This window comes from Ricinus communis, chromosome 7 (assembly GCF_019578655.1).
Source record: "Ricinus communis isolate WT05 ecotype wild-type chromosome 7, ASM1957865v1, whole genome shotgun sequence".
Taxonomy (NCBI): Eukaryota; Viridiplantae; Streptophyta; class Magnoliopsida; order Malpighiales; family Euphorbiaceae; genus Ricinus; species Ricinus communis.
The window spans coordinates 14,716,588-14,788,676 of NC_063262.1; the positions used below are offsets into that span (position 1 = coordinate 14,716,588).

Below are 72,089 nucleotides of genomic sequence, written 5' to 3' on the forward strand. Positions count from 1 at the left end.
ATATAGTCACGGGGGCAAGTACAGGGGCGAGCACGGCCGTGCTGGTTAGCACGGCCTAGACTCGGCCCGTGCTGAGCCTTAAAGGGAGTTTTACTTGCATTTTCAGCACGGGTTGGACTCCGGCCGTACTGATCAGCGTGGCCTGGTGTTGCAACCTATGATGCCCTCGGAAGCCGTGGCAAACAAGCCGTTTCCAAGCCTTTCCTTGTCCTTTAGCACGACCTTGACTTGGCCCGTGCTGACCAGCACGGCCTTGCCCATGGCCGTGCTGAACCTTCGAGTTCGACATCTCGAACCGTTCAACTTCCTGCCTGCATCCAACACACATAGATACACATTTAGGCTATAAGTCAAGTAAAAATGTATCAAATAGTGAAGCTAATGTTCACCAATAACCAAAAATCCAACTTAAGTTATTAAAAACTTTAACTTAAGCAATTAAGTTCAATAATTAAGCAAGTGCTCTAACTATAACCAAACATGCAAGCAACTAATAAAAAATGTAAAGCTAAATATGGGAATGCCTCCCAAAAGTGCTTCTTTTTGGTTGAGTCTTTTAGGTGGACTCAACATTAGACTACTCTTGTTAGAAAAGTACCATGTTCACTCGCTCCTCAACTTCTAACGAGTTCTCATGATAATGCTTCAGCTTATGCCCATTAACCTTGAAGTCTCCCTTCTCCGGATGATGCAGCTTCACTATGCCATATGGAAAGACTTGCTTGACTACGAACGGTCCTGACCATCGGCTCTTCAGCTTTCCTGGAAACAACGAAGACGTGAGTTATATAAAGGAACCCTGTCTCCAACTTTGAACTTTTTCGAGCCTTTCAGTCGTTCATCATGCCACTTCTTTGTCCCAGCCTTGTAAATTAGGGAGTTGTCATAAGCTTGCTGATGCCACTCCTCTAACTCATTCAGCTACCATTGTCATTCTTTACCTATAGAATCAACATTAAAGTTACATGATTTCAAAGCCCAAAGGGCCTTGTGTTCCAATTCAACATGCAAATAACATGTCTTACCATAAACTAGCCTATATGGTGTAAAATCAATAGAAGTCCTATAGGCTGTTCTAAAAGCCCACAATGCATCACCTAACTTGGCAGCCCAATCCTTCCTACTAGTCCCCACGATTCTCTTTAGAATGCATTTTAAACCCCTATTAGTTACCTCCACTTGGCCACTAGTTTGTGGGTGATGGGGTGTAGAGAACCGGTGTTTGACCCGATTACGTTTAAGTACTTTCTCTAGTTGGGTATTACAAAAATGGTCCCCCTATCACTAATCAATGCTTTAGGTGTACCAAACCTAGCAAATAATTTCTTAAGAAACCTAGCAATGATTCTAGCATCATCAGTAGGAAAAGCTTGCGCCTCTGGCCACTTAGAAAAGTACTCAACATCCACAAGTATGTACTTATTTCCATAAGAAGTAGGAAAAGGTCCCATGAAGTCGATGCCCTAAACATCAAAAATCTCAACAACTTATAACTAGTCTAGGGCATCTTATCACGGGAAGAGATGTTACATGATCGCCGACATGCATCACAAACCTGGACAAAAGCTCTCGCATCCTGAAAGATTATAGGCCAGTAGAATCCTGCATCTAGCACCTTCCTAGCAGTATGATTGGCTGCCTGATGGCCTCCAGTTGATTCCTCATGGCAATGCTTAAGGATTTTGAGAGTCTCCTCCCCATATACATATCGCCGAATCACTTGATATGCACAAACACGAAACAGAAAGGGGTCTTCCTAAATGTAGTATTTCAAGTCAGCAAAGAATTTCTTCTTTTGTTGATATGTAATACCTTTTGGTAGGACCTTTGCAACCAAATGATTTGCATAATCAGAAAACCATTTTCTGCTATCATTGGCATCGACTTCTCTGGTATGCCTGTGCCATTTGACGATGTGATCCACCATCAGCGTTCCAACGTTTGGGAGTGCTTCATTCTTGACTTGCTCGGGTTCTTAGCAACGTTCAAGAACTCACAATGCATTGCTTATCTAGGCATCCTTTTCCACTATCAAGGCTTTGTTCCTCGAAATGCTCGGGAGGTTAATCAAATGGCCGAGCCTTTCTGTTGTACCTTTTTGGTACGACATTATTCAGTGACTTATGGAACTCACTAAACTTCCATTATCTAGCACTGTTGTGGGACTTAGACTAGGTCTCTTCTTATAATTAGGAATTTACCGCTCTCGCATATCTGTACCATCAGATTGAAGTTACTGTCCGAGGCACCAAGAGCATCTACGATTTTTGGCACGTGATCCACATAAGTCGGGCGCTGACTTCTTTTCTTAATTCCTTTTTATAGACATGGTGAATGCTAACTCTTTGCTCTGCAGGTTTGGGCCTTGGAGATCAGCCTTCTATTGGGCTCATAGCCCATTTGCACCTCATGGGCTTTTCCTTGCTTGAGTCATTGGGGCTTGAGCAGCACCGTTACTTTGGAATGGTCTCAAGTTCACGTGCACCACATATGGATAAATAGCTTGACCTGGGATAGGGTAAATACAATTCATTAGTTATATTCATGCTTTAATTATATTGTTACTTACCTTTTCTAGTTTACAGATTCAACCAATCCTTATTTACTACTACATCTTTTTTAGGGTGTATAGCTCAGTTGGTAGATGCAGACTAGCACAAATGGTGAGTATCAAGGTCGTATTCTCGGGAAAGGGTGATCCTAGAATTACTGCAGTGTCTTATATTATCTAACCTTAACAAAATCAATGAAGTTATTATGCTATGGTTAAATATAAACAAGCGACTAACTAAGCATCAAATAATTTGAAAGGATTCAGGAAAACACTCGAAGGAAAAAGAGCAAACCCTAAGGGACCTAAGCTATTTGGATTTTAGTAAAGATAAAGACTATATTGATTACCAATTGCAATTACCCTTGGATAAATTTTTAACTGAATTCGGTCTCCCTCTCGAGATAACCGAATTCCTAAACCTAATAACCTAAAGTTGGAATCTCTTCTAATCAATTTTCCAATTACTAAATGAATTTCTCAATTACATAAAGCAATCTAGATACCATAACTCACAATGTCTCATGAATAAAGTGATTTCTCATTAATAATGAAGGCAAGAAGAGATAAGCATTTGATAATCAAAATCTCAATAGCATTAAAATCAATCCAACAACATAGGAACCCCAATGCGTTGAAAAATTTAGTTACTCATACTGATAAGCATCACAAAATAAAGAATAGATTCGGAAAAGTAAATTGAAGGCATGTACACCCTTCTTCTTTAAGTTGGATGAAAAACCCTAAATTCCCAATTCAGAATGATAAACCCTAATTTGCCTCTTGAATGCTCCCAAATCTTGTCTTGATCTTCAATTTGATATTAAAACAATTGTAATCCTTCCTTCAATAAATGAAATGATCTTCTAAGGTCGAGTATTGAAGTGCTAGACCTTCGTGTTCTGCATCTGTTGACTTCTTCCTGGCCGTGCCCTCGCTGGTGCTGAGCCACCACGGGCCATGGTGGAGGCCGTGGTGTCTTCGGAAACCGTGCCAAACTAGCACTCTTGAAGGGAAACTATTTGATGGTTCAGCACGGCCGGAGCCGGATTTACTTAGCATTCACCTTGTATTGTGTGTCGCTTTCTTAATCATTTATTTACATCTCATCCACCAAGCTCTTACTGCTTGTGAGTCGATTGAGGGACGGTCCTTGATGGGCTACTGATGCAACCTACACATAAGGCAGTGAACCTATCGATGTAGCCTAGCACTAGTGAGTATCAAGGTCGTATCCCTAGAGATCGGGTGAACCTAGAGTTACTACTGTTCGCTATGTTATCTAGTCTAAAATAAGGTGTGAGAGGTCTAACTTAACTAGCTAATGATTATGAGTGCAAATAAGTAAATGAAAAGCAACGAACAATCAAAAGACAACCGCAACAAGAGAAATAAACCCAAAGGGGACCTAAGTAATGGAATTCTAAAAGTTGATTTTATAAATTATCAATCTTGCTTACCCGTGCTTAAATCCTGAATCGAACTCGGTTCCTTTCTCGAGCTCACCGAGTTCCTAAACCTGCACTAACCTAATGGAATCTCTTCCTATCAAGTTATTACAAATTAGCATTAGGTATGATCTAGAACTATTAAGCGTTGTTAATTCTTAATCCGGAGAGTAAATTAACCTTATCTCTAAGTGTTAACTACCAGTTCTTACTATTCAATTTCCAGTTGTAACAAGCATTTCTCAATGTCAAGAAACAACCCAAAAGACAATAAATTCAACGTCTCAAATCAACTGAATCAAACTTTATTACTGAATAGCAAGAAGATTACAAAAATGGCAATTACAAATCTAACAACTAAGCATAATCCATCAACAAAGGTGAACCCCAATGGGTTCAAAAGGTCTAGCTACTCATGTTCATCGTTAAAGCAAAGTAAGAAAAAAATAATGAAAGGCAAATTGAAAGCATTTACATCTTGAATGCTCCTAACTCTTGTCTTGATCTTCAAATCGATGTTGAAACAAGTGTAATCCTTCCTTCAATTAATGAAATTGATCTCCCAAAGTCCACAATAGAAGTCTAGAAACAATTCAATTGAGTGTGTATTTTGGAAATCTAGTTAGAAAAATCGAGCCACCATTCACCAACTCAAAACTGCCTATATAGTTCCTTCAGCACGACCGGAGTCCAAGCTGTGCTGACCCCTTCCAAGCCGTGCCCAAGCCACTGCTGAGCCACCACGGGCCGTGGTGGCCTCAGAAACCGTGTTGAAATGGCACATTTGGGGGCAGCTTCTTGGCAATTCAAGCCGTGCTCAACCCTCGGAATGCCAGTCCTCGCTCAATTTGATGGATTGTGGTCTGTAATCGCGCGTATTTCCCTCGATTATTAATAACGTCCTTCGATCGTGACCTGAAACGTGAAAGGAACTAAAGGACAAGTGATTCTAGCATAAACCGAGATAATCATGCACAAGAATATAAACAATCAAGCATGTAAATACGTATAATATGATGCCTATCAGTCCTCCTGATGCTCCAGGCCTTCCCATATAATAGGTTCTTCTGTTAGTGTGGCCTTTGAGGCACCTCCTATGGCCATATTTAATGTGGTTCCAAGGATTGTTTCATTCTCTCCAGATTCGATGGTTCATACTGGAGCCCATACAGTGTGATGGAGCACAAGCTTGTCATGGAGTAGTCTCTTCCTCCAAAGTTCACACTGAGTACTTGCACTGACATAAGTTATTCTTCTCTTCTATGTTTTCACCTCTTTGTTTTCCTAAGAGGTTAGTGACAGATATATGCAAATATAGTTTCAGAGGTATCAGTTCGAGCACGTACCTCGGTTGGTTGGTACTACAAGGAGGCAGTTCTTCATCCTCGGCAGTATGAAACATAGCCATAGTACTTTACACTGAGTACTTGCACTTATCAAATTCCCACACACTTAAGCAATTGCTTGTCCTTAAGCAAATTAAAAAAAATCAAAAACAAAGAAATGACAAACTCTCTCTAACAAATAGTGATAGAAAATCATCATCTTAACAACCATACACCCAAATAACTAATGAGTTATGATGCATATGGAATGCAAGAAAACAACCTTCAATCAAGATGATTCCAAAATCCAAGGATCTCCTCAAGTGAAGTTAGGGTAAACTAGTTCCAATAATGAAACTAGCACTTGAATTCAACTCCAAACGCCACAAACCAAGTATGATTTGATAAGTTAAGAATCAAACATAAGATTTTGGTTAGAGAACGCTACAAACTAAAAAATAGTTTGATAAGTTCAAAGTTCATGCAAGAACTTAAGCAAAAACACTCATAAAGAGCAAATAAAGATTATCATTCATCAATTGATTTTTACAAATGAATTTGGCTTTGATATTTAGAGCCAAAACAAGGCTAAGAACACTAAATGGATGTCTTTTGAGCTTTTCCACATTTTCCCTTTTAATTCCTATTAAAACTCATTAAAAGTGGTTGTTCTTACATTGATGGCACTTATTTTGTAACTCCCAAATAACAACTAATCATGTGCATCCATTTTGTAACTCTAAATTATAACTAATCATGTGCATCCATTGTGTAACTCCAAACGACAACTTATCACACTATAACTTAAGAAAACCTAATAAAAATGAAAATAAAAAGGCTTCAAATGAATTGTATTGGACCTTTGAGTTCAGCCCAAACTTATTGCACTAAATTGATGATTTTGGTCCCTTGGACCTTTGAGTTCAGCCCAAGCTTCTTCCATCCTTTTGGACTTGGATCTTGTCATTGGACCTTCTTGAAAGCTTAAAGGATCATTTGTAATTCTTATGTTTATTGCATCATTCCCTCTCTCCTCATAAGAATTCATCCTCGAATCTGCCTGATGAATGCTAAACACGACTAGCAATCTATAGGCAAGTGCATCTATCGAATGTGATCTAGCTATGCAAGTATCAATATTGTATCCCATGGGAACTGAGAAACTACTACTACTACGCTATTCCTATTATTTAACCGATCAAAAGGTGGTGAAACTTATTAACTAAAGATGTTCGAGGATGCAATTAAAAACTAAATTTTAACAAAGAGAATGAGAGTTGAAAGAGGAGAATAAGATGAGTTAACCAAATTGGGGATCACTTTAGCTAGTCGACTTATAAACAACAAATTATGAATTGATTGATTAAGAATTATGATCTGTGGATAATTTTTTGAATGAATTGGCTTCTCTCTCGAGTTAACCAATTCCTAACCCTGAAGATCTAAAGCTGGAATCTCTTCCTAACAATTGATTTTAGAATATATTAATCTTTAAATTACCGGTAATAAGAGTGTCCAGTTCTTATTCTAGTAAGCTATTATACCTATCTCTAGGATGAAAATCACCTAATCACACAAGCAGTTGTCCAAACTTAATTGGATTTCTCAATTACAAAGGAGTTCTCAAATTGATTCAACAATGAAGAAGAAACAATAAATTTTATTATACTTGAATGAAAACTACAATCTTAAATCAATAATCCAATCATTTAAGTACAAAGCAAGTCTAGCATGGCTAAAGATCACCCCCAAATGGGTTTGCTAGAATTAGTTACACATATTCATGATTAAACTAAAACACGAACTGAATACAAAGTAGACAAGAATCGAAAAGAACATGAACACCCTTTTCTTAAATGGTGAGATGCTATACTCTCTTGAATAACTTTGTATCAAAACTCTACAGCATAGATCTCTTTCTTCTTTTCTTTGGATCTTCGATCCAATCCTCAAGAGCAGCTATCTTGATGATGTTAAAGTGGAATTCATCTCTGTTTTTCTCTTCTTGATCGTTTGGAAGTTAGCTCTAAGGGTTTGTCCTGAATACTTCAAAGTTCTCTCTTTTTCTCTACGTGGCTCCCTCTTTCTTTCTTTTTCTTTTCTTTTAACTTAGTTTTTAGGATTCAACACCAGCATGGCCTAAATCCATGCGTGTTGATCTAAAAGTGTACTTTCGGCCTTCTTTAGCACTGCTTGGATTTGGGTCGTGCTCCTAGGCTGTGTCACTCTCAGAAACCGTATTGCGAATCGCTTTTTTTCTCCCTAAGTAAGGCATTCCAGCACACCTTCTGACCCTAACTGTGCTTCTCAGCACGGGTATGTGGGCAGGGCGTGTTGAACAGTCTAACACGCCCGATTCATCTGTTTCTTCCCGAATCTGGTCCGATTTCTCTCTAACTTTAATGATGTACCTAGAAAAATACCTGAGATAAAAAGGAAACTAAAACAGGGTGATTCTAATATAGAAACACATAAATTGCTCTAAAAATAATTCAAAATCAAGCATGCAAACATATGTAAAATCAAGGATTTCACAGCCTCATTGTCAACTTCATCACCTACATCAAATAAAGAAAGATCAGCAACATTAAAGAAGCACTCACATTGCCATACTCACTTGGCAAATCTAACTTGTAGGCATTGTCATTAAATCTTTCAAGGACTTGGAATGGCCCATTCCCTCTTGGCATTAACTTAGACTTCTTTTAGCTTGAAAATCTCTCCTTCCTCAAATGCATCCAAACCTAGTCACCCGGCTCAAATAAAACTTTCTTTCTCCCCTTATTATGTTGCTTTTCATATTGTTGATTTCTTTTCTCTATTTGAGCATGCACCTTCTCATGTAAGATTTTAACAAATTCAATTTTTTGTTTACTTTCAAAATCAGCCTTATTAATGGATAATGGCAGTAAATCCATAGGAGTTAATGGATTGAACCCATATACAATCTCAAAGGTGAACAATTTGTTATAGCATGAATACTCCTATTGTATGCAGACTCAACATATGGCAAACATTCTTCCCAATTCTTCAAATTTCTTTGAATTATTGCCCTTAATAGTTATGACAGAGTCCTAATAACGACCTTCGTTTGTCCATCCCTTTGAGGATGACAAGTTATTGAGAATAGAAGCTTTGTTCCCAACTTGCTCTAGAGTGTCTTCCAAAAGTGGCTAAGGAAATTGACATCTCTATCACTAACAATTTTCCTTGGAACTCCATGCAATCTCACAATTTCTTTAAAGAACAACCCTACAATATGAGTTGCATCATCTGTCTTGTGGCATGGAATTAAGTGTGCCATTTGGCTAAACCTGTCAACAACAACAAAAATAAAATCTTTCCCTCCTCTTGACCTAGGTAATCCTAAAACAAAGTCCATAGAAATGTCTACCCAAGGTTTATTAGGTATGGGAAGTAGAGTATACAACCCATGAGGTATCACTTTAGCTTTAGCTTGTTTACAAGTGATGCATCTCTCACATATTTTTTCAACATCTCTATTCATTTGTGGCTAAAAGAAATGATTACTTAAAACATCTAAAGTCTTCCTCACACTAAAGTTTTCTTTGTGTCTTAGGTATTTTTCTAGGTAGATCATCAAAGTTAGACAGAAATCGGATCAAAATCGAGAAGAAATGGGCGAATCGAGCGCGTTAGACTATTCAACACACTCGTGCTGAGGAGCACAGTCAGGGTCAGAGGGCGTGCTAAAATGCCTTACCCATGGCGAGAAGAAGCAATTTGCAACACGGTTTCTGAGTGTGACACGGCCTAGGATTATGCTCGTGCTGAGCAGCACGCCAAATTTCAAGTCGTGCTAAAGAAGGCCAGATGTACAGTTGTAGCTCAACACGGCAAGGATCCAGGCCATGCTGGTCAGCACGGCCCAAATCCAAGCCTTGTTGAATTCCGAAAGTTAATTTAAAAGAAAAGAAAAAGAAAGAGAAAAGAAAGAGGCGGCGAAAATCCAAGGATTCTAAAGAAAGAGAACTTTGGGGTATTCAAGACAGACTTTGAGAGCAACCTTCTATACGATCAAGAGAGGAAACAAAGATGAATTCCACTTCAACATCATCCAGATAGCTGCTTTTAAGGATTGGATTGAAGATTCAAAGGAAAGAACAAGGAGATCTTGAGCTGCAGAGATTGGATTCAGAGTTATTCAAGAGGAGATAGCATTTCCACCATTTGAGAAAAGGTTGTTCATGTTCTTGTCGATTCTTGTTTACTTTATATTTGATTCTTATATTAGTTTAATCATGAACATATGTAACTAATCTTATTAAACCCATTTATGGGTGATCTTTAGCCATGCTAGGCTTATTTTGTGCTTAATTGATTGAATTGTTGATTTAAGATTGTAGTTTTCATTCAAGTATAATAAAATCTATGGTTTCTTCTTCATTGTTGAATCAATTTGAGAACTCCTTTGTAATTGAGAAATTGAATTTGGACTGCTTGTATGATTAAGTGATTTGCATCTTAGAGATAAGTGTAATAACTTACTGGAATAAGAACTAGACATTCTTATTAGCGGTAATTTAGAGATTAATGCTATTCTAAAATCAATTGTTAGAAATATATTCCAACTTTAGATCTTTAGGATTAGGAATTGGTTAACTCGAGAGAGAGGCCAAAGAAATTATCCACAGATCGCAATTCTTAATCAATCAATTCATAAATTATTATTTTTAAGCCGGCTAGCTAAAAGGATCCCTAATTGGGTTAACCTATCTCATTGTCTTTTCCAAACTTTCATCCTCTTTGTTAAAATTTAGTTTTCATTTGCATTCTCAATCATTTTTAGCTAATAATCTTCACCACCTTTTAATTGATTAGATAATAGGAATAGTATAGTAGCAGTGGCTTCTTAGTTCCCATGGGATACGACATTGAAACTTACCATAGCTAGAATACATTCGATAGGTGCACTTGCCTGTAGATTGCTAGTTGTGTTTAGCCAGCATCAGCTGTACTTGAGGATTGGTTTGAAGATTCAAAGGAAAGAAGAAGGGGATCTTGAGCTGTAGTGATTGGATTTAGAGTTATTCATGAGGGGATAACATTTCCACTATTTCAGAAAATGGTGTTCATGTTCTTTTCGATTCTTGTTTACTTTGTATTTGATACTTGTATTAGTTTAATCATGAATATGTGTAACTAATCTTATTAAACCCATTTGGGGGTGATCTTTAGCTATGCTAGGCTTGTTTTGTGCTTAATTGATTGAATTGTTGATTTAAGATTGTAGTTTTCATTCAAGTATAATATTTATTATTTCTTCTTCATTATTGAATCAATTTGAGAACACTTTTATAATTGAGAAATCCAATTGAGTTTGGACAACTGCTTGTGTAATTAAGTGATTTGCCTCTTAGAGATAAGTGTAATAACTTACTGGAATAAGAACTAGACATTCTTATTCGCGGTAATTTAAAGATTAATCCTATTCTAAAATCAATTATTAAAAAGAGATTTCAAATTTAGATCTTTAGGATTAGGAATTAGTTAACTCAAGAGAGAGGCCAATTCATTTAAGAAATTATCCACAGATCGCAATTCTTAATCAATTAATTCATAACTTATTATTTCTAAGCCGGCTAACTAAAGGGATCCCCAATTAGGTTAACGCATCGCATTGTCTTTTCCAAACTTTCATTCTCTTTGTTAAAATTTAGTTTTCATTTGCATTCTCAATAATTTTTAGTTAATGATCTTCACCACCTTTTGATCGGTTAGATAATAGAAATAGCATAGTAGCAGTAGCTTATCAGTTCCGTTAATACTTGCCAAAGCCAGATTACATTCGATAGGTGTACTTGCCTGTAGATTGCTAGTCGTGTTTAGCCAGCATCAGAAGACTTGCTTGGGCAGCCCTCAGGCAAATATGACTTCAAGGTCTGATATTCGAGGCCACCCTCGGCCAATATTCGAATTAAGGATATTGTGCCAAGTGGTTAGGGATCATATGACAATCAAGCTACTTGTGAGCTTTGTCTCCTAGAGGTTTGGAAAGAAGGGGAAAAGAAGTCGGTCATGGCTATCGGCATCTGGTATAGCTTCAGGGATGAGTGTGAAGTTCAAGTACTATCCTTGATAGTACTTGAAGTTTGAGGACTTGGCATTCGTGATGCTAAATGAGGAATATTCAGGGATTTTCCCCTAGGTATTCAGAGATCCTTTAAGAACTTCACATACTTAGGCATCTGCGAAATAGCTTCAACAAAAGGTAAGTTTATGTGTTGTTGTTTAAATACATCAAGAAATTTATCAAACTGCTGCTCGACTTGCGCCTGCTTCAACCAAGTAGGGTACGAAATCTTGGGCTGGTATTCCCTTAGTGGAATCTTCTTTGCCTCTTCCTTCCTTAGTTTCTTCGCCTTATTATCTTCAACCTTTCTACTTGAATCTCTAGATCAATCTTTGTGCCCCACTAACTTACTAAGTGCCCTAACAGCTTCCCTAATGTAACTCCGAATACACTCTTTGTCAGCACCCATTTTCTAGATCTAGATATCGAGGGAAAAATAAAAAATCCTATGATGAAATTTACTGCCTTCTCGGGTTTCAGAAGGTGAAGGACAGGTAAATCCGAGGCTAAGGTCGAGGTTAATCCAGTTGGAATTACCTTTATGAAATCAATTTTGACCTCATTTTTAGAAAAAATTAAGTTTGAGGGTCAAAGCACTAGTTTTTATAAATTTAGGAACCTAATTGCAAGTTTTTCATAAGCTTTTCCTATGTAGAGTCGATCGGCTGTATGTATAGCGGATCGGCTCTACATAGTGCCGATTGGGTTTTTCCAATCCGATGTCATTTTTAATGATGATTTCACGTCCATATACAGTTTCTAGAATGTTTCCTTCTAGCCGATCAGCTATACATAGTGCGGTTGGGTTTTTACAATCCGATGTCATTTTTTGTGATGATTTCACATCCATATACATATTCTAAAAGGTCTTCTTAATGATAATCATCAATTTAATCGATAATTATTTAAATCTTAAAAATTAAATATGATATTTATCAATGTATTCCTAAAATTTATCGCTTTCTTTAGGGTTTTGGGGAGGAATCAAGAACCGAAAATTGGCTGTAAGCAAGATCCACATTTGAGAAACAATGAGAAAGAAAAAATAGAGAGAAAATCTGGAGAGAAAAGAAAGAAAGCCACTATCAATCTTGGTCATCATTAGAAGATCCAAGCCACTATCGATCTTAGTCATCATTAAAAGATTCAAGCAACTAAAGAAAGAACATTTTTGGAAACTGTTTTTTTAAGTGACAGAAGATTTCTCTAAGCCAGATCTAGCACTGGATTCCTACTTGATCTTTGATTCAACTATATCTTTATTGCTTGAGACTCGCAGATCCAACATTCATGGTGACAACCTGAGGGTTCCTTCAAACATACATCCACATTCATCATAATATCGGCTCTTTCATTCCTTCTTTTATCTTTTATTATTATTTGTTCTTAGAAATATGATTAGGGCTTTGATCTATGATAAATATGATTAGATTAAGGTTTTCTTTTATGATATGCATGTTAATAAGGTTCCATTTTGATAGTAAGAACTTAGGGTTGTTTGGTTCCTATAGCCTTGATGGCGTTGGCTAGTAGTTCTTTGGTTCCACTTTAATCCTAGAATTGCGACACTGACTAACCATCACTCACAAGTAATGAGTGAATTTCCTTCATCAGATGGACCATTGAGTGGGAGACGAGCCAAGAAAGAATACTTTTTGCTTGTGGGAGCCTTTTATCCTTATCCAAGACTCAACTCATGGTACTGACCATAGTAATCTCCCTTAGGAACCTTATTGCTTGCTATTTGAGATGTTCTCTTTATAAGTTCTTAAGCCCAAGTATCGGAAAGCCTTAGCCCCAAGAACATGTGGAATTAGGCCTTAGGCCTAAAATATGCAGGCTTCATACTTATATTGAGAAATATTTCCTTGTTTGTTTAAGAATCTTTGAGAGATTATGGCATGCACATCGAGCCTACTATCCTTTGTTAGTAGAAAGCCCAAACCCAGAAATCCTAAGAGAGAAAGACTCACCATGAACCGTGTGCCGGATTAATAACATTGGGAGGATGTTTTGTATAGTAACTTGTTTGCTGACCCTTTTCTTCATCCTTATGCATTGCATGTGTATCATGCCTTTCATGCATTGCATGCATCATACTAACACCTTGATTTTCGTAGCCATTTTAGATTATCATTCTTAGATTGGATAAGATAAGAAGGGTGCCAAGAGGACCCATTACCATCAACTGATGCAATAGTAGTGATAGGCTATTTGTGTAGCTACAATTTAAGGCAGTCATCCCATCGATGCAGACTAGCACTAATAGTGAGTATCTAGATCATATTCTCAAGAAAGGGTGATTTTAGAACTACTACAGCGTCTTATGATATCTAACCCTAACAAAATTAGTGAAGTTGTTATTCTATGATTAAATGTAAGCAAGTGATTAAATAAGTGTCAGACAGACTGAAAGGATTTCGTGAAACACTCAAAGGAAAAAGTAAACCCAAGGGGAACTAAGCTAGTTGGATTTTAGTGAAGGTAGAGATTATATTGATTACCAATTGCGATTACCCGTGGATGAATTCTTAACTGAATTCAGTTTCCCTTTTGAGATAACCAAATTCCTAAACCTAAGAACCTAAAGTTGGAATCTCTTTCTAACAATCGATTATTAAATTAGCATTAAGCTTTAATCCGCCTCTATTAAGCTTTGTTAATTCTTAATCTGGCTAGTCAATTACCCTTATCTCTAAGTGGTCATTAACTTGCTATTCAAATTTCCAATTACTAAATGAACTTCTTAATTACATAAAGCAATCTAAACACCACAACGTCTCATGAATAATGTGATTTCTCATTAATAATGAAAGCAAGAAGAAACAGGCATTGATAATGAAAGTCTCATAAACATTAAAAGCAATCCAATAACATAGGAACCCCAGTAGGTTCAACAATTCTAGCTACTCATACTAATAAGCAACACAAAGTAAAGAACAAATTCAGAAAAGTAATTTGAAAGCATGTACACCCTTCTTCTTCAAGTTGGATGAAAAACCCTAAAATTCCAAATTCTGAATGATGAACCCTAAATTGCCTCTTGAATGCCTCCAAATCCACTCTTAATCTTCAATTTGATGTTTAAACCAATGTAATTCTTCCTTCAATAGATGAAATAGTCTCCTAAAGTCGAATATTGAAGTCTGGAAAAGGATGGCTTATGCATGTATGTGTGAAATCAAGTCAGAAAATCGAACTCTTGCTCAATAAATCACATTTGCCTATATAAATCTCTCAGCACGGCCGTGGTCAAGCCTGTGCTGATCAGCACGAGCGGAGTCCAGGCCGTGCGGGACCTCCGCATCCCACAACTTAAGGCTTCTTCCTGGTCATGCCCTCACTAGTGCTGAGCCACCACGGGCCGTGGTAGAGGCCGTGGTGGCCTCGAAAACTGTGCCAACATGGCACTCTTGAGGGTCAAGTGTTGATGGTTCAGCATGGCCAGAGTCCATAATTATGCCAGAATCACCTGTGTTTTGGTTCCTTTCATGTTTCAGGTGATTATCGATGGACATTATTCGTAATCAAGGGAAATACGTGCAATTACGGACTAGATGCCATCAAAATTAAGCAAGGATTAGCATTCCAAGGTTGAGCATGGCCTGGACTCTAGCCATGCTGAACCATCAAATAGTTGCCCTTCAAGAGTGCCATTTTGGCATGGTTTCCGAAGCCACGATGGCCTTCACCATGGCCCCGTGGTGGTTCAGCACCGGCGAGGGCATAGCCAGGAAGAAGCCATGAGTTACGAGACGCGGAGGTCCAGCACGGCCTGGACTTCGCTTGCACTGATCAGCACAGGCTTGACCACGGCCATGCTGAAAGATTTATATAGGCAAAAACGATTTGTTGAATTAGGGTTCGATTTTCTGACTTGATTTCACTTATACAAGCTTAAGCCATCTTTTTCTAGAATTCAATACTCGACCTTAGAAGACCATTTCATTTATTGAAGGAAGGATTGCATTTGTTTTAACATCAAATTGAAGATCAAGAGGAGATTTGGGAGCATTCAAGAGGCAAATTAGGATTTATCATTCTGAATTGGGAATTTAGGGTTTTTCATCCAACTTGAAGAAGAAGGGTGTACATGCCTTCAATTTACTTTTCTGAATCTATTCTTTACTTTGTGTTGCTTATTAGTATGAGTAACTAAATTTGCCAAACCCATTAGGGTTCCTATGTTATTGGATTGATTTTAATGCTTATGAGATTTTGATTATCAATGCTTGTCTCTTTCTGCTTTCATTATTAATGAGAAATCACTTTATTCATGAGACGTTGTGAGTTTTGGTATTTAGATTGCTTTATGTAATTGAGAAAGTCATTTAGTAATTGGAAATTTGAATAGCAAGAACTGGTTAATGATCACTTAGAGATAAGGGTAATTGACTAGCCGGATTAAGAATTAACAAAGCTTAATAGAGGCGGGTTAAAGCTTAATGCTAATCGAATAATCGATCGTTAGGAAGAGATTCCAACTTTAGGTTATTAGGTTTAGGAATTTAGTTATCTCGAGAGGGAGATCGAATTCAGTTAAGAATTCGTCCATGGGTAATTGCAATTGGTAATCAATATAATCTTTATCTTCACTAAAATCTAACTAGCTTAGGTCCCCTAGGGTTTGCTTTTCCCTTCGATTGTTTTCCTAAATCCTTTTAGATTATTTGACACTTAGTTAATCATTTGTTCATATTTAATCATAGCATAATAACTTCATCAATTTTGTTAAGGTTAGATAAGATAAAACGCTGCAGTAGTTCTAGGATCACCCTTTCCCGAGAATACAACCTTGATACTCACCATTTGTGCTAGTCTGCATCGATAGATTCACTACCTTAGATTTTAGCTACACAAATAGCCTATCAACTTTTTGGCGCCATTGCCGGGGAACTTTTGTATGAACTAGAATGAATTTATTTTGTGTTAATTTAGCCATTTTTATTTTTCTGTCTTTATTTTATTCTTTTATTCTTTTAACTACTTCTGTTCTTGGGTTGCTACCTTCCATTCTTAGGTAGTTTATGACCAGGAGCTCCAGCTCTGATCTTGTAGAGCCTCTATCTGATCCAGACCGATCCCTCAGACTTTTAAAGAAGCGTTTGCAATCAGTAGAGGAGGAGATTGAGGTTGAGGTATCTATTGATAGACCAGAAGGGATGGAGAATCACAACGAAAATGCTGCAGCGAACGCCAATAGAATGATGTATGAGTTTACAAGACCGTCATTGGATGGGACATAGACGAGTATACTTAGACTAGCGGTGGCAGCTAACAACTTCGAAATAAAGCCAAATGTGATCCAGATGGTACAACAGAGTTTACAGTTTGGAGGGCTGCCAAGTGAGGATCCCAATGCCCATATAGTCAACTTTTTGGAGACATGCGACACGTTCAAGATAAATGGAACTACCGATGATGCCATCCGGCTGAGATTATTTCCATTTTCTTTAAGGGATAGAGCAAAGAGATGGCTGCAGTCCCTTCCATCGAACACTATCACTACCTGGAAATCCTTGGCTGAAAAAATTCTTTACAAGTACTTTCCTCCAGCTAAGACTACTAAATTGAGAAATGACATTTCTTCTTTTGTACAAATGGACGACGAGAGCATGTACGATGCCTGGGAGAGGTACAAGGACTTATTGAGATGCTGTCCACACAACGGTCTACCAATATGGATGCAGGTTCAGACCTTTTATAGTGGTTTGAACCTTGCTACTAGGCAAATGGTAGATGCTGCAGCAGGAGGGGCCTTGAACAGCAAGACACCGGAGCAGGCGCAAAATCTGATAGAGGAGATGGCCATGAACAACTACCAGTGGCAATCCTCTAGGAGTCGGCCGATCAAACAGGGAATGGTAAACCAGTTAGACTCCACAGCAGCCTTGGCAGCTCAAGTGGTGCTTATGACCAAGAAATTAGACCAGCTTCAGATGCCGGTTCAAGCAGCCCAAATAAGCTGCGAGTATTGCAGTGGCCCGCACTACGGTGCATACTGTAATGCAAGAGGTATGTTTGCTAAAACACTAATCTGAGCACTTGATATCCCTACAGAATAAGAATAGGAGGCTCCAGATATAGGCATAAACACTCTGGCTGGGTTAGGAATCCTAACATATGGAATCTCAGACGTAGGGTCTTAGGCTTCTCGAGCTGCTGCCTCTCTAGCCTTCCTAACTATTACACTGACGAGCCTGTACTCAATGCCATATGGGTGACGAGTGGCCGTGATCATCTGCATGTTAATCATCTGTCTGATCCCTAATGGTGTCATGTCACCAATTTGAGAAAGCTCGGACAAACAGTCATCCAGTACATCCAGTCTCTTAGCCAACCTAGTCACAGGCGGGCCAAAACAGCAATGCATCTTCTTCTGGGTGTCGACTATGAAGGAACGGACTTGACGAGCTAACATAAACAGCCTATCAAGTTTTTACCGCCGTTGCCGGGAAATGTTTGAAAACTAGAGTGAGATTTGCTATTTGTTAATTTAGCCATTTATTTTTATTTATGTTTTGTTTGTACATATTTATTTAGTTAAATTTATGATTCAGGTAGTGGATGATAAAGAGGTTCAATGCTAAACTCTTTGTATGACACGTTGGAAAATGGGATCAGGAACCAACAGAGTGCTAAAGATTGGGATACCCGTGCATCTTTAGAAGCTCGAGTGGAATCGTTTTGCAGGGCTACTGATCAACTCTCCACTCCTGTCCTTTCATCTCAAGTTTTTTATGAATTTTGTTGTGGTTTACATTTGAGTAATGATTGTCCATAGTGCAGTGATTTTACTCATTATTCTTATAACTATGAACAAGTGAATTATATGGGAAGTTGGCCAAATGACTCGTATGGAAGCACCTACAATCAAGAGTGGAGCACTCATTCACCCTTTGGATGGAGCTTAGATGGCCAAGAACCACTAGGATCTCAGCAACCACATCAGCAGCCTAATCTTGCACCTTCAACTCAAGATGAAGAGTTAGTGTCAGAGGAGCTGATGATAAGGTTCTTTACAAGTCTTGAGGATAGATTCCAATAAACAGAGAGGGTACTTGAAGGTCAACAAGCCTCGATTGAAAACATAGAGCATCAAGTAGGCTTGATCTTCAAGTTACTAGCGGCAGAACAATTGGGAACTCCATCAAACACTACTAAATCCGAGGAACATTTGAGCGCCGTCACTTTGCGTTCAGGTGAGAATTTTTCTGGTTTATCTACTATGTTTGACGATGATGCTTATGTGCAGGACGATTCCTTGAACCTGGAGATAGAACCAGAAAAGGAAGAGGCAAACATGATTCCTCTGAAAGACTACGAACAAGAATGTACAGTTGATGATGCTGAGTTACAGTTAGAGGGATTTTTGGTGGATTTTCCACAAGTCCCTTCGATGATGGAAGATGAGCACGAGTTATCCAATGAAGAAGTCTTGGAGGAGCTCGAGTTTCTTCTAGCAAGTGAACCAAGCCAAGGACTGGAGAAAACCATCGACATTCCTCAAGAAATTGCCCAACCATCGGTCCTTCCAATTGGTGAAACTCCAGCTTTCAAATTAGAAGAGCCCCTAGAGCATCATGACTACGTGCAAATATATGAGAAGCAAGTTTTTCCCATCATACTGGCAGCTTGCTTGACCGTTGGGAAGAGGAATTTGACGATTAGTCCTCTAAGCGGATACTTGAAGCCATTTGCTTGGAAGAAGGAGGGATGGTCATCAATCCCCACCGTTTGCTTTTCACCATGAGTCCAACTAAGAAGACTCATCACATAAAAAAGAAGCGCTTTTGGGAGGCACCCCAAATTCTATTTTTCATTTTTAATATTTTACCCTTTCATTTTGAAATATTTTATTGGTTTTAAGTTTTCATATTTTATTTAATCATTATTGTCAGTTCGATTATTTCTTTATTTTATTGTTTTTAGATTCTACCGAGGAGGCACTGAATTTCCACTACATCAGCCTCGATGGATGATCAGGGCAGTCCCCTAGATCTTTTTATTTTTCTACATTTATTTACTTTATTTTTCATACATGTCATGCATTTGGACTGTACTGCCTTTGTTTCTTCTAGTTGAGCATCCCATGCGGGGTATCCATAACATTTTACACTGAGGACAGTGTGTTCTTCAAGTGTGGGGTGGTTATGGACATTTGGATGTGAATTGGTCCCAACACTCACCCTATGCGTCTGTTTGTGTGCATTAGGTCCAAAAGAAGTCAAAGGATGATAAAGGAAAGAATTGGAGCATAATTGGATGTCGAAGCTGCCAAAACAAGCTAAGTACGAGCATGAGGAAGCTGAACATGGCCGTGTTGGTTTCAATACTGGCCGTGTTCCTAACACAGGCACCAACACGACCGTGTTGGGTGCATCAAACATCAAAGAAAAAGTAGTTCTTAGGGAGCACGGCCACAGAGAGTAACATGGCCAGGAACACCAAACCCTGGCCGTGTTGGCGGCGACAAGGGGAATTAATTAAAAGAATGAAGAGAGGAAAAAAAAGAGAGAGCGGGGGAGAACATCCTAAACCCTAATATTTCTCTCTCTAAGGGTTTTCTGAGCTGGAACCAAGGGAAAAGGAGACTTGGATCAAGGTTTCAATCGGATTCCCTTCAAAGATTGAAGATTGGGCGAGGTTCGTTGATTGGTTTTCAAATCGAGCAAGAGGAACAAGAATCGATTCAATTCGAGCAAGAGGAATTTGGGCTGTTTACTCTCATCCGAGGGTGTAATCGGGTTTTCTCTACCTTTACTCATTGTTGTAATTGAATTCTTGTGGATTTTGATAATGAACATGATTAGCTAGATTGATTAAATCCATTGGGATTTCTTTACTATGTTGGCTTAGTATTAAGTTGTTGGATTGTTTGGGTTAGTTTTGTATTCTTCTTGCTTTCAGTATTAATAAGATAATGCATTATTCATAAGACGTTGTGAATTGTGTGTTTAGATTGCTTTGTGTGATTGAGAAGTCCATTTGGCAATTGGAATTTTGAATAGCAAGAACTGGTTAATAATCACTTAGAGATAAGGATAATTAACTAGCCGGATTAAGAATTAACAAAGCTTAATAGAGGCGGATTAAAGCTTAATGCTAATTTAAGAATCAATCGTTAGGAAGAGATTCCAACTTTAGGTTATTAGGTTTAGGAATTCGGTTATCTCGAGAGAGAGAAACCGAATTCGGTTAAAAATTCATCCACGGGTACCATAATTAGACTCACCAATCCTATATCTTTTGTTTGATTGCCAACTAGTTTAGGTTCCCTTTGGGTTCACTTTCTTGTCTTGGTTATTTTAGTTATCAATTACTCCTGCATCTCCCTTAGCACTTAGCTTGTAGCTATTAGTTAGTTTAGAAATTATTCATCACTCATTTTAGGTTAATATAACAAAGAACAAAGGAGTAACTCTAGGCTTTCACTTTCCCAAGGAATACGACCATGATACTCACCATTAGTGCTAGACTGCATCGATAGGTACACTGCCTTAGATTGTAGCTAACACAAGTAGCACACATCATTATTCATGGTAGGTGGTGATGGAAATGAGAAAATCACCTAAAAAGATTTATGCATCCTTTATTGCATGATCCATAACAAGCCTATCTAGCCTTCATAATTTTTCATTAACCACTTTGTCCACCTAGCTAAATCCTCTCATGATTGCCAACTACTTCAAGCTTCTTATCCCTTCCAATCTAGTCTACTTGAAACACTCTCTACCTATGAGTTCTAACTACATCATCTCTAATACTTTCTTCATTCTAAAGTCATTAAAAAAGTGGGAGATGATTCTTATGAGGTAATCTTGGGTGTTAGTGTTATCTCCATTATAGAGCAAGCAAGGGTGAAGAAGAGAGGAAGATTGAATATTAAAGTCTAAGAGGAAGAAGAAGTAGGGAAAACTCCTAGTGAGGAGGAGAGGGCAGAGCAAGAGAAAAGTGTTCCTCAAGGAAGAGTCACCATAAGAGATAAAATGATGACTTTTATGACTAACCAAGCCAAGAAGATTGAAAAATAATTTATAGGCTTCCCTAGCATGTTCATGAAGATCTTATTAAGATTCAAAAGCACTATAGAATTCCTCCTTGTCATTCGAACTCTTGGAGACTTTCTGAGGATGAGGATAGTGATGAAAAAGAAAAAGATGAAGATGAAGATGAAGATGAAGATGAAGAAAAGTCTAGTGCTTCTAAGGATCTTTAGGGCCATTCATTCATGTCATGCATTTGACATTTATTTCAATTTACTTTCCTTGAACTCTTATGATAATTACATCCTACATTACTTCTATTTTTTTCCTTCAATGCAATCTTCACATACTTAATTACTTATCTCTTTTATTTTGTAATTGTTTATTTTATTACTCTTTTTCTCTCTCTTATTATTTTTTTATATATTTTTTATATTGACAAAAATGGAAAATTGATACATTGAGTAAAGAATAATTGTAATAAAGAATTAAGTAAAGAATATTATCAAACAAGTTTTGTAATAAGAATGTAGCAAACAAGTGGTGTAATAGAGTAATACATTAAGGAGGAGAAACATAAAATAAAATTGCAAGGATTAAGGGGGAGTATTCAATTTTTAAAATCTTAAATGACAAAGGGGGAGTTATATTGAATTAGTGATTATTGAATTTGCTTTAATTATTTTCTTTTATCTCCTTAACTCAATTTATTTTTTAAAATAGAAAAGGAAGAGATTGTTAGCCTAGATGATTTATCATAAGACTAAAGTTTCTAATTTTGATATTAACACTCAAATTAAATTTAAAGCTAATCTATCAAGTGTTATTCTTGTAGATGGAGATTAATAAAAAAGTCAAGTCTGCTTATAAAGCGCGACCGTAAAAAGCAAGAGTTAAGAGGCAGTAGATCTTGAAGTTTAAAAGATCAAAATCACAATTGCTAACCATAAAGCGCGACTACAATTTTCGTTATGGATTATGACTATTGTAAACTATTAACAAACAAATTTAAAGCAACTAATCCCCGTTTGCTAAATCAGGTAGCCGCTAGGGGTATTTCAAGAATTGCGACCGCGACACAAAAAACATAACTGCAATTGCACTCTAATAGTGCATTTAATGCACTACCTTAAAGCAAAAAAGAATATCTTTAGAATTTTGTATCTTAGTTTTTTAAGATTTCTAAGGTATAAATACCACCTCAAATAGCCTTAAATGGTTGATCAACAACCTCCAAAAGCTTGCAATTATTGTGCTTCAATTTTTATTCTTCTTGCATTCAATTTCTTATAAAATTAAGTGATTGGTTATTGTAAGAGCTTGAATCCTTTTGTGAGGGTTTAATTATTAGCCTAAGCACTTGAAATTGGGTTTGAGAGTTAGCCTAGGAAAAGTTTTTGTAAGGATTATTTGTGAGCGATAAAACACAAGTGTAAAAGGTTTGATGTGATTTATAAACATTAAGTTGGGAGTGAGCTTAGGAAAACCTTATTGTAATTATGTGAGAGTATAGTGGAATACCCAATTGGAGAGTAGAGAGTAGATGTAGGGCTAGTTAATACTAAACCATTATAAATTGTTTGTTCTTTAATCTTCTTTACTCTTCTACTTCTTCCCATCAAAATTTTAAATCGGTAATCATTCTCATATTCACCAATTCAATCCCCCTTCTTGGTTTATAAGGGCAAACAATTAACAATATGAGGAGGAACAATAGAATTTAGAAAAAATTAAAATAAGAAGCATTGACACAAACAAAGAAAATATGAGAAAAAGATGATAAAGTTGAATAAAACACAACACAAAGATAAGCAAACCATTAACTTGAAGCAAGCTCTAATATCAAATGATAAAAGATCATCTTAGCAACCATACATCTCAATAACTACTGAGTTATGATACATATAGAATGAAAGAAAGCCCTCCAAAATCCAAGGATCTCCTCAAGTGAAGTTAGGAAAAACTAGTTCCAATAATGAAACTAGTACTTGAATTGAATCACAAAAACCACAAACCAAGTATGATTTGATAAGTTAAGAATCGAACACAATAATTTGATTAGAGAATGCTACAAATTGAAGTAGTTTAATAATTTCAAAGTTCATGCAAGGCCAGAAGCAAAAACACTTACATAACAGTAAATATAGATTATCATTCATCAATGGTTGTTTATAAATAATTTTGGCTTTGTTATATATAGTCAAAACAAGATAAAGAATCCTAAATAGTTGTCTTTTGACCTCTCCTATATTTTGTCCTTTAATTCCTACTAAATCATTAAAAATAGTTATTTTGGACCATTGAAATTAATCCAAACTTTTTATAATAAATTATGATTTTTGTCTCGTTTTACAATCTTAAGTATTGGGTTGAGCATTGTTGTGTTTGTACATTCTAAATGTCTTGAATTAAGCCTAACAAAACTTCTTGCATCCTCTTGTATTTGAATCTTGTCATTGGATCTTCTTAAATGCTTAAATCATCATTTGTTTTTCTTATCTTTGTTTCGTCACATATACCGTATTTTTGACACATAAATATTTATTAATTTATAATTTTTATGCTTATCATATAATTAATATAATAACTAATAAGTTACTTTTCTAAATTAAAGAACTTAATTTTAGAAAATACTATTTTAATTATATTTTAAATATTATATAAATTAATAAATTTATTATGAGTTATTTAATAAATTTAATTCTAGTATATCTTATATATAAGTAACAAATTAAATAATACATATCACAGAATAATTTATTATATTAATTAAATTTATTAAAGACAAAAATACAACAGCCTTTAAAATTATGGTGATAAAGTAATTGATGGTCACTCTATTTAAATATTTGAATAATCATTTAATTATTGAGTTCTATCTCTTTAATAGAAAACTGTTAGACTATATTTTTATTTTAACCATGTGTTTTGAATTTAATTTTATTTTTAATTTAAAAATAAATAAAAATATTCTTAGCTTATATATATATATATGTATTTTCATGTTACGTTTTAGTTTTTCATTTTTACTAAAGTCAAATTTAGGTAATTATATTTTAATATTATTCTGAATAGAAATTATATATCAGTAGCATTTAAAAATAATATTAAGGAAAATAAATTCAATAATAATCAGAATATAAATACATAATCGGGTGAAAATGCTATAATCAATTACTATTTAAGTACTTTTAATTTAAATTTTATTAGAATGTGAGATTAATATTAAATAAGATATTTCTATATTTATAATCCAATATAAATTAATAATATTTTTTTATATGTTATATATTGAGTATGAAAATATTTAGGGATTCATAGAAACGCACAACCGATGTCTAATCTATTTAAGAGTTTGCGTCAGATTTTTAAAAGAATATGTTTTTTCGAATACTCAATATAAAAAAAAATATTGAGTAAGTTTGTAATGTATTACTGGTCAAATATTTACAACGAGACTCTTTATTATGATATTACATAGAAATGTTATTTATTGTAGATATAAAACGATGAATTTTTATGATTGTCGACCCAAAAAGAAGTAGTAGTAATATAAAAACTATAACAAATTTATTTATTATTAACTTTAAAAAGAGAAAATATTTTTATTAATAATAAAGGGATTCTGCTATTTATAAAAATAATATAAATTTAAATATATAGATTATAATTTAAAAAAATTCACTTTCTAATATTGAAAGTGCTTATGATTCTGAATCTAATAAATTTAATCAAATCTTAATAGTTTAGTTAACGGATTTATAAATATAATATGTGGATCAGTTCATTTAAAAAGAAGTAAAATTTAAATCAATATTGTAGTCTAAGTACTATACTAAACCTTTTTATAATTTTAAATTTCAATAATAATTATATTTTATTTTATTAATAATAACAAATAACAAATTTCTGTTACTAAATTATCATATGTGTATAAATATATTTATATAATTAATAATTTTTAATTAAAATATTATATAATTTTATTAATTTACTAGTTAAATATTTCATTAAAAATAGGAATAGAAATTTTTAAAATAGCTAATAAAAAGTGTATTAACAAGTTCAATCATTAATATTCATTTGTATTGCATGTGTGTGAAAAACTATTCATTTATTTATTTAATTTTTAATAATTAATAATAAAATAAAATATTTGAAGAACAAAAGAGAACCGCAATTAAAATTTATTTATTCGATAGTATTTCGAGCAATGCATATCATTTAAAATAATTATTAACTCATTATTGATTTTTGATAATAATTCTAAAGTAATTGATATGATTTTCTAAATTTATATAATTTGAATAATTTTTTATATTTTAAAAATTATTACAAAGTAAATTATCAAGCTTTCATTTAATTTTACTTATCATAGACAATAATAACGACTTAAATATATTTTAGATATCTTAACTTAAATATTATATTTTAATTTAAAAACTAATTTTATAAATTCTTAAAACAAAAATAAAATAGTTTATATACTAAAAAGTGTTTGCTAAATAAAATTATTATATATTGTATAATTATTTGATTATAATAATATACTTTTACAATATATATGGATTTTGATTTGATTTTATAATATATAAATTTATTTATTGATAATTATATAAATAATTAGTATAAATTACATAATTTATAAATATATTTATTTAAAATAATTTATCATAAAATTTTTTATCATTATTTTTAATATTAAAAATATTAATAATAATAAATTTAAATAATTAATATTTACGTGCGTTGAGTAACTTATTTAAATATTTTTATAATAGACTAATTTACCGGCTAAAACTCAACTCCTGTTCGTGTCACACGAGCGGTGACCATTAACCAACAACAATTATCTGTACATAAGTAGTTCGGCTCACCATGAAAGAAGAAGACTAGCTTTGTCCACGCCGCTGAGCCTTTACCACAACAAAATCTGTTCGAAGTTCATTTAATCTTTTCTGCTATTATCTAACAAACAATCAGTACAGATTCTGTATTTTCAATGGCGATTATGGCATTGTCTTGCACAGCAACACTTGTGCCTGTTAATAGTATGCATGTCTCTTTCATCTCTCTTTCTCTTTTGCTTTTCGTTGCTGATATTGATTTTTTTTTTTTAATTTTAAGTTATGAAATAAAATTTACAATTAGGGATTGCAAATCGGGTACACAAGTTGTTTCCGACCGCTCCAAAGAGTAGCATCCGTTGTCAATTGTTTTCAAATAGAGGATTCCGACTTGTTGGTTGTAGTGCAATTGGTGGCAATCAAGGTGTTGCTGAGATTTCTCAATCGGAGACGCGACCTCGAATTTATACATGGCCTGATAACAAGGCGGGTTGATTTTTTATTTTTCTTAACGGCATCCTATTAGTTTATTTAGTTGTCTGTTAATATAAATAACATAAACACTGTGGTTACAGAAGCCAAGGGTGTGTATTTTAGGTGGTGGATTTGGAGGCTTGTATACTGCTTTAAGACTAGAATCACTTGTATGGGCTGACGACAAGAAACCACAGGTGACGTCTCATGAAACAGACTATAATATTGACTGGCGTTTTTCAAGTTTCAGTTTATTGAATTCATTTATCCTAAATTCTAAACTAGCCATTGAAATACGATGTGTATGGCTGTAGATGCCTGTTACAATGACTATGTCCTGAGGGTTAACCAACTAGTAACTTCCTTTACAACAGAGCTATTAGTTGGTGCATTAATTCTTTGCACTTCCTGTGCTCCAAGTTTGTACCCAGTTTTATTAGTGACTTCTTTTATAATAAATTCAACCTTAATTCATGAAATCCATCTATTCTCGTTTTCAAATTTTTTAATTTGTTAATCGAGTCCAATTATCTCATTGTGGGTAGCCACCTAAACGGCAATAAAATGTGGTAGAGTACATATGATGATTCATTATGTCACTGTAACTCATTAGGGATATGCATAATGAGTTAGTTTTAGTAGTGACTTCGTTTATAATAAATTCAACACCAATTAACAAAATCCATCTATTCTCATTTTTAAATTTTTTGATTTGTTAATTGAGTGCAATTTTCTCATTGTGTAGCCACCATAAATGGCTAGAAAATGGTAGAGTACATATCATCATTTATGATGTAATTATAACTCATTGTGCATATTCATGATGAGTTAAAAAGTAATCTGTAGGAACACTTCTTTTTTGTAGTTCTTGTGGATGTTTTGTAGTTATATATTGGTACATGAATCGACTATGTGGTTATATGGTTAATGAATTTTCAATTTGATTAGCTAGGACATTGATATAATTATTTTTAAATACCAGCTGACTGATATGAGTTCAGAAATCATTTGTCTAAATAAAATGCTTTTAGATTATTAGCGTATAACAAAATCAAAAAACGTGAACACCATTAAATGGTGTATCTCATTAAAGAAAAAGAAAGAAAGGGGAAAAATTAGAACTTAATGATATTGGTGTTTATGCTTCTTTTCTCTCCCAATACCAAGAACTTCATTGTTGTATTTCATAGTTATCAAGGGTGCAAGGCAAACAATCCCCTTAGGGCCTAGGTGGCAGGTGCATGAGTATTTATGGACCCAAACTGATTCTAAAACCCTTGAAGATATCAGAATCCGATAGTACTAATCCTCAATGGCTATGGAGTCAAATAAACTAGAAGGAATAATGTTATCTTACACTGATAAAGAAACAAATAAGGCTTCAAAATAAGAAAGACTTCTAGATACATCTGAATTACACTTTTAAAGAAGCTGATAATAATGAAAATGCCTTTGAACATTAAAATAGTAAAGTACTAGATCAACTATTAACTTATTAGGACAAACATACTTATATAATGCACTAAATAATTTCATATCATAATCATAACATATCATAACATATATAATTATATCATAACATATATATAAAAGTGCGAAGGGAGGGGGGACAAACAAATTTACTAAAATGTCCTTATATATTGTTCTATTAAAATCGGTTAATGTAGCCCTTTGTTAATTGAGTTACCAATTAGTTAATTATTAATTAAGAATAGTAGTAGTAGGACTAAACTCATAGCTAAAATCCTAACTCTATTATTCTTCTATTAATAATCAATAATGTTGGCTTGTACTGGTGTGCCTTATGCAATTGAGGTGGAGTGTTTTTTTATTCTGCCGTTTGTCGAAGTCTTTCTTGTGTGTTAATTCACCGGTTTTCATGTGCTCTGTATGAGTGCTAATTGATTCTATTATTTTTTTTGGAGAATTTAGTGCACGGTCTTATGCTACCATACACAAAAATTTATGAGGTATTATAGAAATTAAAATTTAGATATTAATTTATTAGAGAAATTAAAATGAAAAATTTGATTTTTTATTAAGCAAATAATAGCGTGTCAAATTATTAAAAATTCACGTGCAGTGCACATGGATAAAAAATTAGTTCAAGAAAAGCCCTAGACAAAGTCTAGAGCATAGTTCTAAGATTCTTAAGTCTCTATACGTGAATTTTCTCAAGCCCTTGCTGCACAAATCAATGCCTTAGAGATTGAGCTTGCTTGATACCGACCAATGTGCTTGACTTTCAGAAAGCTTAAACAGTATGTGCTGCTCAGTTGTGTTTTTTGCATTGATGCCATATTTATCAACACCTTCTGATATTTTTAATACTGGTTTTGCAACTAGGTTCTTCTTGTTGACCAGTCTGCACATTTTGTTTTTAAACCAATGCTTTATGAGCTTCTATCTGGAGGTACGGCATTCCTTGGAATGAACAATTGTATTATTCTTTCTAATAAATTCTGACCAGAATGGTGTTACAAAAACAATTGGTCCTGAAATCTGATGCAGAAGTGGATGCATGGGAAATTGCTCCTCGATTCTCAGATTTGCTTGCAAACACTGGTGTGCTATTTTTGCAAGACAAAGTGAAGCTTCTTCAGCCTTCTGATCATTTGGGCAAGAATGGGTCATCAGGATCTAGTTGTGGGGGAACTGTTTTGCTAGCAAGTGGCCTTCTAATTGAGTATGACTGGTATTGAATTTTGACTGTCTCATTGTCTTTTTGAGCAAATGTTCTTTTGAAGTCTGGAAGATGTGGATTTTGACCTATTTTTGTATTGAAACTTATTTGAGACAAATGTATAATACAATAAAGGACTGTTGAAGATGCATCTTAATGCTTTAATTTGTACTTTTACAAAGTGGAACAACCATTAACCTTATAAAATTAATGTTGAAAATTTATCTTATTCACCTGATTATATCCTTGTTTAGTTGCACTGTTTCAAAAATTTAGTAAAATAAGAGTACGTACCTGATTTTAAATTATTTTATCTTGGGCAGCTAGGTTGGTTCTTGCTTTGGGTGCTGAAGCTAGACTTGATGTTGTACCTGGAGCAGCAAAGTGTGCATTTCCATTCTCTACCCTGGAGGATGCATGTGTAGGAGTTTGGCTGATGAATCCTCATTAGCAGATTCTATTTCTGTAAACCTTGGTGCCACTTTTCATGTTGCTAATCTTTGATGCAGAGGGTTAATCACAAACTAAATGCACTAGAGAGAAGGAACTTTGGTAAGGACTCTCTGATCCGTGTGGCTGTTGTTGGATGTGGTTACTCTGGAGTTGAGTTAGCTGCAACTATATCAGAAAGATTGAAGGAAAGAGGTGTGATCCAAGCAATTAACATAGACACCAACATTTGCCCAGCTGCGCCTCCTGGCAATAGGGAAGCTGCGCTTAGGGTAAGAAATGTAGACTTTGGATCTTACATTGCTTTTGAAATTCTTAATGTGCAATGTTTTGAATAGCACCCTCAAACTCTTCGTTTTCTTTTTCTTTATCTTTTTTATTTTTTAAGAAAAAATTCTTTTTACTAGGAGAATTAAATTTATGACTACTGTTTCTTTTCTTCCTTTGCTTGTTTTCCCTATTCCCCTTGTTTGACTTTATTCTCAGTTATGATATAATTTGTCAATACAAACCTCCAGAAGCTTGTAACATGTTCAATTCTAAATAGTAGGTGAATCCTTATACCTTGTCTTGCCCCTAATATTGCAGCCATGTTTCACTGTAGTCCTCACCTCTAGCTTATCCTAACCACTTTCGGATTATCATTCATAAATGAGTTTGATGGAGTTTTGCATTTCTAGAGCCGAATTTCACATGCATAGACAATAAAACTAATTAGAATATGAAATAAAATGAAATAAATAACCACGTAAAAACAACAGGAATTAATTGAACGATCGAGAAAACCTAAAACTGATAAAAATCCTACAATTGAAGGTACAGTAATCAAACAGATGGCAAATCAATCATGAAATAATATTAAATATATTTAATTACCTAATCATAATGGAAAAATATATCTAAACATTAATCCTATGACATGTTTCTAATTAGATCCAAAACACTAATTGGTAAAATATCATATTTCAAAATCCTAGAGTTCTTATCATCATATTCAAAATCCAATTAATATGCATATTCACACAAATCCTAATCTAATCATACTGAGCATAAATTATAATCCTAATCATGTTATTAAAAATAAATGTTGCTTGAATCTTCTATTGTCAAATAAGAACGACAATCTTTTTTTCTTTTCTCTCTGATTTTTCTCTATGTATTTGCTTTCTCAGTGTTTTTCAAGTATCGATATCACTTATTGTCAAATCTTAGTTCTTGATTATTCACCCTAATCCTAATCACCTCTTTCTATTTATAGAGGTACGATTTCAAGAAAAACCCTAAGAGAGGCGATAGATCTTAAAATATTATCGATAAACATCCAATTTTATTTTTAAAATTTAAATAATTATCAATAAAATTAATGATTATCATCAAGAAAACTTTCTAGATTATGTATTTAGACATAAAATTGTCGAGAAAAACAACATCAAAGTGCAAAAACCTAATCGGCTCTACACAGAACTAATTGGCTCTATGTAGAGGAAGTTTGAAACTTCGCAATTGGCTCCCTGAATTTGTGAAAACTGCCATTTTGACATTCAAATTTTATTTTTCTCAACAATCGAGTCCAAATTGATTTTAGAAAGGTAATTCCAGTTGGATTAACCTCAACTCTAGCCTTGGATTCACTTGTCCTTCATCTCCTAAGACTCGAGAAGGCAATAACTTTCATCATAGAGTTTTCTATTTTTTTCTTGATATCTAGATCTGAAAAAGGGGTGTTGACAATCACTCTTGTGTCTCATTTGATATACCCAAGTCATTCGAGTATAGTCATCCATAAAGGCTACATGCCATCTCATTCCACTAATAGTTGAATGGGTGTTGGTCCCCAAACATTCGAATGTACTAATAAAAAAGAAACAATTGCTTTATTATCACTTACATGAAAAGTAGTACGATGGCTTTTTGCCAAAACGCAATTTCGACAAGCAAAATCTGAACCATTAGACCCATTAAATAAAGAGGGAAATAATTTTCTTAAATAGAAAAAAAATGAATGCCCCAATCTCTTATGCCATAACCAAATTTGTTCATTTTTCTTATCCATTGAATCTTTGTAATGCCCTGTAAATTTTAATTTTAATTTTAATATTACTTCGGGAGCATTTTAGTAAATAAGTATCTTTTAGTGCTACGTTGAGCATTTAATAATTATTTAGTAACTAATTAATACAAGTACCAATCACCGTAGCAGATAGATTTACGAGTCTTAGGTGATGAGGATGCAATTGAGTCAAAAACCAGGTAGAAATTCAATACTGGATCTTGTGTAGAAAAACTATTGTCAATTTAGAAGACAGGTTTCCAAAAACGATTCTTTCTTCAATAACTTGTTTCCAAAAACCGTTCTTTTGAGAGTTCCTTCAATCATGCATCCATCATCATCCTAGAAATTGGTCCCTTAATTCCCTTTTTTACTTTCCTTTTATAGTCTTCTGCACGTCCTGTGATTTTCCCGACTGCTTTTAGCTTCCCTTGAGCAAATTGTTTCTTTTTCTAAAATTCACTTCCAATTGGTGCTAGGTTCTTTCGTCCAGGAAAGTCCAACTTCTTTTGGGTTATTTTGTTCGCTGTATCCAGATAGCAAATGACTTGGAAACTTCAGCAATGTCAGCAGAAGTTGATGCGTCTGAGAACATTGCATCAGAGCATAGTTCTGAGAAATATTTTTTGGAACTGCAACCTGCTGAAAGGGGATTACAAAGTCAAATTCTTGAAGCAGATCTGGTGTTATGGACTGTCGGATCTAAACCACTGCTTTCTCAACTCGAATCTGATTATCAGTCCCGTGAGCTTCCCTTAAATGCTCGAGGACAAGCAGAGACAGATGAAACACTGCGTGTTAAGGGCCATCCACGGATATTTGCTCTTGGCGATTCTTCTGCTCTTAGGGACTCAAGCGGAAGACTTCTTCCAGCAACTGCTCAGGTATATATTGCTCTAACGGGATGGTATTTCATTTCTAACATCTTGGGAGACATCTTTCTGAACTGCTTATGACTGCGTTCTTCTGTTCTCCCTGTTGTCCTTAGTTGACTTGCTTCCATATTTCTGCAGGTTGCCTTTCAGCAGGCAGATTTTGCTGGTTGGAATCTTTGGGCTGCAATTAATGATCGTCCCTTGTTGCCATTTAGGTCAGAAATGTTGCATTCTTTCTGCTTTAATATGTTATGCTGCTTTTAAATAATTTACTATCTATTATAATTTATAATCTCTTGGCCAGGTTTTATAAGCATTTAGTATTGGTTAAATTGACTGAATATCAAGTTTCTTAAAAATGCAAATTTATTTTGGAATTTCCATTTTATGCATTGTTAAAAGGACTCGTCAAGATCTTTAGGACTTTGTGACAAATTTTAAATTTTTTTCTTTCTGATGTATGTGCCTTGAAAATCTTGTACTTGTAGTGTTGCTGGTTTATCTTGTCAGCCAATCTTATTATGCTTAATTTAGTGAATCAATAACTCCTTTAGCTGTTTACTTTTCCTAATTTTGTTCTGGTTGCACTTTTATTTTCTGTTTGTCATTGGAGAAAAGAAAGTAGCATCTTCCTCACTCGGAGCTTATTGGAATTCTTTTTGAAGTTACCTTTGTAGTAATATTGATTACTGAATCTAATATCATTTGCAGGTTTCAAAATCTAGGTGAAATGATGACTTTGGGGAGAAATGATGCTGCTCTATCCCCAAGTTTCATTGAGGGGCTAACATTAGAGGGTCCCATTGGTCATGCTGGTAACTTCTGGTTCTATGCCACTCTTTTCTTGTTTGGTCTAAAACTCGTGTCTCATGGATTTCCATTATTGCAGCAAGGAAATTGGCCTACTTGATACGATTACCAACTGATGAGCACCGGCTTAAAGTGGGGATCAGCTGGCTTACAAAGTCTGCTATAGATTCAGTTGCATCAATGCAAAGCACCCTTGCTAAAGTTCTTTCTGGCCCATAGGTGCTCTTTCAGTACATGAAGCAAGGTTGACTAGTCCTGGTTGTACATGTTTGATTTTCATAAGCCTTTACTCAAATCTTACAAGTTGCACAACTTCCCCGATTAAGGTTTGTATTTCACATTCTCTATAGCAGTTTTAAGGCTGCGCATACTAGAGTTTGTTCTTGAGAGACTATAGGCACTCATTTTATAGTCAGTCCAACATAACTTGTCCTGTGCCAATCCCAGATCTGTTGGGGATAATTTTTCAGCCATCTTCTATAACCTTGGCAAAAAGATACTGAAAAGTAACTTGTTACAGTAGTAACAACGGCAAACTGATCATAGTGCACAAAGCTCTATGCTCTATTGGGCTTCTGTTTATTGTACACAGCGGGCCCCACATGTTACAAAATCATACACCTGTAAGATATGGGTGGTGCTCTTGGGTTTTATAAATAGATTATCTACCTCTACGAAATGGCTTACTCTTAGGATGGAGATCCGACTGATGACAAGTGGTAGTAGAGAGTGGACTCTTCGCTGGGGCTCACCGACAGGCTTATGAACAACATTTGGGTTGAGGTAAACCTAGAATGTTGTGGGTCTTTCTCTTCCATTGCTAGGGATCTGGCGCACTGAGGGCATTGCACTGGTTTGGGGAAAATGTTACAAAAATCCCGTAACAGTAAGACATAGGTGGGCAACCTATATAAATGAGTTTGTCTCTCTACTTAATGGGTGAGACTCGAGTTGTGATACTAGGCGTTCTGCCTATTCAAGAACACTTGATCGTCTGATTAGAAAGGGCAGCCTTGTCACTGCATCAAGGTTAGCAACTTAACTTATTAACAGTAGTATAAAAAGAAAAATCACCATCATTTTGGCATGCCCAATGCAAACAAGGTAGGGAATTATGCCAAGCCTATTGCACTGACAAACTTGAAAGTGCATGATCAAAAAGATTATCATCATCTTCTGCTTCCTGTAGAATGAACAACCTGATGTTTAGGATAAACTCTATCAAATAAATCTAAGATCTGCTGAAGATCAGGACCTCGTTTTAGCAAAGTGTAACTTGCCTAGATAAAGGCTGATTTAGTAGCATAGTTAAACTTACCTTGAAGTAGCATAAAAGGGAACACACCTAAACTTAGCACCGTTTACCAGATGAGATAACATACTTGTCACTTGTTACATACCATTATCGTTGTAGGAGCTAACATTGCTTTTCTGGCAGTATCTAGAACTAGTTAATTCCAAAATCTTGACAAGTTGGCTAGTGACAATACTGCAAGTAAATGCTCTAATTTAGCCTTGCAAATGAGTTTCCAAGTGTGACTGCTTAAATAAGTTTCAATTTTGCCTTTGCCATGAATTATCGAGCACCAATCGTAATGATAAAACTGAATTGCTTTACAAAGCTAAAGTTATAACAAATGTTAGACGTCTCACTCGATATATATCCTGGATCTTTTGCACCTCTAGTTGAGCCGAATAGGAATGAAGAGACACATCTCCGTTTCTTACTGCATTATAATATGGTCGTACTTCAGAATGTTGGAAATATTCCTTAATGCTTCTCACATAAAATCATTAAATTTTAGATTTCCTTCTTATTAAATTATTATGAATATGGATTAGAATATGTACCTAAATTTATAACGTAAGATTACCAACTGTTGTGGAATAACTTCGGTAATTAACTAGAGTATGTGGATTATTGTTTTTCTTAATCAAATCACTGAATTCTATAATGGACGTTCGTCCCTCTTGTTGGGGAGAAGAGAAACTAAGATTCATTTGATATATTGGGGACCACAATCTATAAATGTCCTTGTATACTAGTTAATTAGGTTTACCATAAACTCTAATGGGCTTATAGGTATTTACTCATTAGAGTCCATACATGTGTTTCTTTCGTAGTCTTTTGGATTTGCTAAATTAAATTATTTAAATCAGTCAATGTAATAAATGGCTAATAATATAACACAATATAGCCCACATAAGTATTAGGGATTTTCCTGACAATCTATTACTTGGATGAAATATTGTCCAAAAATAATTATATTACCAATAAAATTCTTATGCCATTTGCTTTAGACTACATCCTAACGATCCGGTCCATTTCATATGATAGCAATGGAACCACTGTGTCTTTCCTCACAATATAGCCGTAACTAAACCACAATGACCACTATACTAACATACACAATAACATAAATCAAGTATGGACGAGTAGCATGTAAATTACATGCAATATGATCTCAAACGTGCATGTTTCCATCTAGTCCATCTTAAGTCTTTAATGGAATCAATCCAAAGTCTATGTGTAATGTGAATATCACAATTGAAGGAAACATAAATTTTATTATGCAGAAAATTAAATATTAAAGTTTGAATAAACATAGAACATAAACAACGACTCCTGCTAAACTAAGGTATCATCATGAACACCTATATGAGCACAATGTGCTCATAAAAGGCCTTAAGGGTTAAGCCCTTAGTTAATGGGTTCTCTAGCATATAACTTATGCCTATATGTTGTATGCAAATTTGACTACTCTAAACTCTTTCTTTAATAACTAAATACTTGATGTCAATTTGCTTTGGTTTGTCGAGCTCTTATTGTTCTTAATGTAAAGCACAACTAACTTATTGTCACGGAAGATCTTCATAGGCGTCTCAATGCTATCTGCTATATGTAGCTCCATGAGAAAATTATTTAACCAAATGCTATGATTGGATGCTTCATAAGAAGCTATAAACTTTATTGCCACGGTCAAAAAAGCTGTTAGAGTCCGTTTGGTAAACTTCTAAAAAATAGCTCTTCAGCCAACATGTAAATTAGGGGGGTGAGAAAAATCTCTAAAAAATAAAAAACTGAACATAATTAATTTTTATTTGGTTCAGTTTGGTTATTTTCTTGTAAATTCGTAGGTTTCTTAAAAACCAAAATCATATTAGGTCGATTTGGTTTTTATTTAAAAAAATTTGATTTAATTGAAGTAATTGATATTTTGAATTTTTTATTAAAATTTATTTTTGTTCTTAATAAGAAATTTAATTTTTTTAAAGTGATGTTAGGTTTAGTTCGGTTATTGTGATTTACCCTCCTATTCAGTTCGGTTTGGTTCATATTCATAAATAATTCAGTTAATTTGGTTCGGTTATTTCTATTTCTTTTAAGATTCAGTTTGATTCGGTTCATTTTTAAAATTTGTTTAGTTTATTTGGTAGAGCTAGTTTGGTTCGGTTTTGAATTGAACCAACCAAATGCACATCCCTAATATAAATATATCCTGATGTGGATCGCTTGCTTATCGGGCATCCCGTAAAAATTAGAGTCAGATCACCCAATGATCTTTAAACTGTTTGACCTTTGATAGATGATTATGTGATATTTTGTTCTCTTTAGATAATGTATCACACGTTTGACTGCCTTTTAATGTTGCATATATGGGTTGCTCAAATATTTGCCTAATACTCCCCTTATAAAGTCATTTATTAATTATTATTAATAAAATTATTATTAAAGAAAATTTTCGGGTATTACATCCATGATTACAAAATCCATAGGAAAAATAAACTCTTGAACCTTTACCAACACATCTTCAATAATACCCCTAGGGTATACAACAGATTTATTAGCTAGCTGAACACTCATGAGTGTTGGTTTAGGTTTTCCTAGTCCTAGTTTCTTAAACAATTTATAAGTCATAACACTAATGCTAGCCCCTAAATCAGCCAATGCATTATCAATATTTAGATTACTAACAAAACAAGGAACAGTGAAACTCCTCGGATCTTTTAGCTTTTTTGGTAATCGTCTCTAAATGATCGTTGAGCTCTTCCTCGACAGTTGCACCATTGACACTTCCTCAAGCTTCCTCTTGTTAGAGAGGAGTTCCTTTAAGAACTTAGCATATTTGGACATTTGTGATAAAGCTTCCATAAAAGGTGTGTTAATATACAATTGTTTAAAGAGTTCAAGAAACTTACCAAATTGTGTATCCAATTTTTCCTTTCAAAAGACGAGTTGAATAAGGCACCCTTGGTTTATACTTCTTCACAAAATGGGTAGGCTTTATTGTTGCTTCTCCTTTATCTTTTACTTTAGCCTCTACACCCTTATCTTCTTCAACTACCTCTTTAACCGCATTAGATTATTTTTCTACTTCTTTTCTTTTGTTCCTAATTGTTTTCCACGTCTTAAGGTAATGACCTTGAGTTGCTCTCTAGGATTTCTCTTTGTGTTGCTAGGCAAGCTTCCTTGGGGCCTTTCACCCAAAAGCTTTGCAATCTGCCCCACTTAATTCTCTAAATTGTGAATCAAAGCTTGTTTGTTCATAAGAGCAATTTTTGTAGACTGAAACCTTAATTCAAAAGCTGAGATAAATTTCTCCATCATCTCCTCTAAATTACTCCTTCTAGGAGGAGCCTGCTACTGGTTCTGCTGTTAGAATCTTAGTGGTAGAGGTCTCTGCTGATTTTGATTTCCCCAAGAAAAATTCAGATGATTTCTCCACCTGGATTATAAGTATTGCTATAGGGATTGTTTTGTTGGCCCGAAGCATTACCCACATAATCAATCTGCTTCGGCTTAGCAAAAGTATTATCATTTTGGCAATCTTGACATTGATGACCACCCCCACACCAATCACAAGTCATAACTTGTGTTTGTCTTCTAGATGAAGACATAGTCAAAGCATCCATCTTCTTGCTCATGGCCTCTAACTGTCCATTTAAACTATCATAGGGTCTATCGCATGGATGCCAGTCCTTTTGACTCAAACCTGCTCTCTTGGATTCTACTACTGATACTTCGTGATTGCCATATATCCTCAATAAGATCCATAGCTTGCTCAAGAGTCTTATTATTTAGTGATCCACCTACTGCAGCATTAATAGAATATTTACTTCGTGATTCAGTCCATTAAAGAATATTTGAATTTGTAGCCATAAAGGTAACCATGGTGTGGACAACTTCTCAATAAATCCTTGAAATGTTCCTAACAATCGTACAAAGTCTCATTCTCTTGCTGAAGAAATCCTGCTATGTCATTCCTCAACTTAGCCATCTTAGAAGGTGGAAAGTACCTCTTTAAGAATTTCTTGGCCAGTTGATTCCAGGTCGTAAATGTCCTAGTTGGAAATGACTTCAACCACTTCTTTGCCTTATCCCTCAACAAGAATGAGAATAGCCTTAATCGAATAGCATCATTCGATACCCCATTAATCTGGAAGGTATCGCAAATCTCTAGAAAATCATCCAAATGGGTGTTTGGATCCTCATTGGGCAAACCACCAAACATGCAATTGTTCTGCACCATCTGAATAATGTTGGGGTTGATGTTGAAGTTGTTTGCCGCAATATTTGGTCTAACAATACTCGAAGTAGCCCTATTAAAAGTTGGGCGTGCATACTCTTACATGGTTCTCTCCCTAGGTGGAGCTGCCATTCTTAACTGTTCCCCTTCTTGATTCCGATTCTGTAACTTTGCGACCGTTTTGGCTAAAGCTCATTCTTGTTCTTCTCTTTGCTGCTTCCTCAAAGTTCTTTCCAACTCTAGTTCGTAAGCGAATAGTTCCGTCGAACTAGCTTAGGTCATACACAGATTTAAGTACCTAGAGAAAACACAAACACAACAAAGATAAATCAAATGAAAAATAAAATGCTAAATGTTAAGAACCTCCAAGGATTAGAACCACGAACCCTAATGATTATGAACCCGTGAATTACTATCTTAGAAACCCAAGAACAAATTGAGTTTCAAAACCCAAGAACCGCTTAAATCAGATTGCAAGGTATGGTTGATCAAGATCAGAACCTAAAGAAAACTAAGTTCTTTAAACCCTAACCCTTAACACACCACAAGGATAGATCAATTCCTTGATAAGTGGTTTATGCATTCAACAAGAATTCAAGAATTCAAGCAAATATGCAAAGGAAACAACTACTATAATTTTATCAAAATTCGAATTCTTTCCCAAAACACAACTTAAGGGGCGTTTTTATAGCCACCTAACATAATAAACCCTAGTAAAACTATTAACCCTAGCTCGCCACATAAGAAAAATAGGCAATAACATTGTTCGAACTTAAAGAAGAGATTTTATTCCAAATATTAGCCCACATTAGTCTTCATGTATTTGGACTTGCAAAACATTAAATAAAGCCCATTCGGATGTGTCTTTACTTGGGCCTATCCTAGCATGACCAATTGGGCTTCCTTGACTAGCCCGATCTTGCATATAGCCAATTAAGGCTTCTTGTAGCTTCTTGGACCTTGACCTTGTAATTGGGTCTTGTAGCATGCTCAGTGGATCCTTAGCTTTATCTTTGGTTTTCTTGTTGTCCTCTCCATCAAGTCCATCTTTAAGCTTGGCCATGTCCATATCATTCCCTCCTTCTTTAGGATGATTCGTCCTCGAATCAAGTTCATCACCTACATCAAAAGGACTCAAATCGGCCTACATTAAATGTACCACTCACATTATACTCACCTTTCAAATCAATCTTGTAGGCATTGTCATTGATCCTCTCAAGGGACTTGAAATGGACCATCACCCCTCGGACTTAGTTTAGACTTTCTTTGATTTGGGAACCTTTCTTTGCGAAATGCACCCAAACCCAATCTCCAGTTGGAATACCATTGGAATTCGTCCTTTATTAACCCTCTCGGCCACTTTTGCATTTTGCTTCTCAATTCTCTCTTTAACTTGTTTGTGTAGCTTTTTAACCAAATCCGCCTTAGAAGAACCTTCAACACTAACAAGCTTGTTAAGAGGCAAAGGAATCAAATCAATAGGAGTTAAAGGATTAAAACCATATACAATTTCAAATGGTGAAGTGTGTGTAGTGCTATGAACAGCTCTATTATATGCAAATTCAATATATGGCAACAAATCCTCCTAAGATTTTAAATTCCTAGAAATCAAAGCACGAAGCAATTGAATCAAAGTCCTATTCACAACTTCAGTTTGTCCATCCCATCATGGATGGCAAGTAGTAGAATAAAGCAATTTAGTTCCTAACTTACCCCATAGCACACGCCAAAAGTGACTTAGAAATTTAACATCTCTATCACTAACAATAGTCTTAGGTACTCCATGCAAACGCACAACTTCTTTAAGAAACAAATCAAAGTAATATGGATGATCATCACTTTTATGGCAAGGGATAAAGTGAGCCATTTTACTAAACCTATCCACAACAACAAATATACTATCTCTACCTTTCCTAGATCTCGGCAAACCAAGCACAAAGTCCATAGACAAATCCTGTCCAAGGAACATCGGGAATAGGTAAAGGTGTATATAACCCATGGGGTTGCAGTTTGGACTTAGCTTTCAAACACACAATGCATTGACCACAAATTCTATGCACATCACGTTTCATGCATGGCCAATAAAAATGCTCAATCAGAATATCATAAGTCTTTTGCACCCCAAAATGACCCATTAAACCGCCCCCATGTGCTTCCCTAACCAATACATGAAAGAACAATTAGGAATACAAAGGCGATTTTTCTTGAAAAGAAATCCCTCAAACACATAAAAATCAGCAGAAACAGCCCCATTAGCACAAGTTGTAAACATGCCGCTGAAATCATTATCACTCACATACAACTCTTTTATGAACTCGAAGCCCAGCAATTTAGAATCAAACCCAAGAACCGCTTAAATCAGATTGCAAGGTATGGTTGATCAAGATCAGAACCTAAAGAAAACTAAGTTCTTTAAACCCTAACCCTTAACACGCCACAAGGATAGATCAATTCCTTGATAAGTGGTTTATGCATTCAACAAGAATTCAAGAATTCAAGCAAATATGCAAAGGAAACAACTACTATAATTTTATCAAAATTCGAATTCTTTCCCAAAACACAACTTAAGGGGCGTTTTTATAGCCACCTAACATAATAAACCCTAGTAAAACTATTAACCCTAGCTGCCACATAAGAAAAATAGGCAATAACATTGTTCTGAACTTAAAGAAGAGATTTCAGCCCAAATATTAGCCCACATTAGTCTTCATGTATTTGGACTTGCAAAACATTAAATAAAGCCCATTCAGATGTGTCTTTACTTGGGCCTATCCTAGCATGACCAATTGGGCTTCCTTGACTAGCCCGATCTTGCATATAGCCAATTAAGGCTTCTTGTAGCTTCTTGGACCTTGACCTTGTAATTGGGCCTTGTAGCATGCTCAATGGATCCTTAGCTTTATCTTTGGTTTTCTTGTTGTCCTCTCCATCAAGTCCATCTTTAAGCTTGGCCATGTCCATATCACTAAATCACTAGCTTTTGAATTACTAATAATATCACAACAGAAAAGAGTCTCTGACAATGGTGCCAAAAACTTGGTGCGCGCTATCCACACATGGAAAAGTGCACCGATCATATCAAGTAATACAATAATGAATAAGAGTATCGTTCCACTAAGAACCTAATTGTGAGTACTACTTTCAATCATACACTAATGTTTAGCAATCAAAATATTGTTTGGGTGTAATAATATTTAAAAGTAAAACAATCTTAAAAACAAAGATTAAAACAATCGGTAAACTTATCAAGGATAAAGCCTATCTAGGTAGTGAATCCCCCTAACAATTTGATGCAGAGCACTTTTAAAATTCTAGACCTGTAATATCATAAATTACTGCACTGAAGCTAATGCGATCAAATATGCGTAATGCTGAAATTCGCCTGTTTCTTCCCCACGGGAGCATATGGCTGTGTGGGCTTCTCGTGTGGACCCTTCATGTAAGCTGCCATTTTCTACAACTTACATGGGAAGGCCACATGGCTGTGTGGCTTCCCATGTAAGTCTACATTTTGGATAGATATGCCTTTTCTTTACCCGATTCTCATGCTTTTCGATTCCATTTGACTCCTTGACATGTATTATCTTAAAAGTGCCTAAAAGAACTAAAGATCAAGTTTGAACAAACAAATTAAACTCAATTGAAGATAAAATTAATATAAAATAAAGCTTAAAAGTAAGTGTCTTTAGCACTTATCACACGCCCGTGAATTTTGTTCATGATCGTGAAACATCAGTTTCCCAGCCATGAGCCATGAAGAATTTTCGCCTCAAACAATGCATTTAAATAAATTGAGACAAATTATAAATATCAAGAATACGATAAATCATCTCTCTCTATGAGCTGTAGAAGCCACACCTCGTAAGCTCGAACTTTGATTGCTGATTTGATATAAGGACCACGCCTGCTTGAATTTTTGAGAACTTTGCTGCTTAGGTGGAGGACTTTGCCTACTATCTGGGAACCACGTCTATTGATGTGGGAACCACACCCAATTATTTCATGATTGTAGAAATTCACCCTAGCTGTTTTCCATTTCAGGAATCAGTTTACCACTTCAGGTCAATTCGGTAATTTTCCACTTTCGAGTACTTTCAGTTAGAATTTCATGCATTGGGGTAATGATCTGATTCATTTTGATGGCTATTGGAAGCTATACTAGTGTTTAACTCACTCAAGAACTAAAGCATAATTTTGATGGGTCAGGGACCACACTTGTAATTTTCAAGAAACTTTTAATTTGAGACACCAACTAGGCTTCTATGCGTCTTTTAAGGACTTGCATCAACTTCTTGTACTAAAATGTGATTTTGATAGCTCGGGGACCTAAATGATATTTTTGCCCTTAAGAATTGTTGGATGATAGGCTAAATTATGTTAGCTACAATCTAAGGCAGTGTACCTATCGATGCAGTCTAGCACTAATGGCGAGTATCAAGGTCGTATTCCTCGGGAAAGCGAAAGCCCAGAGTTACTCCTTTGTTCTTTGTTATATTAACCTAAAATGAGTAATGAATACTTTGTAAACTAACTAATAGCTACAATTTAAGTTCTAAGGGAGATGCAGGAGTAATTGATAACTAAAATAACCAAGACAAGAAAGCAAACCCAAAGGGAACCTAAACTAGTTGGCAATTAAACAAAAGATAAAGGATTGGTGAGTCTAATTATGGTACCCGTGGACGAATTCTGAACCGAATTCGGTTTCTCTCTCGAGATAACCGAATTCCTAAACCTAATAACCTAAAGTTGGAATCTCTTCCTAACGATTGATTCTTAAATTAGCATTAAGCTTTAATCAGCCTCTATTAAGCTTTATTAATTCTTAATCCGGCTAGTTAATTATCCTTATCTTTAAGCGATTATTAACCAGTTCTTGCTATTTAAAATTCCAATTGTGAAATGGCCTTCTCAATCACACAAAGCAATCTAAACACACAATTCACAACGTCTCATGAATAATGCATTATCTTATTAATACTGAAAGCAAGAAGAATACAAAACTAACCCAAACAATCCAATAATATAATATCAAGCCAACATAGTAAAGAAATCCCAATGGATTTAATCAATCTAGCTAATCATGTTCATTATCAAAATCCACAAGAATATAATTACAATAAAGAGTAAAGGTAGAGAAAACTCGATTACACCCTTGGATGAGAGTAAACATCCCCAATTCCTCTTGCTCAATCTTGAATCGATCCTTATTCCCCTTGCTCGATTTGAAAACTAATCAACGAACCTCGTCCAATCTTCAATCTTTGAAGGGAATCTGATTGAAACCTTGATCCAAGTCTCCTTTTCCCTTGGTTCCAGCTCAGAAAACCCTTAGGGAGAGAAAAATTAGGGTTTGGGACGTTCTCCCTAGCTTCCTCATGCTCGTACTTAGCTTGTTTCGACAGCTTTGACATCCAATTATGCTCAAATTCTTCCTTTTATCATCCTTTGACTTCTTTTGGACCTAATGCACATAAACAGACGCATAGGGTGAGTGTTGGGACCAATTCACATCCAAATGTCTATAAAATCAATCTTAAAAACCCCATTTAGATGTGTGTATTTTACGCACATCACTGGACATACCCCAATCTCAGTGAATTAGGAGTATTCACATCCAGTTTCTGGCCAAAACGACCTTGGGCGTGTGAAGGGAGAGGAAATCCCCCTTTTTGGCAAAATTAAACACTCACCAAGCATTTTTGGCCGTTAGAGAGGTAATTTCTTAGCTTAATGATATGCATAGTTTTACACATATTTGCTGACATATTATTGTGAATTTTCTTAGCATTTACTGTGTTTTTATTCCAAGATCACCCGTGTTTTGTGTCCTTTCATGTTTTAGGAGATTTTTATAGGTCCATCATCAGTGCTTTAGCAATTTTAGATCAATTTCGGGCGAAAATGGATGGAATCAAAAGCTTTTTGACCTTGGGTTAACTTTTGGAAAGTCAACATGGCCCGTGCAAAGATTCCAGGTCGTGTATCTTAAGCACTTTGAAGCAGCACATTTTTTGAGGGTACCACACCCTAAAGCACTGCCCGTGTTTGCTTACACGGGCAAGAACACGGCCATGGTCGATTCAGTTCATTCTGTCAATTGGAGTCGAACATGACCCGTGTTGAGGACACGAGTTGGAACACACCCATATTTGGGTAATGAATAAAAGGAATGAGCCAAAAAGAGAAAAGAAGAGTTTCGGATCGCCAATTTTGACTTTTGATCTTCCGTTGTAATTTTGCTAGACGTGTTGTCAAGCATTTTCGGGGGCTTTTAGGAAATGGATTCCACTTGGGAACATCAGATTCGTGATTTGGGTTTTGGATTGAAGATTGAAGAGGAGTTTTAGAGCGATTCAAGAAGCAATTTTGGAGATCAATTACAGTGTAGATCAAGGCTTTGAGCTGTTCATCCAATTATAAGAAAAGAGTGTATATGTTTCGATTTCTTTGTTCTTTCACTGTAATTGAATTCCTATTCGTTTTAGACATGAACATATGTAGCTAGATTGGTTGAACCCACTAGGGTTTCTTGCTATGTTGGCTTTGCACTAAATTGTTGAGATTGGTTGAGTTTTCTTTCTTATATTCTTTTTGTAATTAATAATTAAATCTAGTTTTCTTTACATTGAATGTGTTGATTACTATTCATAGAATTCTTTTAGCAATTGAGAAATTCTAATTGAGTTTGGAAATTTAATTGCAAGATCAGGTTAATTTTCACTTAGAGATAATGTTAATTAATTTACCGGATTAAGAATTAATAAAGCTTAATAGAGGCGGATTAAAGCTTAAGGCTAACTTAATAATCAATCATTAGGAAGAGATTCCAACTTTAGGTTCTTAGGTTTAGGAATTCGGTTGTCTTGAGAGAGAAACTAAATTCAGTTAAGAATCCGTCCACAGGTAGCATAATCGGACTTAACAATTTATTATCTTTTATTTGATTGCCAACTAGTCTAGGTCCCCTTTTTGGGTTTGCTTTCTTGTCTTAATTGTTCTATTCACTCATTCATTCTCGCATTCCATTTAGAACTTAGATTTTAGTAATTAGTAAATCTAGAAACCATCCGTCATCAATTTTAGGCTAGATAACAAATAATAAAGTAATAACTCTAGGATTTCACTTTCCTGAGGGATACAATATTTTAATACTTGCCGTTGTGCTAGGCTACATCGATAGGTTCACTGCCTTAGTTGTAGTTGCATATGCGGCGCGTCACTTAATCTTTATTGATGTGACTTATGTACTAGATATATATGTTATTTATCCAAAACATGCGAAAATTTTTCAAATATTCATATGCCCTAGCCTGTAGACCCGATTAGCTGTGTGTAGAGCCAATCAGCTCTACCCAGTCCAAATCGACTGTGCACATGCCGAAAAAGGGTTTTCAGGGCTATTTTGCAAAAAATAAACTAATAAATACATACTTACCTGTATAGGGTCTTTTCATGCATAAATTATGTTTAATACTTATGTATTTGGCTTTTCAAGGTGATGTTGTATCGATCCGGTTCACCAGGAACTTTTATAGGGCTCGTGAGTGGTACGATGAGCTCCCTAACTTTGTCTAGGCTAGGATTTGAGATACCGACATCCATCGGTTTGTAGTTACACTCTTGTCAGTCATCGGGAGAGTCGACCACACCTCTGTTTATGCCTTGCTCGAGAGATGGATGGACACTACTCACACCCTCCACACCCCCGGTCGGTGAGCTGACACTCTCCCCTCTTTCCTTTTTTACTATCACAGGCATCGATTTCTCCGGCACGCCCATGCCCTTTGATGATGCGATCTATGATCAGTGCTTCGACGCCTGGGAGCGCTTCATCACTGATTTGCTCAGGTTCTTGCCGACATTCAAGAACTCACGTTGTATCGCTTATCAGAGCATCCCCCTCCACTACCGAGCCTCTTAGTATACCTCTTTAGTACGATTTTGTTTAGTGACTCAGGGAATTCACTGAACTTTCACTACTTAGCCCTATTATGGGATTCAGATCAAGTCTCCTCCTACAACTGGGGATCTGTAGCTTTCACGTACTTGTATCACCAAGTCGACATTATAGTCCAGGATAGTAAGAGGATCTGCAGTTTCTAGCACGCGATCCACGTAAGTTATGCTCTGACCTCTCTTCCCTAGTTTCTTTTATAGGTATAGTGAATATTGATTCTTGCTTTACAGGTTTAGGCCTTGGAGATCAGTCTTTTGGTGGGCTCATAGCCGATCTACACCTTGCAGGTTTTTCCTCGATTGAGTCGTTGAGGCTCGAGCAAAAGCATCACAATGGAGTGGGCTCAAGTTCATGTGCACCGCATGTGGATCAACACCTTGACTTGGGACACAATTTGAGGTGATTGGCTCGAGGAGCGCTGTCAGTGGGACCCTTACATGCTATCTACAGTTGACCTTGAGCAGAGGAGGATCCTGCTGACTGGACTTGCCTGTCGGGCATGGTACCTAGGAGAGAGGATCTATGGGTAGCAGGTGCCGAGTTCCCTTATCTCCTCCTCTTTCTATGTTCTGGACGACAGACCTTGCTAGGAGGAGTTAGCAAAGTGTTTTTGCAAGGTATGACAAGCGCGAGGATCTCACTATCTGATCTCGGTGGACAGATTTCACTTCTTTCATCCCTCTACTGCTGGGGGCCGTGCCCTTACGTCACGACATCATGACTCAGTTTTTTTCTAGATTTATTTAGAATTCCCCTCTTATTATATCCAGCTTTCCTAATTGTTTTATTTATAGTTCCTCAACCAGGCTTCTACTACTTGTGAGCCGATTGAGGGGCAATCCGCTTGACGTTCTAGGCCTTCCCACATCACAAACTCCTCCACTGGCGCTGCCTCCGAAGCACCTCCTACAGCCACATATGATGTGGTTCTGCGAAGCATTTCATTCCCTCCAGATCTAGTGGTCACATACTAGAGTCTTTACAGTGTGACAGAGCCCCGGCTTGCCATGGAGCATTGCCTCCCTTCGGAATTCACTCTGAACACTTGCACACACGTAAGATACCTTTCTCTTTTGTGTTTGCCTATCTTCTTTTCCTGAAAAGTTAGTGACATATTATGCAAATAACCATACAGGTTTAGAGAGATTAGTTCGATTACGTACATCGGCTGGTCGATCCCGCGAGGAGGCAATTCTTTGTCCTCGATGAGGACTGGCTGGTAAGAAAAGTATTTATGCAATGTAACATTTATGCATGTACGTAGGTATGAAATGCACTAACTAATCTCCTTTCGGATTTTCATCAAAAGGACCATAACGGCTTGTGTGGGTTAAGTGGGTGACCATCAACATTGGACTGACACTCAGCAACGTTGGATCGATGCTCTGACACTTCAGCTTTCAACCTTGTGGACCTAAAGGATTAACACCGACTCGGACGATGGGATGGGGGATTCGAGAGAGAACCCTGGCTTTTGATCTTCTTTATTATTGCTTACACTTTCCCTCTTTTTATAATTACTTGTAGAACTTTTTGACTTTTAGAACTCTTGTAGAATTTTTGACTTTTCGAGGATATCATCGGTTTCAGCTTTTCAATTACTTCCATTTTGCTTATTTCCCTTTATTATTGCATTTGTATGAGCATATATGCGAAGAAAATCAAAAAATGCCCAAAAAATCAAAATTTGCTAAAAATTGCACCAGGAAGCCACACAGCCAATTGGCTATGTGCTCAGTCAATTAGCTATATGCTCAGCCGATTCGGCTCTACGCACAGCCGGTCAGCTATGCATAGTGCCGGTCGGCTCTGCAGTTGTAGAGTCTGAATCGGATACTGATTTAAGTCCTATATATATCTATAAGCCTCCTTACTTCCTCACATGCCACTTTACACTTCAAAAAGCCAAAAATAAGTCTCAAAAGAGTGCCGAAAGCCTGCAAACTCTTCTCAAAACCCTAACAGGTGATGATTGGATTAAACTTGGGAAATTTCATCTTTCATCTTTTAAAGCCATGCAAGACACAAAACTTGATTATGGGTTTCTCCATTCTACTGTCAAGTTTTAGTGTCCAAGGGACTATGTCTTTAGATTCAATAGGCAAGAGTTTTGCCCTATGATTGAAGAATACTTAGCTATTCTTGGCATTGCCATGGATTCTATGCATCCCATTACCCTGCCAAAACTCAATGAGCCTTTTTTTGGCAAACTAATGGAATTGTTCGATATGCCCCCAACTGAGGTACTTTCCCATTCTGTTGGTGAGTACATTACCCTTACTTTGTTGATTTGTTGCTGTGAGAAGAAGGAACAGGGCACATTTTCTTAGATTCAGATGTTGGGCTTTTGCCTTAATGCCCAATTTCTACTAATTTCTCCTCAGGGAGGGGGAGATATCAAAAATTGTTGGCATTATTGATCAGGTTGAGCATGGAGCAGATCCGATTCCAGTCATCTTGGTTGAAACCATCATTGGGTTAGATATGTATAAAACCCATCAATGGTTTGGTGGCAGCCTCGTTATCTTACAAGTATTGTAGCCATATCCTTGTTTCTTTTATGATTTTTTTTTATTCTTGCCTTAATTTAGTGGGTTAGATATGTATAAAATGCATCAATGCTTTGGTGGCAGCCTCGTTATCTTATAGGTATTGCAGCCAAATCCTTGTTTCTTTTATGATTTTCTTTTATTTTTGCCTAAGCCGCCCTTTCGAGTTTTCAACTTAGTAGGCTTTTTGTCTTAACTTTTGCCTAAGCCGTGCTTTCAGGTTTTCGACTTAGCAGATTTTATTTTTGCCTAAGTCACCCTTTCGGGTTCAACTTAGCTCATTTTTCTTATTTTTTCTTCTTTCTTTTCCTTTTTCCTTGTTTCTTTTTTAAAATCTGGCTGCACGAGAAGCTTCAGATACTAACCATCTCGAGCAATATCGACAAGTATGAGAACTAAATGGCGAATGCGCTAGCTACCTTATCAAGGGAATCTGAAGACAAGAGCACCCTGTTATCAAGGGAATCTGATGTGCATAGTTTTACACATATTTCCTTGCATATTATTATGTATTTTCTTAGCAATTATTGTGCTTTTATTCCAAGATCACCCGTGTTTTGTGTTCTTTTGCATTTCAGGAGAATTTATAGGACCATCATTAGTGTTTGAGCAATTATAGATCAATACGTGCAAAAACGGACGAGAATTCATTAAAATTGGACAAGGGCTCGCATGTCAAACATTGAGGACGGTCTAGGTCAAGGCCGTGCTGATCATCACGGCTTGGACTCTGGTCGTGACCAACCATTAGCTTTTAATCCTCAAATATGGCATTTTGGGCATGGTTTTCGAGGCTGTCACGGCCTCCAGCATGGTCTGTGGTGGCTCAGCACCGGCGGGGGCACGACTAGGAAGAAAACCTAACTTGCGAGATCTAAAGGTTCAGCACGGCTTGGACTCCGGCCGACAACACGACCATGACCACGGCTGTGCTGGGACTAACTTGCGAGATCCGAAGGTTCAGCACGGCTTGGACTTCGGTCGTGCTGGGACAAGTATATAAGGAAAGCGATTTCTTGAGCTAGGGCAAGCAAGGAGGAGGAGAGTTTTGGCGGCTGGTTCGTTCTTTGCAGAGTACTGAGTTTGGGAGAGAGTTTCAGAGAGTGAGAACCCCAGAATCGCAAGGTTCCGTGCAAAACAGTAGTGGAGCAAATCGAGAAGTAATTGGGGAGATCAATTGTAGTGCAGATTTAGATTTGGAGCTGTTCATCCAATTCGAGAGAAAATGGTGTACATGTTTCATTTTCGTTATTCTTTCATTGTAATTGATTTCCTAGTTGTTTTAAACATGAACATGTGTAGCTAGATCGATTAAATCCGTTGGGATTTCTTTACTATGCTCGCTTAGTATTAAATTGTTGGATTGTTTGAGTTTAGTTTTGTATCCTTCTTGCTTTCAATATTTATAGGATAATGCATTATTCATGAGACGTTGTGAATTGTGGTGTTTAGATTACTTTATCTGATTGAGAAGTCCATTTGGCAATTAGAATTTTGAATAGCAAGAACTGGTTATAATCACTTAGAGATAAGGATTATGGAGCACTCATTCACCCTTTGGATAGAGCTTAGATGGCCAAGAACCATAAGGATTTCAGCAACTACATCAGCAGCTTAGACTTCCACCTTCAACTCAAGATGAAGAGTTAGTGTCAGAGGAGCTGATGATGAGGTTCTTTACAAGTCTTGATGATAGATTCCAACAAACAGAGAGGGTACTTGAAAGTCAACAAGCCTCAATTAAGAACATAGAGCATCAAGTAGGCTTGATCTTTAAGTTACTAGCTGCAGAACAATTGGGAACTCCATCAAAAACTATTGAATCCGAGGAACATTTGAGCGCCATCACTTTGCGTTTAGGTGAGAATTTTTCTGGTTTATCTACTATGTTTGATGATGATGCTTATGTATAGGAGGACTCCTTGAACATGGAGATAGAACCAGAAAAGGAAGAGGCAAACATGATTCCTCTGAAAGACTACCAACAAGAACGTACAATTGATGATGTTGAGTTGCAGTTACAGGAATTTTTGGTGCATTTTCCACAAGTCCCTTCGATGATGGAAGATGAGCACGAGTTATCCAATGAAGAAGTCTTGGAGCAGCTCGAGTTTCTTCTAGCAAGTGAACCAAGCCAAGGACTGTAGAAAACCATTGATATTCCTAAAGAAGTTGCCCAACCGTTGATCTTTCCAATTGGTGAAACTTCAGCTTTCAAATTAGAAGAGCCCTTAGAGCATCATGACTACGTGCAACTATATGAGGAGCAAGTTTTACCCATCATATTGGCAGCTTGCTTGACAGTCGAGAGGAGGAAATTGACAATTCTCCCTCTATGCGGATACTTAAAGCCATTTGCTTGGAAGAAGGATGGATGGTCGTCGATCACGCCCGTTTGCTTTTCACCATGAGTCCAGCTAAGAAGACTCATCACATCAAAAGAAGTGCTTTTGGGAGGCACCCCAAATTTTATTTTTCATTTTTAATATTCTAACCTTTCATTTTGAAATTTTTTATTAGTTTTAGTTTTCATATTTTATTTAATTTTTATTTTCAGTTTCGATTATTTCTTTATTTTATTATTTTCAGCTTCTACCGAGGATGCACTGAATTTCCACTGCACCAACCTCGGCGGATGATTAGGGCAGTCCCCTAGATCTTTTTATTTTCTGCAGTTATTTATTTTCTTTCTTGTACATGTCATGCATTTGGATTGTATTGCCTTTGTTTCTCCTAGTTGAGCATTCCATATAGGGTATCTATAACGTTTTACACTGAGGACAGTGTGTTCTTCAAGTGTGGGGTGGTTGTGGATAAACCTTATGCTCTTTCTCTCTCTTATAGTTTTTAGATATATCTGAAATTGCTATCACTAGGTGTTGTGTATTGTTAGGATGTTAGGACATTGTGTCTTTATGCACTTAAGTATGCTATTTTTGAGCTGATTGATGACTTGATTTATAGAATTGTAGTTACTTTTCTTTGTTGTTCATTGTCCTTGGAAAACAATTGATGGTGTGTTACACATCAGCCCTGCCGGGTTAAACCGGTGTTATTTAATTATTTTTCAAATTGTCGAATTTTAACTTAGAATGTTGATAATGTCATATGCATGTGTTTCTTATGTAATGATTCAATTAATGATGTTGCGAACCAATTGCACCTAATACCACACCTCAAAGTGAGATTTTGAGCCAGTTGAGCATTCATTATACTTATGCTCTTTATATTTCTTGTTTAAGTGTGCATTGTACTTGACTTTGCTTCTAGGACTTGCTTTGTAATGCTTATTGAAGTTACATGAATATTGTGAATACCATGAGATGATTTGGGCAATTTAGGATTCACTATATTTGGCCAAAAGCCTACCCCTTTATGTTTCCATTAGTTAGCCAGTTTTGAGCCTTAACCTTTTCTTCATAATTTACACCTATACACTTCAATTATACCATTCTTACATTTGTCTTTCCCCTACCCTTATGTTGGAATTTCTTTTTGTGATTTGCTCACCCTTATGTGGGATTAAAATGCCAGTTGCTATGTTGGTAAATTCACTAAGTCTTTTTGATATTTTAGATGCTCCCTTCGATCCAAACTGTATTTTTATTCTTTACGTTATTCAAGTTGTATGCAGCGGTTCGCTTATAAGCTGCTAGTTTTTTATTAAAGAAAAGAAGAAAATAAATAAAATTCTTTAATTATTTATCTCTTTATTGGATTTAGAGCATTTGCAAGAATTATTCTACGAAGTAGGTATTTTAGTGAATAATTCTTTTTGTATTTTAGGCATTTAATCCTTTGAGCATATATTATTGTTTATCGCACGAATTGGATTTTTTTAGGAACATATCGAGAGAGAATTGGATTTGGTTAGACAATGTGTTCAGTGATCAATCGTAGATTATTTACTTTCGGGGAATTGGTCCAGTGAATATTATTATATAAATAATGAGCGATGCCTCTCCGTTTCTCGCTTTTCATGAATCTATCTCCCATAGAAAGAGCCTTTTACTTTAGTAGGCCGAGGTCAAATGTCGGGATTGAGATTGGATTTAGGAATGGAAAGACCCTGTGCAGCTTAGGTGGAAGGTGAAGAAGGCCCCCTTCCAGGGGGGTCCGAGCCATCAGTGAGATACCACTCTGGAAGAGCTAGAATTCTAACCTTGTGTCAGGACCTACGGGCCAAGGTTTGCCGGGTTCTTAGTTAAGAAGCAAGGAACACTTTTTATTATAAATCCCGTGAAAAAACATGATTTATAGTAAAAAAGTAAACTAAGTCTTTTTCGGCCAAATCCTGAATTCGTTTTCCTTCTCCTGGTCATCGAGCCTGGTACCAATGAAACCGACCATTAATGACTAGTTCGAACACTAGGAGCGGTCTGTTTGATCAAATAAGGGATCAGACCGGACAGTGTGAATAAGGTCTTTTTGCAGTATGAGTACGGTATTAAAACATAAAACCAGAAAGGTCTTTATAACTTAGGAACTCGTCTAAGGAAGGGGTATTCTCTTTTACCTTTACTTATTCTAGGATCTTGAACTAAGAAATAGATTCTAGAAGCTAAAAAAGGGTATCTTGAGCAATTTCAATAATTGGGTTCATGGATATTCCTGTTATAGTAGATGCTATCACACATACAATCATACTCAATTCGATGGAATTGTTTAATCTTAAAGGGGATCTTCTATAATTTCCAAATAGCAAACTCTTTATTTTTCTACTTGCTGCTGATGGATAATCATACCTGAGAATCGCTCTTTCCATGTTTGGTAAAAAGAAGAATCTTCTCCTTTGAGAATAATAAAAAAATGAAAGTGTTCAATTGGAACATGAAAACGTGACTGAATTTGTCCTACCAGTACTAAGCTACTCTAAGATGAAGATCACATCGAATTGGAACCCTCAATCAACCTCATTCACTTGTATCGACTTCCAGATCATAATTGCTCTAGTGAATAACTAAAGAAACTAGATAAGATAAATGGGAGATAGAAGAGAAAGAAACTAATTATAAGTATCGGGACCCATGGTTTACGTGTTTAACGATCGTATTTTATAAGGGTCTCCCCCTATTCTACGAACGAATTTCAGCATTTTCACACTTCCTTCCCAAATCTCTGTACCTTTACCTTAGCCCCATTACAACCTTGGTAAAGACCCTTTGATTTTGGTATTTACTTATTCACAGTAGTGAAGATATGACTTATGAGCAAGTTTATGGTGAGCGGGTTTTGTGCATTTGCTTTGAGGGATTTGTTTTTCACCTTATATACACTTTGAGTAACTTGAGTGATCATTTAAGTTATTGAGTTGGTTTATGATGTGAGGCATTGGTTTATGATGTTTATATTGAGTTGTCATTTAAGTTATTCATGAATTAATATTATTTCCATTCTCTGTTAATGATTTGCAATTTGATTTATGATTGAGTATCCTTTGAGATGTGTTGAATACTATCTATTGTGGACTAGGGGCATAAACTATAAGGAATTGCTGATTACAGTTTTGTAAGGAGAGTTGTTAATTGCTTGAGGACAAGCAATAGTTTAAGTGTGGGGTGATTTGATGTGCATAGTTTTACACATCTTTGCTTGCATATTATTGTGTATTTTCTTAGCAATTATTGTGCTTTTATTCCAAGACCACTAGTGTTTTGTATTCTTTTGCATTTCAAGAGAATTTATAGGACCATCATCAGTGTTTGAGCAATTATAAATCAATACGTGCGAAAACAGACGGGAATTCATCAAAATTGGACAAGGGCTCGCATGTCAAACATTGAGCACATCCAGCACGGCCTAGACTTTGGCCATGACCAACCATTAGCCTTTGATCCTCAAATGTGGCGTTTTGGGCACGGTTTTCGAGGCTGTCACGGCCTCCAGCACTGCCCGTGGTGGCTCAGCACCAGCGAGGGCATGGCCAGGAAGAAAACCTAACTTGCGAGATCTGAAGATTCAGCACGGCCTGGACTCCGGTCGTGTTGACTAGCATAGCCATGACCACGGCCGTGCTAGGACAATGATATAAGGAAAGCGATTTCTTGAGCTAGGGGAAGCAAGGCAGGAGGAGAGTTTTGGCGGTTGGTTCGGTTTTTATGGAGTACTGAGTTCGGGAGAGAGTTGCAGAGAGTGAGAACCCCGAAATCGCAAGGTTCCGAGTGAAAAACAGTGGTGGAGCAAGTCGAGAGGCAATTGGGGAGATCAATCGTAGTGCTGATTCAGATTTGGAACTATTCATCCAATTCGAGAGAAAAGGGTGTATATGTTTCATTTTTGTTATTCTTTTGTTATAATTGATTTCCTAGTTGTTTTAAACATGAACATGTGTAGCTAGATTGATTTAATCCATTAGGATTTCTTTACTATGTTGGCTTAGTATTAAATTGTTGGATTGTTTGAGATTAGTCTTTTATCCTTCTTGCTTTTAGTATTAATAAGATAATGCATTATTCATGAGACGTTATGAATTATGGTGTTTAGATTGCTTTTATGTGATGTAGAAGTTCATTTGGCAGTTGGGAATTTGAATAGCAAGAACTGGTTAATAATCACTTAGAGATAAGGATAATTATCTAGCTGGATTGAGAATTAAAAAGGCTTAATAGAGGCGGATTAAAGCTTAATGCTAATTTAAGGATCAATCGTTAGGAAGAGATTCCAACTTTAGGTTCTTGAGTTTAGGAATTCGGTTATCTCAAGAGAAAAACCAAATTCAGTTAAGAATTCGTCCACGGGTAGCATAATTATACTCATCAATCAGTTATCTTTTGTTTAATTGCCAACTAGTTTAGGTTTCCTTTGGGTTTGCTTTCTTGTCTTGGTTGTTTCATTTATCCATTCATTCCTGCATCTCACTTAGAACTCAGCTTGTAGTTATTAATAAATTTAGGAATTATTCATCATTTATTTCAGGCTAATATATCAAAGAACAAAGTAGTAACTCTGGGCTTTCACTTTCCCGAGGGATACGACCTTGATACTTGCCATTAGTGCTAGACTGCATCGATAGGTTCACTGCCTCAGATTGTAGCTACATAAATAGCCTATCAGCAGGCCTTATATGAACTACATAGTGTTAATTAGAAAGGTTATATGTCAAGGTTATTATTAGTTAATAATGGAAAAAGATTATATAGCTTTAGTGTAAAGCAATCTGAGTCATGTACCTCCGACTGAGTTATGCAAGTTGACATCTCCATGGCCTTTTGCAACTTAGAGAATCGACATCACCGGAGAGATAAAACCTTTTTTAAATTGTCACAAATACATAGTAATGGTGATCGACTATTTCTACAGGTGGGTTGCGAATGAGTCATCCGCTATTGTGGGGTAAACAGATGGCTAAGTTTATAGAAAAGAATCTGATCTGCAGATATGGGGTCCCCCATCACGTTGTGACAAATAATGGTGTGTAGTTCATGGGCGAAATAGTGGACCTGTTAGCGAAATACAAGATCAAGCATCATAAGTCTTCTCTGTACAGACCACAGGCGAATGGAGCAGTAGAAGCAGCCAACAAGAACTTAAAGAAAATACTCTCGAAGATGGTATGGAATCATAAGGATTGGTCATTTCGGTTACTGATAAGCATAGTTTTACACAGATTTGCTTGCATATTATTGCGTATGTTCTTAGCAATTATTGTGCTTTTATTCCCAGATCACCCGTGTTTTGTGTTCTTTTGCATTTCAGGAACATTTATAGGACCATCATTGTTGTTTAAGCAATTATAGATCAATACGTGCGGAAACGGACGAGAATTCATCAAGATCGGACAAGAGCCCGCAATGCATACATTGAGCACGCCCTGGACTCTGGCCGTGCTCAACCATTGGCTTTGATTCTTGAAATTGGCACTTTGGGCACAGTTTCCGTAGTCACCACGGCCTTCAGCACGGCCCGTGGTGGCCAACACGGGGAGAAACACGGCCCGTGGTGACCAACACGGGGAGGAACACGGCCGTGGTGAAACCCTACTTGGTGAGATCCACGGTTGTGGCTCGGACTTGGCCGTCTTGACCATTCTGACCTTGAACACGGCCGTCTTTGAGTTAAATATATAAGAAAAAATGAGTTTTTCTTAAGAGAGGGGGAGAAAGAGTGACATTGAGCCCTAGTGGTACGGTTCGGTTTTGCACAATCGAGTGCGAGAGAGTTGCGGTGAGTAGAATCCGGAATCGTAAGATTCCGAGTGCATGAGTAGTGGAGCAATTCAAGAGGCAGTTTGGGAGATTAACCAAAGTGTAGATCCAGTTGGGTATTCATCCAATTCGAGAGAAAAGGGTGTACATGTTTTATTTTCATTATTCTTTCATTGTAATTGATTTCCTAGATTGTTTTAAACATGAATATGTTTAGCTAAATTGATTAAATCCATTGGGATTTCTTTGCTATGTTGGTTTGATATTATATTGTTGGATTGTTTGAGTTGGTTTTGTATTCTTCTTGTTTTCGGTGTTAATAAGATTATGCATTATTCATGAGACGTTGTGAATTGTGATGTTTAGATTGCTTTATGAGATTGAGAAATCCGTTTGGCAATTGGAACTTTGAATAACAAGAACTGGTTAATAATTGCTTAGAGATAAGGATAATTAACTAGCCGGATTAAGAATTAACAAAGCTTAATAGAGGCGGATTAAAGCTTAATGCTAATTTAAGAATCAATCGTTAGGAAGAGATTCCAACTTTAGGTTATTAGGTTTAGGAATTCGGTTATCTCGAGAGAGAAACTGATTAGAAATAAATCCACGGGTAGCATAATTAGACTCACCGATCCTTTATCTTTTGTTTGATTGCCAACTAGTTTAGATTCTCTTTGGGTTTATCTTCTTGTCTTGATTATTTCACTTATCAATTACTCCTGCATCTCCCTCGGAACTTAGCTCGTAGTTAATAGTTAGTTTAGAATTTATTCATCATCCATTTTAGGTTAATATAACAAAGAACAAAGGAGTAACTCGGGCTTTCGCTTTCCGAGGAATCGACCTTGATACTCGCCATTAGTGCTAGGCGCATCGATAGGTACACTGCCTTAGATTGTAGCTAACACGAGTAGCACCCATCAAGTTTTTGGCGCCGTTGCCGGGGAATTGTTTGAAAACTAGAGTGAAATTTGCTATTTGTTAATTTAGCCATTTTTTTCTTTCTTTCTTATTATTTTATGTTTTTTTTTTATTTTTATTTGTTTATTTATTTTATTTTATTTGTACATATTTATTTAGTTTAAGTTTATGATTCATATAGTGAATGATAAGGAGGTTCAATGCTAAATTTAAACTCTCTTCTCCTATCCTTTCATCTCAAGTCTTTTGTGAATTTTGTTGTGGTTTACATGTGTGTAATGATTGTCCATTGTATAGTGATGTTGCTCATTGTTCTTATAACTGTGAACAGGTGAATTATACGGGAAGTTGGCCAAATGACTCGTATGGAAGCACCTACAATCAAGAGTGGAGCACTCATTCACCCTTTGGATGGAGCTTAGATGGCCAAGAACCACTAGGAATTCAGCAACTACATCAGTGACCTAATGTTGCACCTTCAACTCAAGATGAAGAGTTAGTGTCGGAGGAGGCCGATGATGAGGTTCATTACAAGTCTTGATGATGATTCCAACAAACAGAGAGGATACTTGAAGATCAACAAGCCTCGATTAAGAACATAGAGCATCAAGTAGGCTTGATCTTTCGGTTACTAGCGGCAGAGCAATTGGAAACTCCATCAAAGCACTCGAATCCGAGGAGCATTTGAGCGCCATCACTTTGCGTTCAGGGTGAGAATTTTTCTGGTTTATCTACTATGTTTGATGATGATGCTCCTGTGCGGACGATCTCTTGAACATGGAGATGGAACCGGAAAGGAAGAGGCGAACATAATTCCTCCGAAAGACTATCAGCGGGAATGTACAGTTGATGATCTTTGAGTTGCGATTAGAGGAATTGTTGGTAGATTTTCCACAAGTCCCTTCGATGATGGAAGATGAGCATGAGTTATCCAATAAAGAAGTCTTGGAGGAGCTCGAGTTTCTTCTAGCAAGAGAACCAAGCCAGGGACTGAAGAAAACCATCAACACTCCTGAAGAAATTGCCAAACCGTCGATCCTTCCAATTGTTGAAACTTTAGCTTTCAAATTGGAAGAGCCCTAGAAACATCATGACTACGTGCAATTATACGAGGAGCGAGTTTTGCCCATCATCTTGGCGACTTGCTTGTTGTCGGGAAGAGGAAGTTGACGATTATCCCTCTAAGCGGATATTTGAAGCCATTTGCTTGGAAGAAGGATGGATGGTCGTCGATCACACCCATTTGCCTTTCACCATGAGTCCGGTAAGAAGACTCATCACATCAAAAGAAGCGCTTTTGGGAGGCACCCCAATTTTTTATCTTTAATTTCTAATTTTTTAACCTTTTGTTTTGGAAACATTTTATTAGTTTTAGTTTTCATATTTTCAGTTTTGATTTTATTTCTTTATTTTATTATTTTGATTCTCGGGGAGGCCTTTGAATTTCCACAACATCGGCCTCGATAGATGATCAGGCGATCCCCTAGATCTTTTTATTTTCCGCATTTATTTACTTTATTTTTCATACATGTCATGCACTTGGATTGTATTGCTTTTGTTCTCTTAGTTGAGCATTCCATGCGGGGTATCCATAACATTTTACACTGAGGACGGTGTGTTCTTTAAGTGTGGGGTGCTTATGGGTAAACCTTAATCTCTCATATGGATTTTTAATATATCCGAAATTGCTATGGCTAGGTGTTGTGTATTTTTAGGGGATGTTAGGACCTTTGTGTTTTTATGCACTTGAGTATGCTATTTTTGAGCCGATTGATGACTTGATTTATAGAATTGTAGTTACTTTTCTTTGTTGTTCATTGTCCTTAGAAAACAATTTATGGTGTTTTACACATCAACCTATACGGGTTAAACCGGTGTTATTTAATTATTTTTCGAATTGTCGAATTTTAACTTAGAACGTTGATAATATCATATGCATGTGTTTCTTAAATAATGATTCAATTAATGATGTTGCGAACCAACTGCACCTAATACCACACCTTGAAGTGAGATTTTGAGCCAGTTGAGCATTCATTATGCTTATGCTCTTTATATTTCTTGTTTGACTGTGCATTGTACTTAACTTTGCTTCTAGAACTTGCTTTGTAATGCGTGTTGAAGTTACATGAATATTGTGAATACCATGAGATGATTTGGGCGATTTAGGATTCCCCACATTTGACCAAAAGCCTACCACCTTATGTTTCCATTAGTTAGCCAATTTTTGAGCCTTAACCTTTTCTTCATAATCTACACCTATACACTTCAATTATACCATTCTTTACATTTATCTTTCCTTTACCCTTATGTTTGGAATTTCTTTCCGTGATATGTTCGACTTTATGTGGGATTAAAATGCTAGTTGCTATGTTGGTAAATTCACTAAATCTTTTGATATTTTAAATGCTCCCTTTGATCCAATTTGTATTTGTTATTCTTTATGTTTATTCGAGTTGTATGCGTGGTCGCTAATAAGTACGCTAGTTCATTATTAAAAAAAAAAAAGAGAAAAAAAAAGAAGAAGAAGAAAAAAAAAAGAATATATAATAAACAAATCTCTTTAATTATTTATCTTTTTATTGGATTTAGAGCATTTGCGAGCGTTATTCTATGAAGTAGGGATTTTAGTGAATGATTCTTTTGTGATCTTAGGCATTTAATCCTTTGAGCATATACTATTGTTTATCATGACGAATTCCGGCAAAGACTTTCACACTTCTATCCAAATCTCCGTACCTTTACCTTAGCCCCATTTCAACCTTGGTAAAGACCCTTTGATTTTGGTATTTACGTATTCACAGTAGCGAAGATATGATTTATGAGCAAGCTTATGGTGAGCGAGTCTTGTGCATTTGCTTTGAGGGATTTGTTATTTACCTAATATACACTTTGAGCGACTTGAGTGATCCCTGTGAGGCATTGGTTCATGATGTTGGTGTTGAGTTGTCATTTAAGTTACTCATGCATTAATATTATTTCCATTCTTTGTTAATGATTTGTAATTTGATTTATGATTGAGTATCCTTTGAGATGTGTTGAATACTCTCTGTTGTGGACTAGGGGCATAAACTGAAAGGAATTGCTAACTGTAGTTTTATGAGGTGAGTTGTTAATTGCTTGAGGACAAGCAATAGCTTAAGTGTGGGGTAATTTGATAAGCATAGTTTTACACATATTTGCTTGCATATTATTGCGTATGTTCTTAGCAATTATTGTGCTTTTATTCCCAGATCACCCGTGTTTTGTGTTCTTTTGCATTTCAGGAACATTTATAGGACCATCATTGTTGTTTAAGCAATTATAGATCAATCACGTGCGGAAGCGGACGAGAATTCATCAAGATCGGACAAGAGCCCATAATGCATACATTGAGCACGACTGGACTCGGCCGTGCTCAACCATTAAGCTTTGATTCTTGAAATTGGCACTTTGGGCACAGTTTCCATAGCCACCACGGCCTTCAGCACGGCCCGTGGTGGCCAACACGGGGAGAAACACGGCCCGTGGTGACCAACACGGGGAGGAACAGCCGTGGTGAAACCCTACTGGTGAGATCCACGGTTGTACGGCTCGGTTTGGCCGTCTTGACCTGACCTTGAACACGGCCGTCTTTGAGTTAAATATATAAGAAAAACTGAGTTTTTCTTAAGAGAGGGGAGAAAGAGTGACATTGAGCCCTAGTGGTACGGTTCGGTTTTGCACAATCGAGTGCGAGAGAGAGTTGCGGTGGTAAGAATCCCGGAATCGTAAGATTCCGAGTGCAAAAACAGTAGTGGAGCAATTCAAGAGGCAGTTTGGGAGATTAACCAAAGTGTAGATCCAGTTGGGTATTCATCCAATTCGAGAGAAAAGGGTGTACATGTTTTATTTTCATTATTCTTTCATTGTAATTGATTTCCTAGATTGTTTTAAACATGAATATGTTTAGCTAAATTGATTAAATCCATTGGGATTTCTTTGCTATGTTGGTTTGATATTATATTGTTGGATTGTTTGAGTTGGTTTTGTATTCTTCTTGTTTTCAGTGTTAATAAGATTATGCATTATTCATGAGACGTTGTGAATTGTGATGTTTAGATTGCTTTATGAGATTGAGAATTCCGTTTGGCAATTGGAACTTTGAATAACAAAAACTAGTTAATAATCGCTTATAGATAAGGATAATTAACTAGCCGGATTAAGAATTAACAAAGCTTAATAGAGGCGGATTAAAGCTTAATGCTAATTTAAGAATCAATCGTTAGGAAGAGATTCCAACTTTAGGTTATTAGGTTTAGGAATTCGGTTATCTCGAGAGAGAAACCGATTGATTAAGAATAGATCCACGGGTAGCATAATTAGACTCACCAATCCTTTATCTTTTGTTTGATTGCCACCTAGTTTAGATTCTCTTTGGGTTTATCTTCTTGTCTTGATTATTTCACTTATCAATTACTCCTGCATCTCCCTCGGAACTTAGCTCGTAGTTAATAGTTAGTTTAAAATTTATTCATCATCCATTTTAGGTTAATATAACAAAGAACAAAGGAGTAACTCTGGGCTTTCTCTTTCCCGAGGAATACGACCTTGATACTCGCCATTAGTGCTAGACTGCATCGATAGGTACAGTGCCTTAGATTGTAGCTAACACGAGTAGCACCCATCAGTTACTCTTCGTGCTTTGGGAATATCAAACAATTAAGTGAACGTTAGACATGAAAGACTCTGTACTCTTTGGTTTATAGGACTGAAGCAATCTTGCTAGTCGAGTCGGAGTTGAAATCTTTGAGAACTGTATTGGATGTTAAAGTACTAGAATATCAATAAGTTGAGCAGATATACCAAGAGTTGGCTCCTAATAATGATGAAAGCCTTATACCACATGCAGTTGTATTAGAAAAGGATAGTTAGGGCATTCAATAAGAAAGTGAAGTCAGGAAAGGTCAGAGCCGAAGATTAATTGTTGAAACACACAAGACCAACTACGTTTGACTTAAGAGGGAAGTTCAAGCCTAATTGAGAAGGCCCATACTTGGTAAAGAAAATTCTGCCTAAAGGTGCTGCTAAGATCTCGGATTTGAAAGGAAATGAGTTCTCTGAGCCAATTAACCTGGACTGTCTCAAGGAATACTGTGTATAAAAAAAATAATAGAAAAAATAGCTTGCTGATCAGAAAATCCAAAATGGGCTGTTCAGGTAAAAATTAAGGTAATGAGAGAAAATAATTGGCTAAGAAATCTAAAAAGACTTGCTGATGACAGGATTTGTATCATGAAAAATCAAAATGTACCCTTTTGGGCCTTTACTAAATTAATAAATTGTTTAGAATTTTTATCAAACATAAATATGTTTGTTTATTACCTTATGCACTACCTGAAAAGAAAAACACTAAGCTAAGGGAAATAAATAAGATCTAAAAGAAGCATATCTTCATCTTCTCCTTTTCTTTGCATTTGCATCTATATCCTTAGAATCAGCAGCTAGCTCTCGAGTCTTGAACCTTGCAAATCCAGGAGAAGTGGTAATTTCAAGCTCGACCTAAGCTTTATAGTTATCATCGATGATCAAATCACCTTCAAAGTCAAGGTTATGCTTTGTGTCTCAATGAGGCTAGAGTCTCTCCATCATGTCTAGGAAGTCTTGTCTGAGTAGGAAGCCTTAAAATTCAGGAGGGAACTCCAAAATCCGTTACTTCTGCCTATGTTGGCGACAAAGTCTCGAAGGTGTGTAGAAAGTGGGTGCCTACAGTCTAAGTAAGGGCACACAATTGTCATACACCATGAATATAACATGCTTGATTCTCCTCCATGGGTAGGTCCAACGAATAAGTGCGTCTGGGACGCCCTTCATCCAAGAAATCCAGCCATCATGGTCCCACAGGATAACAACTAATCGAACTTGCACATGCTTCGGCTTGTATTTATCGATGTTCCTAGGGATTGTCATTATTTGAAGCTTTTCATGCAACTAAATCTGCAAAAGAAAAAAAATAGAAAAAGAAAAAGAAAAGCTAAGTTGAAAACTCAAAAGGTGGCTTAGGCAAAAACAGAGTCTGCTAAGTTGAAAACTTGAAAGGGCAGTTTAAGCAAAAGTTAAGACAAAAGCCTGCTAAGTTGAAAACCTGAAAGGGTGGCTAAGGCAAAATTTAAAGCAAAGATAACAATAACGGAAAATAAATTTGGTTGCAAATCTGTAAGAGGATGAAGCTGCCACCAAACCATTAATGGGTTTTGCACATTTCCAACCCAATAATAGTTTCATCCAGGATAATAGGTATAGGATTTGCTCCATGCTCCACTTGCTCAATGATGCCAGAAATTCTAATATCTCCCCCTCCTTGAGGAGAAATTAGTAGAAATTAGGTATAAAGGCAAAAAGCCTAGTATTTGAGTCCAAGCAGGTTTTCCTCTCTCTTTCTTCTCACAACAAGCGATTAGAGAAGTAAGAGTAAACTGCTCACCAATAGAATGGGAAAGTACTTTGGGTGGGGGCATGTCAAATAGTTCCACCAGTTTGCTAGGAAAAGGATCATCAAGCCTTGGAAAAGCAATCAGATGAGAAGAACCCATAGGGCCTCCAAGAATGGCAGAGAACTCTTCAAAAAACATGGTCTTTTGGACACCAGAAGTTGATAGCAGATTGTAGAAACCCATAATTAAGCTTGGTGTGTTGAATGACTTTGAAGGAGGAAAGATGAAATTTCCCAAGTTTAATCTAATCATCATCAGTTAAGGTTTTGAGAAGGGTTTGTAGAATCAAATCATGTATGGGGAAGTATGAGGGGTGTATGTATATTTATAGGCCTCGAATTAATATTTTATTTGGACTCTACGACTATAGAGTCAAATTAGCTAATCATACAGTCAATCGGCTATGCGCACAGCCGAATCTGCTTAGCCCATAGCTGAATCGGCTTGTGATGCCAATTTGCAGTTGTTTGAGGGATTTTCATTAGTTTTTTGACCCCAAGTCATATGTACACTCAAAATATATGACATTAAATGAAAGATAATCATGATGCATTAATCAAATGTCAAAAGTATGAAGTTTTATATAATTAAAGATTCAAAGTTTATAAAAGAACAAAATAATAATAGCAAAAGAGTAGAAATATAGATATAGTGAGAAAATAAAAAGCTAGGGTTCTCTCTAGAATCCCTTATCCCATTGTCTGAATCGGTCTACATCCCTTAAGTTCGTAAGGTAGACAACTGAAGCGTCAAAGTGCTTATCCTGCACTGTTGAGCATCAATCTGTCGCTGCTAGTCTTCCACCCACCCTTGCAAGCTCTCATAGTCCCTATAATGAAAGCCTAATACATACATACGCGCATACATATTGCATTTCATAAACTATTTTTCTTACCCGCTAGTCCTTACCAAGGACGAAGAATTGCCTCCTTGCAGCACTGACCAATCGATTCACGTGCTCAAACTGGTTCCTCTGAACCTGTGTGATTACTTTTACGTGTCTCTAACATTTTAGGGAAAAAGTGAAGTACAAATATAAAGAAAAATTCCATTTATCTGTCTACAAGTACTCGAAGTAAACTCCGGCGAAAGGCAGTGCGAGCCGGTGCTCTATCACACCATCATGACACCAATATAAGACCATCAGATCAGGGAGGAATAGGATGCTCTCCGGAATCACATCTAATGTGGCTATAAGAGGTGCTTTAAATGCAACACTAGTAAAGGAGCTCGAGATGTGGAAGGGCCTAGAACATCGGGTAGACCTCCCCTTTATTGGCTAGGAAGTAGTAGGGGTACAACATATAAACTACAGATGAAGTGGTTGGATAAATAAACGGGATAAAAGAAAATAAAAGAGTCAACGAAGTAAATTAGAAAAAAATACCTAAGCCATGGTACCGTTGTTAAATGGCACAATTCCTAGCAGTTGAGGGATGAAGGAAGCATAGTCTGTCCTTTGAAGGACTAAATGATAAGATCCTTGGGTTCATCATATCCCACCAAGCATGTTGCTGGCTCCTCCCCAGCAAGGTCTGCTATCCATAATATAGAAATGGGTGGAGACAAGGGGACTCGGCGCCTGTTAGGACCTCGCTCCTATCCGTAAATCCTCTGGCCCTTAATTTCTTTTCAATTATCATATATTTTAGACTTATACATGACTAGGGTTAGAAAAATGCCTGAAAAATCAGTGATGACATCACATAGCTAATTTGGTTGTACAGTTGTATAGGCCAAATTAAACTCTGATATTAGGAATTTAGATACACGCATACCCTTCACACTTCCCCATATACGCGATTCATACTTCAAAATTGGAAAACCATGACTCAGAAAAGTGCCAAACCCTCCAAACTCTTCTTAGATTCCTAACTGGTTATGAATGGATCGAACCTGGGGAATTCCACCTTTCCTCTTTCAAAGCTATGCAACATACCAAACATAATTATAGGTTTCTTCACTTTGTCATCAACATTTGGTGCCTAAGAGTTCATGTTTTATGATTCAATAAGCAGGAGTTGTGTCCCATAGTTGTAGAACTTTCTACTATTCTTGTAAAGCCCATGGGTTCTACTTATCCAATTGCTTTGTGAAGGCTTGATGATCCTTTTCTTAGCAAACTGGTGGAGTTATTCAACTTGCCCCCTACTGAGGTACTTTTCCATCCCATTGGTGAGTACATCACTCTCACTTTGCTTATTTTAAGAAAAAGGAAAGGGGTACACTTGCTTGGGTTAGGATGTTGAGTTTTTTCCTTTATGCCTAATTTATGCTAGTTTCTCCTCAAGGAGGGGAAAATATAATAATTGCTAACATTATTGATCACGTGGAGTATGGAGTGGATCCAATCCTAGTCATCTTGGTTGAAACCATCATTGGGTTGGATATATATAAAACTCATTAATGGTTTGGCAGCAACCTCGTTCTCTTATAGGTATGAAATCAAATCTCTCCTTCTTTTATTATTTTTGCCTAAGCCGCCCTTTTGGATTTTGAACTTAGCTTTTCCTTTTTATTATTTTCTCTTCTTTTCTTTCTTTCTACAGATTTAGTTGTGGAAGAAGCTTTAGATACTGACCATCCCAAGAGACTTCAACCCATAATGGCTGGATTTCTTGGATTAGGGGTATTCTGGACTCACTGATCCGCTAGACTCGCCCCTAGTGGAGAATCAAGCATGTCACGCTTATGTTGTACAACGACTGCATACCTTTACCTGGACTACGGGCATCCACCTTCTATACACCTTCAAGACTTTGTTGCTAGAACAAGCAGAAGCAACATATATTAGAATTCCCTCCTGAATCCGAAGGCTTCCCACTAAGACAAGACTTTTTGGGTAAGATCGAGAGACTCTGGCTCCACTGAGATATAGAGCAACTCTGACATATTACACTACAAAAAATAGCATTTTGCTACCAAATTTAGAAACTACAACAAAGTGGTCGCTATTTAGCTACCATTCAGAGGCCACATTGCTATCATTTGGAGACCAAATTATTTTTTTGGATTTTAGCGACCATGTAGCGACAAAATAGCTACCACAATAACAGCGACCCATAAAAGTGGTCGCTAATGGACCCTCTAAAAATTGGCATATATTTTTGCGACACCTTAGAGACCACTAAATGTGTCTCAAACATAGAGACCAAAGATTATGGTCGCTAATGTGGTGTCAAATTTTGGAAGGTATATTAGAGACCATTTAGAGGCCATATCTTGTGGTCTCTAATTTAGAGACCACTTAAATTTATCACTATTTAAGAATTTTATTTTAGCATTTATATGTCATTTTACTATTATATATTTAATTATTATTATTATTATTTATATTCTTTGATTTTTTATTATAATTATTATATATATATATATATATATATGATTAGTTATTGTTATTTTTTATTTTTTATTTTTAATTAAATTTATTTATATTTATATATGAATATATAATTTGTAATTATATAATAAAATATATATATATATATATATATATATATATATATATATATATATATATATATTTAGAGAGGTTAGAGACCACATGAGATCCGGTAGCTAACCTAAAATGAAAGATCTGTATTGCGTTTAGGTTAGAGACTACCTTAGCAACTGCATAACTTAGTCCTTTATCTAATTGATGTGGAAAGGAATAGGATCATTTTGGAATGAGTTTGAGTACTTTGAATGGTAGGGAACAAATAAAAGAACAAGACACTAAGTAAAGCACTCTCAAACTTCTACTCTCAAACACTAAGTAGTAAGAGCAAAAGGGCGTGTAAACACAAAGTAAAACACTTAGAATAATTTCACAAAGAAATCAGATTTGTTTTCAACTCTCAATGCCTATAACACTTGGCCATGAGTTCTATTTATACTCAACCACTAGAAGAGTTACATGATATAGATAAACTCTTCAACTTCCTCCTAAAAGCCCGACCCTACAAGGATTCACATTCCCTTGTAACATCCCTAATTAAACGACAAATAAAAGTGCTAAATAAAGAAAATCTTTGTACTTGACTATTAAAGGCTGATTACAAAGGTTTTATTACACACTTAAAATTGAAATTCCAACAGCAAATTAAACAAAGAATAACTCCAAAATGTCCACCTTTATGAACAACAAAACCGAACATAATGAGCGTGAATAGAGTAAGGAATAACTCCAAAACGTCCACCTTTATGAACAGCAAAAACTGAACATAATGAGCAGCAAATATTCCCCTTTTCAAGCTTTTATTCAACCATCCAATTAAGGCAAGTGATAAAGGTTTGTTTTGATGAGAATCCCATGAAATGTTTTGATTTTTGCTTAGCATTTTCATGCACTAGCAAGGCATGGACCGTAGCATCGTTATCTTGCACTTGAGCTGTGTGATGGACCTCTTGTTGGACTGATTCCATATCACTAATATATGTGAAACGGTAAAGAATATGGTGTTTTAGTTTAATGAAAACCAAATAGAGACCCCTGTGGCAACCACATCTAAAGTATAATAGAAATTGAGACAAAGTCCCTCTTCTCCCCAATTTCAAATACAAGAAAAAACCTAATTTCAAAGACAAAGTCCCTTGCTTCCTTGCCACTAGTGACTGCTCGGCCATTCTGATTCCTTCTTTCGTTGCTCAAGTTCATCGGTCTCTTTCTATCTTTGAATGTAAGTTTTTTTTGTTTCTCTCTATATATCCCCTCTTTTCTCTCTTAAGTTTATATGTATTAATGTTCCTCCAATGGCAGATTCAATCTCAATTCTCTATCTTCATCTTACACACACGTTGCTATTAAAAAGAACTCTCTCTCTCTCGGCAAGACAAGGTCATTAACTATGAAATCTCCCTCTAACATTTCATTGATATTTTTGAGTTTATAGGTTTAGTTTAAGTGTTAGTTGTAATTAATTTGCTTTCTTATGGGCATGCATTAGTTTTTGAGTTTAAATGTTAAGTTTGAAGTTATGAGTATGCAGTAGTTTTTGAGTTTTAATTGGTGTTCTGCTGCTGCCATGTCTTCAATTTTTATTGTTATCCTCAATGGATATTTATTTTATCTTTATATTTCATTAATAAGTTATTTATTGGTAATGCTTCAATATAATATTTTGGATTGCAGATGAGACCTTGGTTCTTTAAAATGGCTTTATTATCTATCTAACTCGTTAAATCAACAATACTTAAGAACCACACTTTATTCTTCAAAACAATATTAAAGATCCAAATATCTTTCATATATTGCCTCAAATATAATGAGATATATTGAGCTTAAGTTGTAAGAATGACCTTTTTGGAGCTATTTTCAAAAGTCATGCTTTCCTTTTTAAAAATGAAATGAATCTATCTTTTGAGTTTATTCTATGTGATTCAAAATCAAAATTTTAGAATTACTATAAAGTCTAGTACATAACATGACATATGTACATAATAGAATATAACCTTTTTCTCAATGAGTGAATATGGCACATATCTTTGGAAAGAGATATGTCACGAGATATTGCCAAAAATCTTTCTTTGATCCTTCTATGTTAAACTTTTTTAATATATATGTCTATGTACTGAAACTTTAGAACACTCAAGCAATTTAAAACATCTATCTCTATAGATCTCAATCCCGAAAAGTAAACAACATGTTCTAACTCTTTATGAATTTATAAGTCTTAGTAGACTCATGATAAAAGATTTATCACTTTCCCTTTATCTATATGTCCATTACATATAGTATTTAGGAAACATTAATATAGTCCCACTAACTCCTTTATATACACTTTTTATTCTATTTGCATTGATATCTTTAATTACATTACTAATCAACCCTTTGATTAAGTATGTAACTTATTGAGTTTTCTTTGCTCAACCTTTGCGCAAAGATTTCCATATTAGTTTTTCTCAAAAACTCACTTGCACCTTAATGGATCTTATCCATTAAATGGATCCACCATAGTCTTCCCTTGGTTAAAACAATATGGTATCTATAATAGAATTTTATGGCTTGATGCCAACTCTAAGAATTAATGTCAAACATTAGTTCTTAATGTAGTAGTCTCATCAACAATGAGATATAATTACATATTCCATAAGAGATCTTCATTCCCTATAAAAATGTTATATCTTACTACATACTAAAATTGTGTATATGATTAGCTTAAGGTTGTGTGAATCTTATGCTAAACACCTTCAAGCTTTTTTCCATTTTAATGTTACTTTGTTTATCTTAATCTCTACCCAGATCTATCAAACTCCAACTGCTTCTTTGAAAAAACTCATTTTCTTGAAAGAAAACATATCCTAAACAAACACTTTTATTTCAAGATTATGATGGTATTGATATTCTAAAACCCTTTTGGATATCTTACAAACTTACATTTATTAGATCAAGCCTTCCAGCTTTGTCTAATTGTGCATGTTTCTCTTAAATATTACCAACTTGTCTATATCCTACATAGACTTTATTATGATCATATCATAAGTAGAACATATTGGAGTTAATGATTATAAGAGTATATATCCTATGAGAAGGCTTGCAGCACTCTTCATTGATATAACACAAAGTTAGGTTTCATCATCTTATGAAACTTTATCAATTTGAGTAATTGCAAGTTATAAACATTTTAGTGATGATCCAAGTATTCCATATAAATGATATAATCTTGATATGATACTTTATCATAACTCTTTCTAAAAGCAAGCATACGTCCTATGTATTTTAGGAATTCGGCATATGTGTCTTTCTTAAAGACTTGATTATAATATTGATTTCATAAGATTTATAAGTTACATAACTTATTTATGTTACTTATTTTTCTTAATATCAATAATATAATCCTTATGCCTATTTAGGATTGCTTTAGGTTTCTTGCAATAGGAATTTTTCTTCTTAATTTCATACAACCTTTGTATGAGTTTCTAGAAATATAAATCATTTAACTGAATAAGGCAATAATTACC

At 35.9% G+C, this 72,089-nt stretch overlaps 2 protein-coding genes and 2 non-coding genes across 5 annotated transcripts; 2 read left to right on the forward strand and 2 right to left on the reverse strand.

The window, feature by feature from the left end:
- Window positions 1–16,985: 16,985 nt before the first annotated feature.
- Window positions 16,986–17,092, reverse strand: LOC112536287. Its single transcript, XR_003080330.1, has one exon. It is a non-coding gene; the product is annotated as a small nucleolar RNA R71 (small nucleolar RNA).
- Window positions 17,093–26,207: 9,115 nt separating this feature from the next.
- LOC8282114 (alternative NAD(P)H-ubiquinone oxidoreductase C1, chloroplastic/mitochondrial) lies at window positions 26,208–34,180 on the forward strand. 2 transcript variants are annotated; one of them, XM_015724676.3, is made up of 11 exons: window positions 26,208–26,455; window positions 26,556–26,737; window positions 26,827–26,922; window positions 29,072–29,138; window positions 29,237–29,420; window positions 29,736–29,829; window positions 29,918–30,130; window positions 32,445–32,792; window positions 32,922–32,998; window positions 33,495–33,598; window positions 33,673–34,180. In XM_015724676.3, the coding sequence occupies exons 1-11, from the start codon at window positions 26,407–26,409 to the stop codon at window positions 33,810–33,812; spliced, it is 1,554 nt and encodes a 517-aa protein (XP_015580162.1). In that variant the 5' UTR covers window positions 26,208–26,406; the 3' UTR covers window positions 33,813–34,180. The 2 variants fall into 2 exon arrangements, with proteins under 2 accessions (XP_015580162.1, XP_002528013.1); XM_002527967.4 differs by having other exon boundaries at window positions 26,209–26,455; window positions 32,388–32,792.
- Window positions 34,181–38,303: 4,123 nt separating this feature from the next.
- Window positions 38,304–39,124, reverse strand: LOC107261968. Its single transcript, XM_015724672.1, has 2 exons — window positions 38,809–39,124; window positions 38,304–38,614 (listed from the first exon to the last, which is right to left on the reverse strand). The coding sequence occupies exons 1-2, from the start codon at window positions 39,122–39,124 to the stop codon at window positions 38,304–38,306; spliced, it is 627 nt and encodes a 208-aa protein (XP_015580158.1).
- LOC112536289 lies at window positions 38,761–38,866 on the forward strand. Its single transcript, XR_003080332.1, has one exon. It is a non-coding gene; the product is annotated as a small nucleolar RNA R71 (small nucleolar RNA).
- Window positions 39,125–72,089: the final 32,965 nt, after the last annotated feature.

Excerpts from the sequence above, each read along its gene's own strand:
- LOC8282114 (XM_002527967.4), top strand. The coding sequence starts at position 26,407 with ATGGCGATTATGGCATTGTCTTGCACAGCAACACTTGTGCCTGTTAAT. Across the intron at positions 26,738-26,826 it reads ATACATGGCCTGATAACAAG|AAGCCAAGGGTGTGTATTTT; the intron begins GCGGGTTGATTT and ends CTGTGGTTACAG. Across the intron at positions 29,421-29,735 it reads CTTCTAATTGAGTATGACTG|GTTGGTTCTTGCTTTGGGTG; the intron begins GTATTGAATTTT and ends TTGGGCAGCTAG.
- LOC107261968 (XM_015724672.1), bottom strand. The coding sequence starts at position 39,124 with ATGGTGCAGAACAATTGCATGTTTGGTGGTTTGCCCAATGAGGATCCA. Across the intron at positions 38,615-38,808 it reads GAATGAGACTTTGTACGATT|TATCAGTAGTAGAATCCAAG; the intron begins GTTAGGAACATT and ends GCAATCACGAAG.